At 44.3% G+C, this 60948-nt stretch overlaps 1 protein-coding gene across 1 annotated transcript; it reads left to right on the forward strand.

Annotated features, from left to right (window-relative positions):
• The first annotated feature begins 28259 nt into the window (after window positions 1–28259).
• LOC8037254 lies at window positions 28260–58306 on the forward strand. Its single transcript, XM_002412203.4, has 4 exons — window positions 28260–28809; window positions 48835–48978; window positions 54368–55714; window positions 56849–58306. The coding sequence occupies exons 1-4, from the start codon at window positions 28545–28547 to the stop codon at window positions 56986–56988; spliced, it is 1896 nt and encodes a 631-aa protein (XP_002412248.3). The 5' UTR covers window positions 28260–28544; the 3' UTR covers window positions 56989–58306.
• Window positions 58307–60948: the final 2642 nt, after the last annotated feature.

Below are 60948 nucleotides of genomic sequence, written 5' to 3' on the forward strand. Positions count from 1 at the left end.
TCTTGCGGATTTCTTCCCGGACGACTTCACGGATGATGTCACGGATGCCTGGGAGGTCGGTACCAAGGTCGTATCCGGATGTCGCCAGAGTAGTCACGCCAGGGTGTCGTTGGTAGTGTCTGGCGCGGGCTAGCAAGGCCCGTTCCATGTTTGTCGCCTCCGTGATGAACTCGTCGACTGTTGTTGGGGGATTCCGGATGAGACCGCCGAAAATCTCGCTTTTCACACCCCTCATCAGGTGGTGCAGCTTCTTCTCCTCGGTAGCCTGAGGATCGGCGCGGGCGCTTAGGCGGAGAACATCCTCCACGAAGCCGGTGATGCTCTCGTTGGGGCCTTGAGTCCTGGTACGCAGTAAGTCTTCGGCTCTCTCTCGGCGGTGCTGGTTGACAAATGTCGCCTTCAGCTGGCTCTTGAAAATGTCCCAGGATGTCAATGAAGACTCGTGATTTTCGTACCAGCTTCTGGCAGTCCCCTCGAGCGAGAAATACACGTTTTGCAGCCGTTGCTCGTTGGTCCAGCTATTGTGGCGGGCGACGCGTTCGAATTGGTCGATCCAATCTTCAACGTCTTCGTGGAGTTCGCCGTGGAACGGAGCCGGTGTCCGAGGAGCGACGGGTAGGTAGACGACGGCAGGAGCGGCGGGGGCCTGCGACTGGTTGTCCATCGTCGTCTTCTTCGGCTTGGGTTTATCCAGGAGCAAACCGTACTCCGGATCCTCTCCCTTGGTGCGGCGGCTGGTCCGAGTTTCAGGTTCCGCGCTGAGTGGCCTTCTCAGCGAGCTTGGAGTCGGGCTTGCACTGCGGGTCCTGGGAGGGGAACGCTGCACGGGCATGCGGTACCCCGCACCTCCACCAGAATGTCACGGGTGGTGAGTCGTGACGAATAAACAAGAAATAAACAGAAATAAATAAACGTTTAATGTGGCGAACTTGTGCCAAAAATAAAGAAGGAAACAGAAGAAAGCAGAGCGTCGCGGGCGTCGAAGTCGGCGTGTCAGCAGAATCGAGCGCTGGGGCGAGACTGACTCGACAAGGTCGCGGGCGGCCTCTTATCTAGAGTGAGTCACTATCTCGAAGATTCGGCGGAGAAGGTTCGAGCGTAGTGCGCTCGGGGCGAGAATGAACAAGCACTTTCTAGAACAACAAAAACAAGGGTGAACGATAGTTATGTCCGCAGCAAGAATGAACGAGAACTTTCTACAAGTCCGTGACCCTGCGCGCGGCAATATTCAGCTTGCGCCCTTGAATTGACCGAAGGCAAAGTTTTAACCATGAATATCTCAAAGATCGGTGTCTTTTCACGAATCGCCTCGATTGGGCTAGGCAGTAACCATTACTCACGTTATGACTTCAATTGCAACACGACCAATTAAGCCATTAATTAAAAGGTTAGTTATAAAATTTTGATTAATTAGTGAACATAATGTGAAGTTTATCATCTCATATAATTTCCGCCGACCAAACGAAAATACCGTGAAGACTGCATCCACGTAGGTATTACCACCTTTTCTAAAAACAACTCTATGAAAAGAAAAAAAAAAAAGCCCCGACGCAACGGTCGCCCACATTTTAGAACCTTACAAAAAAAAGAAAAAAGAAGCGTGTATGTCAGACGCTACCGTAACCTTTATGCAGGAGCTTCCACGTGACCACTGCATAGAGGGTACAGTGTTTGCGGTTACATTGTAACTCCTATGTTCAAAGGTACAAATTTGCAAAAACGTACCCTCTGCTAAAGGTTACCCCGCTAAGAGTGTACGCTTCCGTTCTTATGCCAGACACACTTGTACTCTGCTGTCTTTCTCCATTCTTTTGCTGCCGATAGCAGCTCCCGGTTGCGCTTAGTCATATTTTCTTGTATGTATACATTGGGTTTCACACCCCTCAGCTTTTGTTTTCTGCTGCTTTGTCTGGTGCTTTGTCTGGCGAAGCGAATTATAATGCCCGGAACTCTGTCTGCTCTTGAGGGGCGTCTGTGTAAATTGGTTATTTCGCTTTCATTAAGGGGTGGGATTTCTAGCCGGGTCGCAAGCTCATTCAGTTTGCAGAGTAGATCTTCATTCACAGTTTGAGCGATTTCGTGAAACGAATTTCAAGGTTCAGTTTTCTGCTACACCATTCGAGCTCGTGACTCCAGTATTGTTTGTGTTCTAGGTGCTCCACACGTTCTAGCCGTTCGTGTAGGTCAGCTATTTTATTGTCGTGTTGGCTTACTTGTTTCAAAATATCATCATATTGGGCCGCTATCACCTGTTGGGATTTTTCGATGCTCTCCACTGTTTCTTAAGTGCCATGAGGTTGGCCAATTTTTCTTTTATGCCAGCGAGGATGACTGCAATGTCATGCTCCTTTTTTGTTTCCCTTTTTGACCGCCCTGCTTTTTGCAATCGCGGCACTTCCATGACCCCTTAAAGCTGTCGTTCTTACACTTAAAACCCTTAACTGATATGCCCGAGCAATCTCCCAGGTGATATTGGCATTTGCATTCGGTGCAAGACATAATGCAGCCATCATCAGGAAGTGCATCTTTACAGAACGCGCAAGACACGTCATCATCGCTAGACATGAAAGACACTGTATGGCAGCAGCGACAGCGGGAATTTAGAAACCACAGCCGGCTTAAAGAAGGAATGACCAACCTGTAAACAGTACGAGCGATAGTTTAGGCGATGTGCTTGATCGGACTGCCGCCGCTGCCAATGGGGTCACGAACACTGTGGGTCTGCTTTTGAGGCGTACGTGGATGGTAGGTGTCGTTGCAATCGCTGGGGGCGTTTCAAAGCCAAGGCATGTGGTGGTGATGGGGCGTTTTGCAGCCAAAGCACGGGGTCGTGACGTCACGCTGTTATGGCTTCGTGATCCTTGCATGCATGACGTCGCAAGATCTGTAAACAGTACGGACGATAGTTTAGGCGATGTGCTTGATCGGGCTGCCGCCACTGCCAATCGCGTGCATCCTAACTGCCGAAGCATTCAATCTCGTCGTCTCGGTGACAATGGCGTCAATAGCAAATCAGCAGCAATGATCGCAACTACGCAGTTTGCTCTGGTTTGGAGCGCACGTTCGCTTATTCTAGCGCTGAATATGGACGTGACGAAAACCTCACATGCGCCAAGTTTTCAGTCACCGAGAGTAATGCCGTTTTACTCTAGCGACGCTAAAACGGCTTAAATTAGTCCAGCCACCTTTTTAGAGCCCCCGACCACCACCAGGGACTGTTTCGCGGCGTGTGGTTGGCCACGAGATACTCGCCTAATCAAACCAATGGATGACCAAACTCTCCCCCAATACACGGCTCTGCGTTCCAAGCAGCGGCGTAGACTTTCCATTTTTCCGGGGGGGGGGGGGGGGGGGGGGGGGGAGGGGGGGCGCTGCTGCGCGTTGCCTTTTCGCCAGAACTGGAAATTGAAGCTAGCGAATGCACGCTGGGATTACATTTCCCATGTATTTTGTCAATATAGGCAACGTGGGCGTTATTTTGTTTACATGCCACTACTAGAAGCTCGTTACATGGCACGTAAGCAGTGTCTCGGTAAGGATCATGGCGCGGGTCCCAGGAAGGGGGCGCTGTTCCCCCTCTCTCCCCCCCCCCCCCTCCCCCCCGGATTTCACCAGGGCGTGCACGAGCCCCGATGTCCCCCGAAGTCTACGCCCATGATTCCAAGCACCTTGGAGCGCCACCGTAGCAGCATTGACGTCAGGGCCGGGTGTCGGTGTATCTGTAAAGTCGGTATAGTAGCCAGAAATTTCATAAAAGAAAGCCGTGGTAAGTCCTGTGCATCCTACTGTCGCTGCGGGATTCACGAGACTCCCGCATTAGCCCGTAACAAGGAACCACCGATGCGAGACGCAACAACATAATAAGCAAAGCCCCGCGTAACTTAAGCGGTCGCTTGCTGCAGTAGTCTCGAGCCGAATTGAAAAGCGCTTTCCTTTCATTCCTGTCACTCTAGTAGTGTTCCTATGGATACGACACTATCGCACTGAGACTGGCTTGAACCAGTCAAACGCAAGCGGCACGCTTCCTTCTTTCCATCTAACCCGATCTGAGACGAGTCGTTCGTTCCCTATGCGATGAGAAACGGCTATCTCGGAACAGCGCCTCATTTGCTTCCATATGCGGAGAAATAACCCCAAGTACTACTCGTTGCCTTTTTGGAAGCGTTTGCGCTCTGCGATTCTTATCTTTCCATTAAGGGTTTGAGTGGCTACAATCATTCCTCGCGTTGCCTTTTATTTCTCTTTTATTCCCATCTTGTGCTCATCCGAAGTTGCATTTGCTCTCATAATTGCCAAACTATCTGGGTTCGATGAAGATCGTTTATGCATATCGCTATTGAAAATAGAGATCCTACTACTACTACTACTACTACTACTACTACTACTACTACTACTACTACTACTATTACTACTACTACTACCACTACTACTAATAAGAGTAATAATAATAATAATCATAATGGCGTGCGTTATGTTTATTTGACCGGATGTTTGGGAACTGTCTTCTGTGTGGTGTCTGACCGGTGTGGCACCCGCTTTGGGGGCTGGCGTTTAATATAAACGTTGTCCTCACCTCACTTCGACCGGATATTAGTTCGTTTTAATGGTCGTCTGGTGTCTCAGTTGTAGATAGGAACTACAGCCGGCGCAGTACAACCGCTAGCTTGGGGTATTTAACGTGCACCACGCAGTAGTAATACACGACCGCACGCGACAACAATCCTCATCTAGATCGAAACGGGCCACAGCGCGAATTTTCGGTCCACGTGCTCCGAACTGGTGTGCGCTAGCCCACTCGGACACTGATTCCCCAGAGTGTAAATTCGAGCATATTATTTGTCTAGGAAACGCGTCAGGACTTACTATACCGCAGGATGTTTCTTTTTTTTTTTTTTTTTGGCTTTACAAAATGCTCTCTTTTCTTTCTTTTTTTAACTGTCAAAGTTACATAATTGCGGTCTGTGCAGTTGAGTTTTACGGCCAAAGGGACGTAATATAGAGGCCTAATTGTTCCGAGAAGTTGGTTCATTAACAGTTATCAGATATTAGTGAGTGAAGATCAACATTTGACTTCAATTAGAAAGTTCTTGGGCGTCGTTGAAAGCAACTACATCAGGCAATTTAAGAAACAATTTAACAACGTGGGAAGCGCAGCAGAGCGCTAAAGTTGCCGGTCTTGCAACGGGTGCAAAGCTGTGGATACGACAACGCGCCAGAATGATTATCTCACCTCTTATCATCGGCGTTTCTCCACCACCAGCTTTGCGCCTGTTGGACGACCGGTAAATTTAGCGCACTTCCGTGCTTCGCACGCACTCCAAGTATTTCTAAAATTTGCTGATTTAGCGGTTTTTGCTGAAGCTCAGCAAGCTTCAATGTGGAATCACATATATTTATATTGACTATTTAGAGAGCTGGTGAAAAATATTATAATCGTGACGATTAGCATCTACACCATGACCCATAGACGCATAACTTTCCTGAACGAGCCGCGGTAGTATAGCTTTCACGTTTCTTCTTAACCGATTCTCTAAAACCTAAGAAAAAGATACCTTGTAATTATAATTATATCTTTATTTTACGAAAAAATATACATCGTTACAAAACAGGTGCGCGAAAGCACGGGAATGCTTGTATGGCTGACTTGACAACCAGCAGGGATAATTGCAGAAACAACTAAGAACTATCCACATAAACAAGCACAAAGCAACGAAAAAACTCGGTGCGCTTAACCCATACATGAAGTTAAAAATCGTAGTTACAACACCAATTTCTAACCTATTTTTTATTCCTCTCAACGACTGTTGATATCGTTCGTTAGGCAAGAAATTAAGGCAATGAGGAACGTAAAAAGACCGTATTCGCTTTCCGTACTTTGTGCATACCCTAGACAATTGGCGAACCGTTTTATTTTTCTCAATACTATTTTATTTTTTACTCGTGTCTTATACATGCTATTAAAATAATTTTACAATCTTTTAATTCACAAAAGCTGTAGTGACCGCATTTTGGAACTGAATTCATAACTCATTCAATTTTGTTCCAAATGCTAAATTTCTACATACATTATGCAAAATATTTTCTAATTTACTTTTTCGAGAGTTCGAAAAAGAACCCTACACTGTTACACCTCACCGAGGTACCGACTCTCCCAAAGCTTGAAATCACTCATTCTCAAAGTCAAGTTGGTTACTGCTCGCAAACCATATAAAAATGCAGATACTGCGCGAAGTCGTTTGGGAAGACACTCAATGTAACTCTTCGGAAAAAAAATGTTAATAAAAAAAACTGATATTTTATTGATGATACCCATTCAAGTGGTCTACAGTGACATTTCTCGCAGTTAGATTGATGTAGGAAAAGGGGTATGTTAAATTTTTTTTTTGTTTTATGAGGGTTATTTATCTATGTTAATATATATATATGCGATTGTTTTTGAACCAAGCCATTAGCTCATAGATATTGGTTTGAAGAGACAGCAGAGCTTCCAATTTATTGTTTCCGCGTATTGAAAGACCCGCGAAGAAAAGATCAATTGACCAATTTCGCTAACGTAGATATTAAAAAGAAAAGGACCTAAAATAGATCATTGGAGGACACCAGAAGTAATCTTCAGTAGATTACTTTTTTAAATCACTAATTTTTGTTATTTGACTGTGCTCTGAAAGATAGTTGGCTAAATATGTTCATATACGGGCCTCTGAAGCCCGGCTGTTCTAATTTGTATATGAGTAAATTATGATCCGTTGAATCACGTGTTTTTTCGAGATCTATAAATAATGAAAGAACATAATTATTTTTTATCGTTATTATCATGAATGTGGTCCAACAGATCTTCCAGCAATGTGACTCTCCATCTATTTTGTCGAAACCCGTACTGTGAATGACATATAAAATAATGCTGACCACAAAAGGAAGTCATCGACCAAAATACAAATTTTTCCATAATTAGCGACAGTACGGACACAATAGAAATCGGTCTATAGATTAACATCTCTTTTCTGCTTCCTTTCTTTAATAAAACAGACCTCACCACAGCAATTTTAAGACCATTCGGGATCTTTCCCTCAGAAAAAGATGAATTAACTGTTATAAAACCAAACGTTTTAGTTTTTTTTTTTTTTTTTTTAATTCACTGAACTGTCCTATAAGAGAATCCTATCATGTCCAGGTGGTTTGGCCACCAAAAAACTTTTAAGAATTTTTTATATCTTCTAATATCTGTGGCAAGTAGGTAAAGTTTCGAAATCTTTCTGTCGGGGTGGTTGAAAGGTGAGAATGGCCATGTCCCTGGTACTGCAAATCTGTTGCACCTTGTATGAACGAGGCATTAAACCTATTTCACTGAGACTCTACATCGGAGTCACCAAAATATTTTAACAGTTATTAATATTTTCTTTACATTCACTACAAATTATTTGATGAACAATATCCCAAGTTTTTTGGGGGTTAGTTTACCGAGTATGCAAACGAACAAGATATATTTTCTTCGCCAGTCTCATTCTTTCTGTGACCTTATTACGGAGTGTTCTAAATTCTTCTTTCAATACGCTATTTACAGGGTTGACATTACATCTATGCCACAGTTTATAATTTTCTTTGCAAAGCTCTACTATTTCGGTAATAACCCATACATTCTCACACTTCCTTTGTTTGACCTTAATTTTTCTCTCAGGTGTACTATGTATATCCGTAAATATTTCGGTCTTTCTTTGGTAGGCTATAACATGATCTGAGGAGAGAACACTGGCCCAGTCGTAGTCATTGGTTAATTTATCCGTTTTATGTTATTACTAATCCACTCATATACACTGTTGTTTGTTCAGGAAACCCCCACACAAAACGAACGACTCAAAGTTGTGGTGGGACACTTTTTGTTTAATTACATCATAAAATAATTTTGGATCGTTTAGCCTCACAATAATATTATCAATATATGTACTGTTAATTCGTTTTCTGAAAAGCTCTTCCCTCGTGAATTCAATATTACGTTTTTCAGTCCAAAACTCGATAGCAAGATAAGGTAATCAGCAAGTCCATACTTAGATATGCCAAGTATATCGATATTAAAATTACGTGCAAGTATCAATTGCCTATTCATAAACATGTTCAAAAGCTGCGTCATTTCATAAAAAAATAACGGAAGATTAGAGCATGGTGGCCTGCAAACAGAGCAGATAATAAAATACGTAAACTGATTTGAGATTGTAATAACGAACACTTCAAAAGACTACAGGATGTTATCACTCTCTCGGAAAACCAGCCAGACTTAAAGGGGCACTGACACCCCAAAGGTCGTATTTATTTTTATTGTCTAAAACGATGCAAGTTGCAGCCATAGACACGCAAAAAAAAAACGCATCGCGAAAAAAAATTTTCCCGCGCGCGCGCGCGCCTTTTTATTTTTGGCGTTTGATTTTCCCGCCTCTCGCCTCCTCGCTTCTTTTGATCGGTGACGTCAAGAATCATGAAATTTAGAAGCTTTGTAGGCGACATCTTTATAACATTTAATGACGGCAATCCTAAAACATGTTTTTTAACGCAATTGCGAACGCACTATGGCCCTTCTTTTCGAAATACCAAAAATCGGGAGTTCGTTGTGGTGCCGTCTCCTGGATTTGTATCCTCCAACGGAAAACAGGCGACACCGCTCATAACCGGTCCGCCGCAACGCCGGCGCTAGCCGGCGCTCGCTCCTATCCTCCTCACTTTGGGTCGCCATGACAACAGCAGGGAGTGGTGAAAGGAAAGTGGACTCTCAGGTCTCCGCAATTTTTGACGTCAAGGCACCGGCGCCGATCGCGCGGGAACTTCGAATTCGGCATTTGGAAATTGTTTTTTTACTTCACAAATACTGAATTCCCGAATTTCAAATTTTGAGGGTAATGTCCCGGCATCGTTTTCAATCATTTCGGATAATAAAAAAAAATATGATTTTGATGTGTCAGTGCCCCTTTAAGAAACACTAGTATTCCGCCGCCCCGTTGCCCTTCTAACCATAATAACAATGAAGGAAAACCGTCTAACGTAAACGAAGTGCTAGTTTCTTTGTCAGCATTTATTTCACTTCAAATTAAAACATCGATACAGTCAACTCGATCGTTTGGATAGACAAGTAAATGATCCCAATTTGTTTGTATGCTTCTTAAAACAATATATAGTATATTAAGTTTCACTTTACCTGTGGTGCCTACCAGTGTTGCGGAATGGGCACCCCCATTCCATTCCAATTCCATTCCGGGGAATTAGAGTTTTCGATAATTCAATTCCTTTAAACTCCTAGGAATGGAGACACTGAGCCCATTCCCACTCCTGGAATGGCTAAATCGTTCCATTCCATTCCTTCAAATCCTAAACGTGAAATTGGCACTTGACAGCTACATTTTGTTGCCGGCATAAGCAGCCATAAAGCTGACATTATCAAATACAGAAACAATTGCCAAAAAAAAAAAAAAAGCTAAATTCCTCAAAAAAGCACCGATTTTTACTTTACACTTTCTGCCACCAGCGGTCCGCTGGTGGCAGAAAGTGTTGATTTAAAATGTACTGCAAAGGTCGAGAAAGCCCCTTGATATGTCGATGCTTGTTTAAGACATCAGTTTCGCGACCACGTGGCTCGTAACAAACAGCATAACTTAAATACACTAATTTTTTTTGGCAAAATTTTTGGCATTTGTCTTCTAGGACATACACGTACGGCCAGCGTGTTTGTTTGATAAAAGCAGAAAAATATCCAGTTCGTGCGTGGCGCAGAAATAAGCTATATTACTGTATTCTTTAAATACCTGCACAGCAACACGACTAGTACACTGCTGGAAGCGACACCATGCACAGCGGCAAGAACACACCCTCTAACAAAATCCAACCTCTGCGGCGCAGCACGAGGGACCGTATAGACCATGTCACGAAACCTGTTTTAAAACGCATAAGTTCACGCTTGCTTTACGAATCTCGATATTTCTTATTATATTTATTTCAATTTTTTGGCTGGTTCGCCTGCCCTTTTCCACCCTTCGCATACTCATTATCGTGTTTCCTCTTCAGATGGAGAATAAAGTTCGATGATATACGCCGACTGCACCGTGTATAGTTTCGTCGCACAACTTTCAGCGTGCAGCATGTTTATTTTTTTCGCGACTAATGTAGAAAAATGTCTTCTACGATGCCATGACTCCATCTTTATTTATCTTGTCTTCTCGTCCGAATTGTGATGTTCCTCTTCGCGCTGATCGAGTGGCGGGTTCAGCCAGCAGACGGTACCAACCGATTCATTCTTCTACCTCGATGTCGGTTGTTCGCGTTGGGGCGACGGGTCAGTCAGCGTTGACAAAGCTGTTCACATCAACATACAATTAACGGAGTAATACCGCACCGTCCGAATTGACATTCCCCGTGTTTCCTCAACAACATCGTCCAAATGACTTCTCACCGCCTCAAATAGGGTCCAGGACAAGGAGCACGAATGCAGACCGGACAGCCTGAGACGCGGGAAGCCAACACCTCAGTGGCGGCTATCACCCAGCTCTCCTTCTCAGTTGCCCTCACAGCAACGGTCGCGCCTCGTCTGGCGCGGGACGATCTTTCTGCAGGTCTAGTCAGTTCGGTCACACCAAAAGCGGTGACGATAGTCTACTTCACCTAACGATGGACCTCAACAGACAGCACGAGAGCCATCAAAAGTGCTTTCTGAGTGTCGCGTGACCCTGCAGTCCCGCTCACGGTGCTGGATTGCCTAGGGTGACTCGTAGCGTCCGCAGCGGTCCATCGCAAGGTGAAACGAAGTATGCAGAGACTAAAATCAAAGGAAATGAACAGGAATCCGCTAGCTTGCTTGTAACCCCAACCCACTGAAATATATAAAACAGAAAACAAGCATCGGAACAAAGACCAAGTAATAGGTGGACCTACACTACAAATGCAGTATAAAAAAAACAAGGCTCGGAGCAAAGCGCAAGAGGAGAAGAGGGAAGTGAATCTCGCTTTTGGGGGGGTTTTAATGCCGAAGCAAACCCACATTTCGCACTTCAAAGGAGTGCGCACGAATGAACGTGGAAGGCAGCAGGGGTGGCTGCCTGCTACACAACGCGCCTCGAACTATAAGAAAACAATACCTGATCATCTTTCGACGGCGCCCGAGTCAACGAGTTATCAGAGCTCTGCGAGTTAGGAGTCGCTTCCGCTCCCAGATCAGTCTGAGCGTGCGCGTGCATTCTACAAACCGTCACAACAACAAAAAAAAAAAGCATGACAAGAGGGACGATGAGGAGTTGTGCATGGCGGTTTCTTTTTTTGCCGCTCCCTTTTCTTTTGCTTGGTGCTTGTTTTCTTGTTTCGCTCTCGTGTAACGTCATCGAAGTTCGACGCCTGCGCGTCCTTGAAAGGCGCCACGCTACCCCCCTTTTCCCCCTTGCTCTTTGCTTTGACGCTTGTTTTTTCTATTGCATTTTTTTGGCGTATAAGTCTGTTAGGGCTCCACGCGGGCTAGCAGTTTCTCGCTCATTTTATTTCTGAGCAATGGACCTCTGGGCGAATATGTGCTGCCGCCTAGACACGCGACTGGAGTCGAGGCTAAGTGGCGAGAAAACAACGCACGCGCAAGGCCTCTCCCACCCGTTGCACACCCAAAACGTCAGCGACATCCTGTCCACCCATTGAGGCGCTGTGACCTAGATACGGCTCCCCCAAACTCGCCTTTGTCCCCATCGTGCGTAATCTTCCACCCCGAAGTCGACACAACGAAACCATCTTCCTTCTCTGCTCGGCCAGAAGGAAGAGAGAGAGGGTACTGGAAGCAGCTACTCTCGAACCGTTGTTTCTGCAAAAGGTCCATTGCCTCACTGACTGGCTCGGTTCAGCTGACCGTAAACACACACACACACACAAAAAAAAAAAGAAGAAGAACCGTGCCCATTCCATTCCCGGCAAAAGGCACCTAATTCCATTCCCATTCCATTCCCCTCGACATTGCCGCCATTCCATTCCCATTCCATTCCGGGGTCGTGAAAATGCGGAATGATTCCGGTATCATTCCAACTCCGGAGTGTCAACTCCGCAACACTGGTGCCTACGTATAGCTCATTTTTCAGGGTTGGCGTCCCATTCTAGGAACTATTCCAAATTAACTGACATTTTTAACATATTTTCAACAAATGTTCATCGTTATTGATGTGAATAGCGGGCTTCTGCTCGCTCTGACGAACAGAGGTTTTCCAGTTTGTGCCAAGACATATTTGTAATGTATTTTTATTCACGTACTGCTTAGCGCTCCAAAACAGTTGCTTAAGAGCCTTCGTCAGGTTCTCGTTAACGAAAATACGTTAGTGCCTAAGTACCACAGATTTAGTGCGTCTATAACTTCTTACATAATCTTACCCGTTCTGTGTTTATTGGGGACCTTCATACAACTTTACTTACTAAGGAATGTCTCACAGAACACCCATGGTATGCTCAGTAATGACGAAAAGATTTAGTGAATGTCGGGGAAACGATAACGTTATCACTGAAACAATTCCACCGGTGCTCAACAGTCAACACAAAGACTCGTCTGCCCAGAGTTAGGGCAGGTCGCATTTATATGAATAAACAAATTGCTGATATAGCGGCGTATCTGGGCTTCCAGCATTGATTTTAATGATTAGCTGCGTGTTTTAAGAGAGCACAATTTCCCAGGGCTTGCTCGTAAAAAGCAAGGAAATTGCCTGAACACATGAAGTATCCTGTTAGACATTGATATGAACTTTAAATTATAATTTATAAAGCCGGCGATATTCCTGCTTCGCACGGCAAAGCTATTTATTGCGCCAATCATTCACGCGCGCGGCACAATGGCTTCGTGGGATTCGGAGCCGGCACGCTTGCCGACATGCAGCTCATGTCACTGTTACTGATGCAGGTTAGTTACTACTACCCTAATCATGTTCGAAAACTGCTCTGTGCGTTGCCGGCTCCTCCCATGCCAAGTGTCGGTACCGATTGTTGTAGGCGAACCAATGTGCAATTGTCGCGCAGGCGATTTCGCCTCTTCGCAAACCGCGTACTATACCTGATTATTTTGCTGTTGCTATCCGGGGATATAGAACTAAATCCAGGTCCTCTTACTTCTGTAGAAGTAGATTTACTGAAAAGTCTACAGAGTGGTCAGGCAGACATTATGAAAAAACTTGACTCTATAGAAAACAGGTTCACCAAGCACGAAACTATGATAGCCGAAATAAACAATAAACTTGGAGTCGCAGAGGGACAGGTCGAAGCCGTTAACAAACTGGTATATGAACAAGCTAATTCTATCAAATATTTAGCCCAAGTTAAGGACTTGAAAGACAAGGGTGTAGACTTGGAAAATAGGAGTCGCCGACAAAATCTTGTTTTCTATGGTGTAGAGGACAACCACTCAGAAACGTGGGATCAATCCGAAAAAATAATCGAGCGCATTTGTAAAACCAGCCTGGGTATTTAATTGACATCGGTACAAAGGGCGCATCGAATTGGTCGTTACAGTCACGAGAAAAAAAGGCCGATTATTGTAAATTTTGCGTCTTAAAAAGAAAAGCAGGACATTATGTCGAACGCCAAAAAGTTTAAGGGTACAACCTACAGCGTAGACCAGGGCTACTCACCCGAAACTCGAGACATCCGCAGGCGACTATGGGAATTTGCAAAAAATGCAAAAATTAAAAAGGCAGATAGAGACAATCAGGTAAAATTAAATTTGACAAACTAATTGTTAATGGTAAGGTGTTCCCTTGGGACAAAGAAAAAGAGGAAGTTGTTCCTGTCCCGAAACATTGACGCCCCATTAAAGAAAAGGAAACAGTTCGTCGTGATTTAGTTGCTATTTTTGTAAATTGCAGAAGTGTAGCAAATAAAGTCGATGAATTTGCAGGATTAATCGCGTCCGTCAAGGCTGATATTGTGTTTGGGACTGAATCTTGGCTGAATCCCTCTATCAGCGATAGTGAAGTATTTCCGAAGGAATTTATTGCTTATCGGAAGGATAGGCCCCGCCTCGGTGGAGGGGTGTTTTTGCTAATTCATTCTTCACTAACATCATCTGTACTCGATCTTGGTCACGACGCCGTCGAGTCAATCTGGTGCAGAGTCACTTTAACTGAACATTCTTCATGTGTTGTTGGGGCGTTTTACCGACCACCAAACTCGGATGTCGGCACTTTGCAGCTACTGAACGATATTGTCTCCGAGGCCTCTGACCAAACTATTTTGCTAGCGGGAGATTTTAACTTGCCAGACCTAGACTGGCAAGACGGCACTTGTGTAAACAAGGTTAATAGCCGCGTCAACCTTGAAATGAAAAGTATAGCAGACACTTTCGGGTTGTTACAGTACGTGAAAGAGCCAACTCCGGATAATCATATTTTAGACCTCTTTTTTTGTAGCTCACCAAATCTCGTTAGTTCGGTAGACGTCATTCCGAAAATTAGTGATCATCTCGCGGTCGTTGAAAGCCTAAACGCTAAAACTAATCGGTCGAAGTCGCGTGCATCAAGAAGAGTCTTTTTCTTTGAGAAAGGTGATTGCAGTAGTATTTCCAGTGAAGTTCTTGACCACTCACCTGTTTTTGAGTGTCTGTCTGAGGATTATGATATCCACGCATTATGCTCGGTTTTTAAAAAGAAGTTACTTGAACTTACGAATACGTATATCCCAAGCATAGATTCGGCAATGCTTAAAAAACGAAAAAAACCATGGGTGACTTCACGTGTCCTTGGAATAATTAAAAAACGTAGGCGAGCGTTTGTTAGATTTAAAAAAAAAAAAAAAAGTAACAACCACTTAGAGAAACTTGCTGAGGTAACTCGGGAATACAAGATCAATATAAAAACTGCCAGGGAAAATTATTTTTGTAGACTAAATGATAGGATGAAAACGAATTCTAGAATGTTTTGGCAATACTTAAAGGGATGCGGCACCAATTTTGCAGGAATAAACGAAATTACCTATAATCAGCAGGTAATTGTAGATGATGCAGAAAAAGCTTCGTGTCTAAATAATTACTTTCAATCTGTTTTCTTACCCAAATACGACTGTAATTGTTTTTCACCCGTGAGCACTGTCCCAATAATTCAGGCAGTGGAATTAAGCGTGAGTGGTATCGAAGTGCTACTAAGGAGTATCGACGAAACTAAGGCTAATGGCCCAGATGGCATATCTCTTCGTGTGCTTAAGCGCTGTGCTCATCAGATTTCAGTTTATCTTTATTTAATTTATGCGAAGTCCCTATCTGTGGGTCTCTTGCCAAACGACTGGAAGACCGCTCACATAGTCCCTATTTACAAAGGTGGTTCTAGGAAAGATGTCGAAAACTACAGGCCTATTTCATTAACCTCCATCTCATGCAAGGTCATAGAACATATTTTATACACTGAAATAATAAATCATATAACAAAAAACAATCTATTATCTAAACAACAGCACGGTTTCCGTAAAGGCTTATCTTGCGCCACGCAACTTGTCGAATTTTATCATGACTTGTCATCTGATGTTGATGAGGGAGGCCAAACAGATTGTATATTCCTAGATTTTCGCAAGGCTTTCGACACTGTTTCGCATTCAGTTCTGCTAAATAAACTTAAGATGTTAAATATAGACTTAACTGTATTAAGATGGATTGAAAATTATTTGCTAGAGCGTTGTCAGTGTGTATTAGTGAATGGTAAAAGTTCGACATACGTTAATGTTACGTCGGGAGTCCCACAGGGTTCTGTCTTCGGGCCGCTTTTGTTCCTAATATATATCAATGATATTTCCTTGGGTATTTCATCTTGTGTTCGGTTGTTTGCCGATGATTGCGTGTTGTACAGAAAAATTAGTAACAAAGATGATACCACCCAGTTACAAATAGATTTAGAATGCATTACTACGTGGTGCTCTACTTGGAAAATGACTTTAAATCCCAAAAAGTGTGTGCATTTATGTTTTACTAAAAAGAAGAAGAAAATTGAAACCCAATATTATATAAATAACAATATAGTAAACAAGGACTCCAAGTATAAATACATAGATGTCACGTTATCAACTGACTGTTCGTGGAATTCACATGTGGATGACGTGATTGTAAAGGCTGGCAGGGCGCTGAACTTTATTCAACGAAGCCTGAAATGTTCACTCCCAAACTTAAAGGAAACCGCGTATTTAACATCTGTTAGGCCAATTTTGGAATATGCCTGTGCCGTCTGGGACCCGGAACAAAAAACATTAATAGACAAACTTGAAAAAATACAAAATAGAGCTGCTAGGTTTGTTCTGGGACGGTACGGGCGGAGAGACAGCTGTACTCAAATGAAGACTGAACTGAATTGGGAACCTCTCTCAGCCCGCCGTAAAAAATTGTGTTTAAAGTTTCTGTTTTTGATATTTAAAAATTAAACTGGAATTAACAGTGAAACTTACTTAAAAGAACCATATTATATTATCCATATTATATTTCTAAACGGAACGATCATGCTTTCAAAATTAGCGAGTTCCGCGCCAGGACGAGCATGTATGCCAACTCTTTTTTTTTTTTTTTGTTAAAACGATACGAGAGTGGAATGAGCTGTCGGAGCTGCAAGTGTGCAGTGAAAGTGAAGATGTGTTTTTTCCAGCATTGTAACCCCCCTGCTGTAACGCCCTCGGGCACTGCGGGGTAATCTCTGAATAAATAAAGAAAGTCAAATTTTGGTAGTTACATCCTAATACGTTATTCACAAATGATTGTTGATGGCCAATTTTATATTCTTAATTCTTAGAATTGGGAAACTGTTAATATTTAACTACACCAGTAAATATAATACCTTCTTTCCAATAGCTTCAATTTACACTCTTCATTTTATTGAAGTACATTTTAAAAGAAATCACAGAGCATCTTCTGAAATTCCATGACTTAAAAGTGTGACGTGATGAATGTCAGGGAAGACTAAAAATGTGGAGCGCAAAGCTGGCTCTTCTGGTGTACATGCCTCAAGTTCTCTTAGGTTTCTGAATTTCTTATTTCTCTTTTTTAACAGTTGAAATAAAAGTCTAAATGTGAGATGTCTAGGACGACTGAACGAACGATACCTTGTATATTTACTGATAAAATCTGAGTTCAATCACAAAAATGATTCTCCCTCAAACGCCTAATTCGGTATTTATGTTTCTCCATGGCCACATTGAATATGATCCATACGAGGGTGGCTTCGGGTGTGGGTGGCGAATTGTCATCATTAATTGTCCAATAATTTTGTTTGAACGCTGCATGATATATCTCGTCTTTTTCTTTTTTAGTCGGATTGTATCCCTATTTGTGTTCTGCGTACGTTTTCACATCGGGAAGTTAGTCAGCCTCAGCATGCTTCTGGTCTATCCGCTGTAGATGAACTATTTATTCGATTTGGTTCTACCTCGGTTTCTGAAAAACGACTCCAATTGGTGCGCCTAAAGACCGACCAGCAGCCAGAAAGGAGGAAACTCTTCCTCAATTCCACCTTCCCGTTTGAAAGAGAATGTGACCCACCTCCTTTCTGCGAGGAGTAGCTCAAAGGCCCGCTGCCGTGGAGAAAGAAGGAGAGAAATTTGCGAGAGAGAGTGGAGAAAAGGAAACTGGGAACCGCTTCTCTTCCCGGCAGAAGAAAACTACGTAAGTCGGTCTTTAAACCTTAAAGAAATGGACCCTCGAATTTCCGCCTCATGACGTAATAAAAGTGTCACGCTGTCTCCGGACGTGATCCTGGAGGTGCCCCAGCATCCGTGGTGGATGTGGTACGTATGGATGTGGTACGCATGGAGAGCGCTGCAGGTCGCTCTCAAGCTTGACCGTCCACGGTAGCTTCGGCGGCCAGAAGTGGGGACGCCGCGACGACAGTGACACTCGCGTTCGCTCGTGCTTTCCGTCGGAACTTTTACGACCAACCGCCAGGATCGCAAAATCCGACAGCATGTTGTGACGGCCTGGAGCTGAGCCGGTTAATTTGACATGCTGCCTTGAAGCTGTCAAAATTCGACAGGAATGAGCCTCGACAGCTTCTTGGAGCGTCTGACGGCTTACCTTTCTGCGACGGTGGTGTCACACCAGGAACAACACTTCTTACAAAAAAGCGGGGTGTGCATAGGTTCTCAAGTGGCCCCATACCTGAGCGATTCGTACCTAGGAGCATGCGGGAGGAACATTCAAGACCACTTAAAAGATCAACGCATCGAGGCCATATTTCGGTATGTTGACGACATCCTTATACTATGCAGCTCTGATGCAGACAAAGCGAGTAACGGGTGCTTAGAAGTGGTCATGCGCAGCTTCGAACAAAGCTGTCATGGACTGTCTCTTACCCTGAACTCCCCGGAAACAAATCCATGCGTTTTCTGGATCTCTCACTGGAGTTTAAAACTACCCACGTATGCTGGATGTATGAACCCCGTTCGTGTGAAGGGTTCCATCAGAGCAACTCGGAGCATTGCAAAACTGAAAAACGGTGGCTGGCCACCAAAGCTCTCGTCTCGGCGCTACGAAAATCTTGCCCTCGTAAGGTTGGGCGCAGCTTCCAAAGACAGTTTTGTAGACTCCAGGACTCCGGTTACTCGAGTACCCTCCTCGTACCGATATGTGAGAAGCTCTGCAAGCAAGTGCGACAAAATCCAGAGAAAAATGAACCAACGAAAAAGAAACCCCCAAAACCTTTCGTACTGGTACCATACATACACGGGATCACTCATCGTCTAAAAAAGATGCTGGCCGACAAGGCATTCATTTCCTGTGCTCAGCCCCAACAAGGGGTGTGCCATGCGCCGTATAGACCTTTTCATTTCAGTAGCGGCCTGACCGGCGGGTAGAGGGCGCTGGCGCACTCGCCGCCATTAGGTTGCTTCAATTTGGTCGGTTTCGGTTTCAACGTGCACGCGATTGTGATGCTGTTTTATGTTACTTTCGATTAATTTTGCGATATAAATTTCTTTCTTGTAGCACACAGCGAATGAAACAATAGTGTTGAGCCACTTGGCAAACCACCAAGGGGTTTCGAGCCTAAATTGCGATATTTTTTTACGAACACTATGTGGGTCTGATTCCGTCCATCGTCGGCCAGGTTCGGCGGTGAAACAACTGCGCTGATACACAGGGAGGAGTACCGTTGTCCACGGCCGTACCCGCAGACACTAATTTCCAAAAAAAAAAAAAATTATCAAGGGCAGGACAAGCTCCGCCTGCAGCGTGCGCTCGTTGCCTGCAGCCCTGCCTTGGCTGCGCGTGCACCGAGCGGTACGGAAGGTAGATAGCTCGCGCTCAAGTCAGATATTAAACTGATCATCTTATATTGCAACAGACTATATTGCATCACTTCTTAGTGAAAAAGCAGGTCGACAACATGATTAACAATCTGCTGAATCACCAAAAACAGATGAACTGACGAGTTTACTGTTCGATGTTTAACTTCCGTACACAAACCTTTTCTAACTTGGAGACTGGAAACGCCTTTTATAATGACTAGAAAAGTTTAATATAATCAGGTAGATAATATAAAAAAGTGATATTGTCCCTGCCTGTTTTATTTAAAGAAATTAAGCGCTCGAGAAATATTTTGATAGACCAGCGTAGGCTGACTAGAAAATTTCTTTAAATAAAGTACTAATTAAGAGCATTTCAAAATATTGGCCTTATGAAATAAACTTTTTGTTATATGGACATTTGCTTACGACGCTCTCAAGGTATGAGAATGGTGAGATAAGTGAATGCCAGACTTCAAATAAAGTTTGATATTCATCTTCCATAAAATTTGCCGAATGAAATTGAAGAGCGCAAAAGAAATGATCTCCGATAAGTTTGGCTGAAGTCGAACGCCAGGCGCCACCCAATGTACAGTCCTCGTCAAACATACGGAACACTTGTGGAATATTGAACGCAAAAAAAGAGTTAAATATGTGAGAACTGCGCATATTTATGTGAACTGAAGGTATGCTACGGACAGAGTGGATCACAAAGAGAAATAGCTTGGGGCTAGCGCAAGCTATGCACGCACACATAGAAAAAAATAAAATAGAACAAGCCAAGAGTAGGCTTAGCATGTGTACCAGATAAGTTTTCTGAGCACTGTACCTGTGTAGAAAGCTGTTAACTGATTTGAAACGATGCCCTTTGCACATTTTGACGTCGCCAGCTACTGAAAGTAACTCTCTATTTGCCGTCGACAACCGGCTGCACTCAGGTGATTTTCATGCAGAAGGATTCTTTTCAGGGACAGAATGAGCGGGTTTCTATGGATAATTAAACTTGAGGAAGAAAACGAGAAGGGACGGACAAACACAAACACAATAGAAGTTTGTGTTTGTCCGTCCCTTCTCGTTTTTTTCCTCAAGTTTGATTCTTTTCAGCGTCGCATTTTGTGAATCATAGGCACTATCAAGTTGTCTGTGACAGTTTTTTACGCGGGGAGTCCAAATATTTGTGGTGAAATAAATTAATTCCAACTGCATGGTTATATTAAAAAATGGCTTAAGCAACTGAAAGACTATGGACATGGGACCAAGCACGATATACCATTCCGTGGAATTCATTGATATACCGATAAAGTGAATGCGTATTTCACACACGCGATTAAGAACGTAAAACAGATATAGGTGTGATATTGCGAAAAAACAACTTGCCTAATGTTAAGGTACCATTATGTATAGCATAAAAAATAATTCAAACTAAACGTTTGTTCCCGCGTCTTGTCCACAAGTTCCCTAGTGTAATCAAAAGAAACTGTTTTCGATCTGTTGTAACTACAAAACACCATGCTTTCAGAAAAAACACGTGGCTAATTATGCTGAGTGTTTTGTTTCCTCCCTTGACACCCATGCGCACTCATATATATAATAACATTGGGCTTCCTATTGCAAATGTTCCGCCCTTATTAGTAACCAAACCTCAGTTCTCGTAAGTTATTGGTATTTGGAACCTCGAGGCTCTTTTCAAGTCATATATGTAGTCAATGTGCGCAAGTGCGAACGCTGATTTATGTTCCTATAAAGCCTTTTCACACGTATCCCGCGCGCCGACGGTAAAAAAATATTCGAAACATGTTACAAAATTAGTTACAGAAGTTCTACGCACAATGATGTAATGCAATTGCAAGTATCGGACGACACTTTACGGAGTAAGGCAAGAGACGCGGTGAAGCGCGACGAAAAACACGAATTCAACGCATCCGCCAAGGCGCGGATGGGAGAGCGGAGCAACAAGCTGAAGCAACCTAATGGCGGCCGCATCACGTGATTCCAAGATGGCAGCGCCCATGCGGCGGAGGGTGAAAGGGTCTATAGGGTGAGCCGGGGGACCGACCAGAACATGAGGACCACTTGCGGCGCTGCGCATCGAACACCTTACGGCCCATGGGGAAAAGGGGTCGTGTACAATATCCCTATGTCATGAGGCAAATGCTACATAGGGCGAACGGGGAGGTGTATCAACGACCGCACCAGAGAACATGCAGCCTCTGTGGCCGCACTAACGTCGGCTGGCCACTATTCGGCGCATTATCGGAAATTCAAATGTGCTCCCGACTTCTAAAACGTAACCGTCGTCGCACAACACCGAAAACAGCGTGGGAGGGAGATCCTCGAGTCGCTGGCCATTGAGGAGATTGGTGAGAATGCGTAAGGGCCGCCTCCGGTGCGCTTTTTCCTAAACACAAAAAAAAAGTATATCTGCGGTGAGCGGCCCCTCGTATACCGAGTCGGAACCATTTGAATGCGCTCTACCTAAGTTCCGACAGATAAAGAACAGGTTACCTCTATTCCTCAACGGAAAGTGTCGAGGAAAAGGCAGTTTGTCTAAGATCCGACAGATGAAGAAGAGGTTACCTCTATGGTTAGTGTAGGAAAAGGAAGTTTTTGTACCGACAGATGAAGAAGAAGATACCCCTACGGATAGTATCGAGGAAAACGAAGTTTTTCATTAAAAGGTTGATAGTCCAGCATCAGCGGCGTAGCAACTTGTTTTTGAGTGGGGAGACAAACCAGACCCCCCCCCCCCCCCCCGAGGGCCGGGGGGGGGGGGGGAGGGGTGGGGGGCGTCTGCCTTTGGTATCCCTTGGGTGCCGCCGGCCAGTATTTGCCCTGCCCAGCGGCGGCTGTTTCAGGGGGGGGGGGGGGGGGACAAAACAGATGCTTTGCCCCCGGTTGGTACGCCCATGCCCAGCAGTGTAGTTCTTTGTTTTCTCTCTCCTTCGCTTTTCCTCTACGTTCAGCTGGTATTCAAGAACGTCTGACAGCATGACACTCCGACTTCTCTGACGTCATCTGTTTCCACTTCGGGACCACTGTCGATGCGTGGGCGGAATAGGACGCTAAGCACACCGGTCGGAGACGCGTTCCAGGCGCCGTAGTACTGGGTGTATCAAGGAGTGGCCAGGCTCTTTAAATCGACCGCAAAATTCGGTTTCTTAACCTATCGCGCTACGACTTTGTGCAGCGTTGCCCACAGATGGTGCTTTTTTTTTTTGTAAAATTGGCAAAGAGCGAACTTACCTGAGGAAAAAGTAAAGAAAGAAGAAGGCTTAGCTCCTATGGAAATGCGGCGAAGCCAAAGGTCTTCAAACAATACGGCGCCGTTTCGCACGGGAGATAAAAGATGGCGCAAGCGGTCGCGACGCCAACTGCGGCAACGAACGAGCATACGGCGCCGAAAGCCGACGTCTTTAGCAGACGATCTTTTCGACCCAAAAGCGGCGCGAACTTTTCTGATATCAGTTGCCGATGTATTATTTTATCATCCTTACGGATAAAACATATTGAATGGACATATAATCGATTAGAAAAATGGTTTGCTGGGATATTTTGACTGTTGCTTTTCGGGGCACCGATGTCGTCTGCTTTGCAGTTCGTAGTTACCGCGCCTGTTTTTGCTTCTGCGACTGTCGCCGCCTGCGGAACGCGCTCCGCTTTTAAGTCGAAAAGGTTGTCTGCTAAAGACGCCGGCTTTCGGCGCCCTATGCTCGTTCGTTGGCGCAGTTGGCATCGCGACCGCTTGCGCCATCTCTTGTCTCCCGGGCAAAACGGGGCCGCATTGTCTAAAGATCTTTGGTTTCGCCGCATTTCCATAGGAGCTAAGCCTTTTTTTTCTTTACTTTTTCCTCAGGTAAGCTCACTCTTCAAAAATTAAAAAAAAAAAAAATGCACCATCTGTGGGCAACGCTACACAAAGTCGTAGCGCGATAGGTTAAGAAACCGAATTTCGCGGTCGATTTAAAGAGCCTGGCCACTCCGTCATACACCCAGTAGTACGACCGGAATCCTGGGGTCGTTAACATGCGTACCTCTTTGGACGCAGGTACGATGCTTATCCAGGTCGACACAGGCAGGTCTTGTACTTGAACTCCAAGATCCCTCCGTCCTGCAGCACGAGTTTTCGCGCCACAAGCCCCGAGCCGCGCTAGGTTAACTGTTACCGATCGCTGACCGTACCCCTAAGAAGAATGGTCTTCTACTTTCCGGGAAGAGAGTGCTATTTTTAGAGCGCAGCTCTCGGGCACCCGTTTCCGGGTTGAGCAGCGTCGCCGTCGGCGTAACCGCGTGCGCTGCATTATGAGAAATTTTCCCAATAAATTTAGTGGGAACATTTCCCCGCTAAATTTTGCAGGGGAAGCATACATTTCGTGAGCTCAACACCATTTCAGTTTCCCCGCTAAATTTAGACGAAACATTTTTGTGCTGAATTTAGCGAAAATTTTTCGTCTAAATTTAGCGGGGAAACTGAAATGGTGTTGAGCTCACGAAATGTATGCTTCCCCTGCTAAATTTAGCGGGAAAATTTCCCCGCTAAATGTAGCGGAAAATTTTCAGGCTTAATTAAGTGGGGAAACTGACGTCACGTCACCTCAACACTAATTCAGTTTACCCGTTGTATTTAGCGGGAAACTTTTCACTAAATTGTCTCGCTAAATTTATCGAGAAAATGTCCGCTGAATTTCCGGTAAATTTCCCGCTAAATTTAACAGGAATATTTTCCCATTAAATTTAGCGGAGAAATTTTAGCTAAATTTAGCGAGAAATTTAGCGAGTATTTTCCGCTAAAGGGGAGGGAAGCAGGCGAGGAGGAGGGGAGGGTACGGAGGGGCATACCCCGCCCTCTATATCGTCCCATTCTCCACCTCAAGAGCTGCGCTCTAATTCGGCAATACAGAGAATTGTAAACGTTTTTAATTTTTTTTTTTCTCGAGCTTCCTTAATACTTTCGTGTTGTGAAAAATTGTCTACCTAAAGCTGGAAGAAATGCGATTAATATTGTTAGATTAATGCGAAGGTTAAGCGAGCTGGACAAGAATAATGATAATAATCCCCGGAGAAGGGGAACAAAGGGGACGCAAGACAAACACAAATCTCCATCCGCAACTATAGGTGACTGGTGTAAGGCCAAAAACAAAATCCGCCTCGTCCTCGTATAGAACAAGGAACCTCTCCATTTTCCGTGGAGCGCTCTACCGACTGAGCTAACCAGGAGTTAGACGTCAGTAGAGCAAAAAGGTTTTAGCAGCTTCCACCAATCCAACACCTAAAAGGCTGAACGGCCTGGAGTTTAATGTTACGATGTTAATAGAATTAATGCAAAGGTGCAGCGAGCAGGACAAGAATAACAATAACAATCCCCAGATTTCAGTCGGGCACCAGTCACCTAGCTGTGACAAAAGATTGGCATTTGTCCTTTGTCCCCCTTGTTCTCCTCCTCGCCTAGAAGCACACAAGTAACGCGCAACCCCGTCCCCTTCCACGGAACAAACATAGAATACTTACAATAAGAAATTTCATCCCTGCTTCTCTAACCGAGGTTCATGTTTGTTGTTGTTTTTATTACCAGGTGCCAGTTGGTTTATGTCTGTTCGTCCTATTCGAGCCGGCATGACCTACTTGATAAAAAATCATAACCCAAAATAATATACAAAAATAATTGTAGATAGAAAAAAACTGAAATAGACTTACTGCCGAAAGCACGGCTGTGATAGTAGTGATTTTAAAATGAAACAACAGAAGACACCTCAATGCGATATGCTATTTAATTGAAATCATGGGTTCCTGTAACGTAAAAGCCTCTGTTGAGGGATTTGTTGATCGATGTACGTGTTGTGTACTCGCAAAACGTGACGGTTCACGAAAGAGATGGCTATGTAATGTCGTAGATAGTGCCGTAGATCGGCAGCGTCGGTCAGTTGGTCAGCCAGAAGCAAGGCAGGTGACTGAACGGCGATTAATGCCGACGGTCGCCTCCTTTGCAATCTATTCGGCCTCGACAGGTCGGCACCTTGATCGCTTGGGAGGCAGCAACGTCGAACCTCTCGGAGTCTGGGCAATGCAACAGAGGTCGTCCTTGCGGTTCCGGGCTTTGTCACTGCCTGTCCCGAACGCTTCGACACGCCGCCCACAAACTCCCTTGACTCGTGGCTTTCTCTCCTCTGCTCCCTTTTCTTTAATCATCCGGGAACGACCATGACAATAGTGTGGTATTCAGCTTTTTGAGGCTATCCGAAGAACGCCTGTTTAATACAATGTACTACCAGTCCAAAACTTTCGAAGGGGTGTATCTCGAAACAACCCATTCTTATTTGAACCCTTCTCGTTTGAACCCATTCGCAAAACGCCCTTCTCGTTTTAACCTTTCGCGTTTCGACCCTTTCTTATTTATACCCGTCTCATTTGAACCCATTCTCATTTGAACCCTTCTCGTCTGAACTCATTCTCAAAACGCCCTTCGCGTTTTAACCTTTCGCGTTTCGACCCTTTCTCATTTAAACCCGTTGTCATTTGAACACCGTAGTGAGGTATAGAAAGAAGGAAAAACAGTTGAGGATGAAGGTTGAAGATGAAGCGAAGCGGCACCATCTCTTGCATAGCATATGAAACAATTTTCCTTATGCCTGCGTGCCACCCCGAGTCTGTTGACGTAGCTACGTGGTCACATGGTGACGTGGTTTCAAAAGTGCTAGCGCAGATTCGGTACTTCATTTCTCTTCTGTCGCTGTATGTCGTTAAGATGTCGTCGTGTGGAGCGGATGGATCATTGTGCTAGTCGTGTGTTATTGCTTGTAATGGCCAATTCGGGTGGTCATTTTTCCTGAAAAAAAGTTTTCCCATATCTTCGGCAAGGGCATTCGCGTAGCTCAAAAGCTGGCGGGTGCAAGCTCTTCGGGTTGCGCTTCTCAGGCATGTACCGGCAATTTACCAGTAGAACTTTTCCCGAGCTCCAAGAGGTCGGGCAGCTTGTCTGCCAGACTGTATCCGGTATCGTCACATCCAAATCGGGATAGGGAACCAAACGAAACAATGCTCGCCGAGGCGGCAAATAGCGGGTTCGAGTGGCAAACGAAGCCATCGAGACAGGCACCCTTTTGTGCTCTGAGACAAGATAGAAAAAACAACGAAGAGAAAGATAATTTATGTTTCAAAGAAAGTCAACATTTTTTTAAGAATTTATCCAGCCTGAGCAACGTATGTTTGCTCTGAGACACGGGCTGCCATCATACATCACTTTATTTTACAACTCTGTAATAACAAGTTATTACACCGCTGAAAAAAAAAAGTATGCATAGTGATGCCGTTTGAAACTTGAACACGCATTACAATTTCAAGGAGGGTTGGTGCAATGAGAAGACTGAGGATTCCAAAAGAGGTACTAGAGAGTTTTAGTAGATCGTTAGGTCCCGGTAGCCCCGATAACGGTACTATGCATGCACAAGAGAGGCGGCGGCGGAGTATCGGGTATCGTTATCGGAGTCACGGGAACGATCTACTAAAACTCTCTACTAACAGTAAACAGAATATGGAAAGCGACGCTGGCAAGCCTCGTGGCAACAGTTAATCCAAAATCCAAACGAAGTCTATTGAAATTTGACGCGCGTGCGGGCAGCACCACACTGATTTATACAACTGCCCTTTCATTGATTTTATATTTTAATATTCTGTCAGCTGTACGGACTGTGGTAATGCCAATATTTTGAAAAGTTTTGTGAAGCCGCTTCTGTTTACACACATCTCAAAGTGTCGTAATTTATGTTGTTGGCGTATGCAGCGTGCTCATGGTACCATAGAATGATCGAAGAAGAACTTAACAGAGCTCACTCGCGACCCAGTCAAATAAAAACGCCAGTTCATTGTGCTTTGCATTCGGGTGGAGAGGGTCACGTGATGCGCCGCTGGCGCGTTTTTGGTCGCCGGTGCCACAGGCAAGGGCTCCAAGGCAATTAATTACCCGAATTCGCCATAAATACCGCGGAAAGATTGCGAGATCATGATGTTAAATTAATTTGGGTTCGAAATGAGAGAAAATAAAATGAGAAAAGTCTTTCTGACAATGGTCAAAACCAGAAAGTATGTTTTGAGAAAATTTGAAATGAGAAAGGTTAAAATAAAAAAAGTCATTTTGAGAAGGGTCAAAACCCAAAAGTTTGTTTTGAGAACGGTTTAAATGAGAAAGGGAGAAACGCGAAAGTTGTTTTGCGCTGGGTTGAAATGAGAAGGTAAAAACGAGAAGGTAGGAATGCGAACGGGTTCAAATGAGAACCGCCCTTCGGGGGTATCGATTAGGACGATAACTATACGGTTATCGCTTATTATTGTTCTAAAATATTTGATTCCATCACTTATTTTTTTCCAGTTCACAGTGAGATGCGTACTTACGTAGAAAATAATTAATTAAAATGTCGACTTTCCATTCCGCATTGCGCAACAACTCTATTCCATTGGAAGGACGCTTTCTCATATACAGTTGCGGTCGTTTGTGAGAAGGGACACCAACCACTTTTCAAGACGTTTGACTTCTGCAACGCAGGATCCGTCCCATGCGCTTCTCCAAATATCGCTTTCCCGAAAGATGGTTCACAGATTTGCGTTTTGCGTTTGAATGTAATCCACTGTGTTGCAACCGTTTGGGACAATGCGGAGCGAGAATATTTCTCACTGAAAACGCATAGGTTTCATCTCGTAGATATTGCAAATTCTTCACTGATTTTATACGCGGATCGAGAATGTTTTTAGTGCTGCCTGATAGAGATGGTGCTAGTATGCTTTCTCGTCATACAATGGGTACATTCGGTTGCAACTCCGTCGATCGCTGCCAAACCTAAACGTGTAAACTGGCCTCTAGAATGCAGTCCAAGGATCATCGCTTCCGAAACACCAGCTTACTTCGCTACCGCGTTTTATCAAAGCGCGTACTCTCGTTCCCACCACTCGCGGACGTCCCAGAACAGGAACTGGAAAGCGGCGCCGTCCGCTTAACAGATAAGAGAAGAACAAAGACGACACCTGGGGACGAACGTTCCCTCACCTGGGGAACCCGGCACGGGGCCCTGTAACGAGACGAGGGAGAGCACCGCCTCGCCCGATACGACGAGCGGAGGACGTCAGCCTGGCGGCAGTATGAGCGTCAAAAGAGCCCGCTCCAACCACTCGGAATCCCACAGGCGTAGGCGTAGGGACTCCCCGACCGCCGCCCGCGTTCTGAGCAGCAACGCCGGTGCACCCGACCCCGAAGGAGGAGCGAATACGAGCAACGAGGGTGACGACACGGGCATTCGGCGAAGCCGCGGACTCGCGACGCGGCTGTTACGATGCCGTCCGCGAAGGAAGGTACCACCGAGTCCCGAAGGGCTTCGACTAGGACCACGACATCGAGGCACCGGAGACGGAAGACCGGCCCGGACTCGGCCTACAGCTGGGTGGTGGCCATGGCCTGCGCCGGCGTGAACGTGTTCATGCACGCCTCCGGCAAGGTGGTCGGTCTGCTGTTCTTCGGCATGCTTAGCGAGTTCTCCGTGAGCCGCGAGGTGGCGGCCTGGCCCCTGGTGCTCAACAACACCCTGCTCAACTTGGCAGGTGAGGAACGCTCGCCGAAATTCGGCACCCGCTGGTTCTAACCAGCACCACCCAGACTAACTTTGACTGCCTCATTATTAAAAGTACAAACACTGTAAAGACAGAGAGAAGGTAAAAGAAGACTCAGACAACAGCTCTGACTTACAACTAAACTTTATTCATGCGGACTTTAAATACTGCATGCATTACACCTGGCCCCTGTCCAACTGCCTAAATAGTGGGTCGTGGTGGTTAAATTTTTTACGGCACCTGCAAAGAGACCAGCGAGACGCACAAATTGGCGGGACGCGAGTGCTACGTCAGCGTTGACTCAGAACTCGTGATCTAAGAGTGCGAGAACGAGTTTGTAGCACTGACGCAGCACTTGTGTCAAATCCGCACCCCGCGCTCGCTACTTCATTTGACGTAGACAATTTAGTACTGCGTCTTTCTGTCTTTGTGGTGTTGTAGCAGCTCATCTGACAAGATGTAAAGAGAAATGGTACACGCCTTGGCGATCTAGGACAATAAAAATTAGCTTCTGGACATTGACTGGCCACATCTAGTAGTACGCTCTATTCAATCAATGGGATGGGAAGTACGTAACACCAAACCAGTTTTATCTCAAACCTTGTAAGCCAGAAGCTCATACGAACATTTTGAGAACCCTGGCGTTTAGAATCGTGTACGTTATTCACACAGCAAGCCGTTTATCTGGATGAATAGGAGTTAAACGGGGTGGATGGGGGGGGGGGGGGGGGGGGGGGTATTGCTACGTAGTTTATCAATATCACAGGTAGGAAACGATTTAAAGGTTTGACGAACCATGCTCAGCTAACCATTAGAGTCAAAATCTGTAAAAGTTTGAGATAATCCAAATCTCTAGCCTCAAGCTTCATGTACACTTATGTAGAAGGTGGTGATATCTTTTGTCGAAGTGAAGACCCACGATCCTGTATGTACAAAAGCGTGTTAACAATGAATGTTCGTTGCCAAAATAGAAGAAAAAAAAAAGATTATGAAGTCGGTACTATCTTATTGGCAATCTTTTTTCTACGTAACTCGTGGCTGTGTCAAACGTGAAGGAAGTACGACATTGTGAACCATAAACACAAGCGAAGTAATCGTAAATGATCGCAGTCCATCTAACTCGCAGCAACGTCTTTGATCGTGGACGTTTTTGTGTGAAGAAATAACTAGTTAACAATACGAATTTTGACAAATATGACAATAAAAAAATAAACAACACCAGTTCAGAGTCTAACTAAACAAAAAAAAAACTATTTCAGTTTTTTTTTTTTTGCATTGTCGCTTTCGCGAAAGTCTAATCTCGGACTGTGGCTAGTCCATAACGTTCCACCATATCTTGAAGAATCTAGAGGAAAGAGATAAGAAAAGATTGAGCGTCCAGTGCGTAAATACAGAATGCGTCGGAATGGCCCTTTACTGAGACTTGCTTTCAGTGCAGCGAATGCATTATATCTCAAACCGTATATAGCATTAATGGGACTCAGTTGACTCTGGATGAACCAATCTGAAACACCAATCAACGGACTTCAAACCGGCGACAAGTGCTGAATGACGCCAAATGTCTACATCACTGACAATTTGAGACGAAAGCTGTAGGCAACCATGAAATATAGACCTTTTTTAGAACTCACGTGAATAAAGAAACGGTTGAGCAAGGAAATGTAAGATTTTTGCCATTTTCCACGCAGCACCAGAAGAAAGAGCAGTGCATCGGTTGATTCTTCAGAAATCACGCCATATGTCGATACACTTCTATCTAACTTTTAGAGCAGCTGTCAGTCTTTTATCGGGCTCTGATAAGGAATCACCTGTGCATACACTTCTCGGGTCAGTGGCGAAGAGGGTTGCAAAACTTGAGCTTTTATTACACAGACAAAAAACAGCCTTAAGCCTACAATTTTTATAATTTGATGCAATGGGGCTAATACCACGTAAATCATAACTATGTGTAGGGTTTGTTTCGAAATACCAATAATATGAGTTTGAACTCAAATAGCCCAACGAGATCAAATACTCTACTCCTCGAAATTATCTTGACAATATAATCTGTGCATTTTACTGTTTATGCGCTCGCAAAATCACATAGAACGTACAAGTGAAATATAACCAAGATGTCTAGAGTATATATATTGTCCTATAATATAAAAACAATACTGATTGTACGCAATGATTAGATTACTGAATTAAACGACAACGCAATATGTAATTAGTGACTGCCCTATTAGTCTAGTATCTTTTTCTCGTTAGTGTGAAAAACCATATGACACTTCTAGATCGTCGTAATATTTTATTAAACGTGTTTAATTGGAATGGAGCCCGGAAATAAGCAACTCAACTGACCGAAGAGCATAACTTTGCAAAATACGCAAAAGTGAAGCAGCTCACAAATATTAGAGCTTGTGATATGTCCGCTGCAGTTTCTTAAAGAAAACCGACTGCAGGATGCCATGCCGTTGGAAGGTCACATGGAACTGCTTGACACATTCGCCCCCATGCGCACGTGGATGCGTCCCTGCCGAGCAGGGAGGGACTACTTGAAATTTCGTACTGGGGCACAATTGACTTCAACCGCAATTGTTTGTATGTTACAAAATAAAGAATAGTATTTTTGTTTGCAGGCAATTACGCTTTACAATGTCCATTTCTTGTTAGAGGTCAACGATAGGCACACATAAGCGAGCTTCAAAGAGGATTGGCACCGCTGCAGACAGCAGAGGGCGTGTTATCGGTTCTACGAGTATCTCTGTCTGGACAAGTTAATCCCTGGATTGTAACCGCCTACAGAGCCCGTCACTGGAGAGGCGACGTAGGACGAATAATGAAACCGTTGAACCAAAATAAAAAGCAACGCGAATGAGAAAGGATCGGTGTTACGACGTGATAAAATTGGGTGCTCTTATGCATTGCGAAACCATTCGCCAATGCGTTACTTTATGTATATTATTAGTTAGCCTTTAGCATCGCCACAAAACATGTACGGACACGTAAATAGGTTATGTTAGAGCGCTGCTCTTAGGCGACCGTTTCCGGCTTGAGCGGCGTCGCCGTCGGCGTAACCGCGCGGTGCATTATGGGACGTGTGACGTCACTGATGACGTCATCAGTGACGATGACGATGACGCCATCGTCACGTGACCTCACAGGGGTTACGTGACCCCCATGAGGTCACGTGACCTTCGTGAGGCGACGGCGACGCAGCTTGGAGGGAGGAGTAGCAGGCAGGATGAGGAGGTGAGGAGGAGGGAGGAGGGGCTATACCTTCCCCCCAGTACCCTTCCCTCCTCCTCCTCAAGAGCTGCGCTCTAATTCGGCGTTACAGGGTGTTGTACACGGCTTTCATGTTTATTACTAAACTAATACCAGTCATGTCATTACTAATGACCCTTGGAATCTATACTCATCAATCTTGTAGAAAGAAATTCAACTAATAGAGTTCTAATGACTAGTATGTTCAATAACTGCGTAAAGTAAACATTCATGGGAAAGCGAAATGTTTAAATAGCAGCTTGAATTAGTCTCTAATTTTCTGCGAAATGGCTAGTCGTCACAGGGACCGTTCGGAACGAGCAAAATAAGACAATTGTACAAAACCAAGCGGCAACGTACACTGAAAATTACGCTCTATTATTGGATATGATTGATCTTATGTTACTATTCTCATAAAGAGCCTCGTGAGCTTCGCTTAAAAAAAAAAAACTCCAGCTCTTCCTTCTTCTTTTTTTCGCGCTTGCTAAACTAGACAGATTTTTGGAATACACTCTTTCAGGCACGCTATATATTATCTTTGAATTCAAAGTAGTCATTGAACAAAACGGAAAAGTAAAGATCATGCCAAAAACAATATTAAACATTTGTCACCTCCAGCGGAGAACGTCCCATGTTTTGTATATTGCAAATCAAGTAGGCAATCTGACAAACAAAAGTATTTCGCGCGTTTTCGTGTTTGTTTTCCTAGCGCGAGGTTCTATAGCATTCATTTCACACCAAACTCTCGCAACCCGTTGGAAGCAAGCCGTGCTGCGCCCTTTATACATTTGACGTCACGTTTCTAGTGTTGCCACAAGAGTCTCTCAGCCTCTTAGACAAAATATAAAAATAAAATGAACTTCTTAAAAAATAATTGTGACTCGTAACTTGGGAGACTAGTTCGGATCTGTCTATTCATCTGTCGAACCAGTCTTGGGGGAAATCACTAACTATTCAAATTTGGCCGCGAACTTGAAGAAAAGCTCTTGAGTTCGTGCACACGTCTTCTAGCCTACGAAAGCGATGACGCACGTGCGCAAAATCGCGTAAACATAACGTGGTTCTAGTTTGTTTGAAAGAGCAGGAGTCGCCAACAGAAGCTTTTAGTCCAGTTGATATCGGAGCTTCTGTTGTGTCTCTTCGTATCTAATCGTAAACAAAGTCTCCATCACTGGTGAGGACCAGACAGCGCAACGCTTTCGTTCGTTCGTGATAGAATGTATTCCCGAAGCAATGTAGTTTGCTCGCTTAAACCGGAGAAGACGCTTCATGCCTTTTTTAAATATTTTGATAATATTTCCGGCGGCCGTATACGCTGTTGTGAGTAAGTGTCGAACTTTCTTTTTTAGTCCCTTGCCTGCGCACCTAACTCCTTCCGTAGTCATGCGTATATCATGAACGATATCCCTCGCGTGTGTTTGCAACTTAAAAAGGTAATTTACGCTATCTGTTGAGTTACAATTCGGGTCATAGATTTGTGTTACTTTTACACAATATTTGTCTCCTTCTGACAGTGACAAATCACTTTGCCAAATCCATTCCGAATAATGTTTCAAGATTTCTAGCAATCTAAAGCAGCTAGGGAGTATTTAAGGCCGGTAAATAATGCCTTCTTTCGCGAAAAAGGAAAATTATCTTAACGATCACGGCTAATTATAACAGCTTACTCAATGAGTTAATCGACAATCGACATAAAGTGCCCTGTGTTTGAGTATCTTTTAAGACGAGACGTATTCATATTGGGCAGAACAAAGAGTCACAATTATACGTGATGACCACGCTCCGTTGCCAACTAAACTTTCCGAAAATGACCGGAGCGGAGGCTGGTCCCACCCATTTTTTTTTAACATGCTCCCAAACTGTATTACAGCTTATTGACCCAGAGCGCAACGGGTTGGTGGCATGTGACTTGGTCTATCTACGGAGCACAGATTGTCTCGTCCCCGTACATCAGGTCAAGGTTCTACAGCGATTGATAAACTACACAGGATAGATATGGGCCGCAGTCATTTTGGAGCTTCTTTGCAGTCTGTACGGCCTACCGCGCAAGCATAATTTCCGTTAACAATACCTACGTCGCGAACATAGCCTTGGCTGTGTGTCATGGTCTGGCAGATGAATCATAGTTTCACTTGCCCCACTAGAATGCACTGGAAGATAGATTTGCTGTCTGCGCGACGAAAGCTCGGAGCGTCGTGGCTGTTGCCAGACGTAAGGTATAATTACTGATTGAATTAATGCACGTTCACACGCTTGCGGCTTCTTAGGACCGTGCGCCTTACAACCCCTTCAAATCCATTACGGCAGAGAAGGCACCTGCCCGCTAGCGCCTTGTATGCAGGGACCCCGGAACTGCCTTTCACTAATGCAAATGTTTCGCCGTAGTAGCCAAATTAAATGGACGTGCTACCTATGAGGGATGGACATTTTTTAACATTGACAAACGCTTTTCGAGCCAAGAAAGATAGAATGATGCTCGACAAAAATAAAATAGGAAATATGGAGGACTGCTGAGGGTTCCACGGCTACCCGATAGGTGCCGCCAGTGAGTTCTCTGGTCGTAAGAGGTTCTGAGAGCTTTTCAGGCACGATGTCCTCAGGAGTCGCAAGTGTGTGAACGGGCCTCTAGAGCGGTAGATAGGACCTCCCGCTGTCGTGCCTCCAGTCAGCTATCTACCTTCAATGCGGAGTGCAAGTTCTTCTGCTTCTTGCGCAGGAGTTGCGTTGACGTCAAAAAGACGCCGAGCTCTGATTGCTGAGACAGTGCGTAGACCTAAAGGCAGCTTAAGAGTCAATCAGAGCTTGGAGTTTTTCGGACGTAACCGCAACTCCTTCGCAAGAAGCAGGCGAACTTGCTCTGCGCATAACTGATTGGCGTCTCCTAAGCCACGTGCGTGCACGCGCAGACAAGGTACGGCGGAAGGCAGCGAGCGAGTTCTGGAGGCCCGGCATTGGAAAAATACGTCCTGTTGTTGTCATCCTGTCAGTAACTGAAGTAGCGTGTGCGCATGTTCGTAACTGCGTGTAAATAGAATTAACTAATGGAACACCAGTTCTTGCGAGACCTCAGCAGTAAAGAAGCCTATATATATGTATATATAATATATATATATATATATATAATATATATATATATATATATATATATATATATATATATATATATATATATATATATATATAAGGTGTGTTGCAAAACTTACTCGATCTGACTCCGAAGTAAAGTACCGTGGAGTCTCAAAAACTTACTCGCGCTTACTCAATGATGTCATAACTGTCATTCCAGAAGCGGATCGTTTACTCCGGAGTAAATATTACTCACGCTAACCTCCTCGATCGGGGGCTAACGTCGGATCAAATCGAGTACATACGTCGCGTGATCTGTTCGCCATCTACTCGTCGTCTGCTTTCCGCGCCGACAGCTGTCAAAGCTCCTCTGCCTCGTTGTCTTTGGTGGCAAATGTTCGAAAGGAAAAATTATGGGGTGCAGCCATTTATGTCTGGTTATTGGGATTTCCTGTTTATAAAGCTGGAATTGAGTCTTCACATATCCAGGCCGTGCACCTTCCTATGGAAGGTGTACCGATTGTTATTACCAGAGTGCGACTGTAAACTAGAGCTTTTCCTCATCCTCGTCCTCCGCTTTGAAGATAATCCCGTATTCTTACGTTCAAAGCTGAAAATGCTCGAATGCCGTAAATGATGTGCAAGTATTTTTTCTCAAAAAGTGTGTGTAATAAGAGGATAAGACGTGCAAAGCAGTGAAGGTTTCGAAGATGTTATCCATATGATAAGTTAATAACCCCACCCCATCTCCCTCCCCAACAAATTGCATATAGCGGTTTGGAAGTTTTCTTTGTGACTTTGTAATAATATTCGCGTCGAAGTGAACGTAAGTTACATATTAATATTAAGAAAGCCCCGTGCGCTGTACCGCTACACCGTATGGAAGCAATTTCTGCAAAACGTAATCGGTGCAATTGACGATGCGTGGAAGGCATGCGTTTAGGGCGCCTGGCCTAAACTTACATAGCTGTTCGGTTAAGGAAGTGGGGTGCGTTTGCTGTAAAGCGAGAGGGATCAGGATAAGTATATTTACTTGGAACATTTATTCTGAAATACGAATCCGTAAGCCATTCAGTTAATCACTGCCATAGCCTCCTTTATACTCACAAAGCCCGGCAGTTTGACTACGGAGCCACAGAGCGCCCGGTCGCAGATTTGGAGCGCGAGGATCTGGTAGCACAGAGCATCAGAGGCATTTCTCTGGAAACCTGAACGTCAGCGCACAGCTTTTGCAGCGGCGAGGACCAGAAACCCACTAGTTCACTCGGGAAAAGTGCGCTTCGGCGTCTCGCCGCAGCTGGGCACCAGTCACGTGACTCTCCTCTCGACCGTTGTCTGCCCCTCCACCTTTTCCATTTCGGCGGCCACTTCTCGTGGCTATTTGCCAGGTTTTGTCAATATATAGGAGGCTATGTCACTACTTTTCTCGGCATTGCAATCACGTGAGACCCATTTAAAACCTCCGAGTCGTGCAGTATGTATGCAAAGGCACACTCATCGTGTTGCCTACAATTGGTAGGATAAGTTACTCGTCACATTGATTAAAGCAACAAATCTGGACCAGCTTTTTTTTTTCTGTAATCACATACTAGTAGCCCAGATTGGTTTGTTTCTTCTTTGCTGAGGGAAGGAGAGAAGACGATTTCGTGCGTAGCTCACTCAGGTTCCTTCAGATAACGGCCGAAACATCCAAGGAATCTCTTAGTCACTTTCCGATAAGCACACATTATCGAGGAGAGCTCTAAAAGGCGGTTATCTCGAACAAGAACTAAGGGCTACTGAAAGTCTTAGTTCTGTGGGTCAGTGCAGAGCTTGCCTGATAGCGAAGAAGGCTCCATGACCGCGATGCGACACACATTTTCACGACCGTAGCGAAAGCGAAGTGAGCTCGCAAAAATAGACGCACAGCGGTATTCACTAAAAACGAAGCAGATTTCAAAGAAGCTCTAAAAGACAGAAACACATTCTACCCATCAATAAATAGAGAATTGTTTAAAGATCAAAGTTGTAAGGTTCTTAATTTTCTTTGCAGTCAGCAAGAGTACCACGCATGCGCGAGACAACAAAAACATAGTTCATATCTGCCGCACACGAGTCGACTGGTCACATCTTCCACAATTCAATGTCTCGTACCATGAAGAGCAGCAGACATATGTGAGCAATCTTCCAAAAAGCTTCGAACCTTCCTCCATCAAGTGATGTGCTGAATCTTTTTCTGCCTTCTATAGCTTGTCTGAAGTAAGCATCTTAAGTCTTCCTGTTTTGAATAGCCCTTTTTGTACAAAGAAAAAACAAATTGTGCAAAATACCCACTTAGTTATGTTTTCCTCAGTACGAACCTTCGGTGGTTCTGTAGCGAGGAGAAACATGACTAGGTGCAGGGATATTATGAGTGCCCTATGAACCACCATCGGCCCGTGGCCAGCTCAGACTCATTAATGTATGCCGTGTTTGCACTCCAGTCCCAAGAGCTCTACCCCCTCTTTTAAGGGCCACATCCGTAGCAGTCGTATCGCTGTTTGCAAACTACCCATTTAGTCGCCACAACAAAGTTATTTGGCCAAAACAGATTGAAATGATGTCATGAAAACTTTTTAAACATATCTCGCTGTTTTCCGTAATTATAACACGAATTCGGCCTTTCCCGAGTAGCACGGTTTTCAGGCCGAAAATTTGGTTTTATCTGGAAATGTAGGGTCCTCAAAAGCACAAAAACGCCAAGGTATAATGAAAATTAGTATTCTTTTCCAAGGTCTGAGTATGCTAGCCCTCATTGTCAAAGAGGTGCCAGAGTTAGGCTTCATTGCCTGGTTGTTCGGTTCTAACTTATCTCCTTTGGGTCTAAGTTCCCGGGGAAATGCTGAAATTTCGCTGCAGGTCTCGTTACTGTGTTTTTGCCTGGCAAATGTGGGCCTAAATTGCCAAACAAGTGCCTAAATCAGGGCACAATGCGTGTTGTTCGGTTGACCCATGGTATTTCTGACTCATGTCTGGTACTTTGGTAATTATGTGGCGAACTAAAGAAAATCCATAGAAATGCCAAAGAAAAATACTTTAGCACAGACACCTTGGGGCAAATACTTATTAGGCTCAAGTTCGGCACCTAGAATTGGCAAACGCGGGTCAAGTTAGGCGTTTCTCCGGAGCGATGCTTGAGTTCACATCAAAGAAGCTGAGCTAATACGAGCTCTATTAAGCTTTAAGCAACTTTACGATAGTTGAGAGCGTCCATGTAACAAAAAGGTGTGATCTTCAGAAGTTGGCCTTCGATGCAGTTTCTTTCGTCTGGTCACATAGCTTGGAATTGGTTTCTAATTGTGGTTCACGAGAAGAATGTATGTTGGTCCGGAATCGCTCTTTCATATATAATTTACACTTACAGACGTTATAGTAAATAAAAGATATTGCGACTATGATGTTACCTCAGCTTTGCTTTAGACTATCACTTACGTCACTGTTCAGCAGCACTCCTCATCTGCCTTATTCTTAAAAGAAGGCGTTTGTGCGTATATGTCCATATACTGCATATGATGCCAGGGGGAGGGGGGGAGGCGTGCACTGAAGTCGGCTTCCTCCCTTCTCTTTTCCGCCTATTTTATCGTAAACTTTAATTGATCTTATTCTAGTTTCCTTTGTTTCAACCTTAGGAATTTCAAAATGAAAATATGCATTTCATACTGGCAGCCAATGAGAATGAATGAGTACAGCCCGATTCCCTAACTTTTCCTTGCAAACTTTTCCTCGAGAGTCTGTCATATGACGAAGGATTTATAGGTAACTCAAAGGCTAGGAGATGGTTTTTTGGTTCCGTCGAACATTGGATTTTTATTGGTCAGGATATAAACTGTTTAGCTTTATGTTTTACGTGGTGGAAGACATCGTGACCGGATTTTGCTTAATGTGAGAGGAACACAGTGTCCTCTGTGAGGATTGAACCGCGTTGACCAGGTGATAAATCTGAACAGTGTTTTATAAAATATACTTCTGGGCCCGAAACACCCTATTTGTTCTACTTTTGAAGAAAGAACAACCGCAAGAGATTTTTGGATAAAACGAAAACTGGGCCAGCACTTGGGCCGGCAGTGAAAGTACGCTGACAGCAATGTGTTGCTTGCATGACTGCACTAATATCTGGCAGAAAGCGAGAAATGAGTAACGATGGAGATTTCACGTTGAATGCCGCATAATATGCCGCAGCCGCCTCTCACCAGTCTAGAGTTACAACACACTCTTACTAGCACAAGGGACGAAATCCTACCAACTGTGGTAAATAAAACACGTTCCACTCGTCTATTTTTAAATGACAAGTTACAAAACTTATGCCCGTATTCATATTCGGGGTCATTACCATGACACGGGCAAAATGCCAATTCTCGACTCCATATTTTGCATTTTACCTCTCGCTAGTTTTTTTTCCACCGCGAAATAACGTCGACGTGGGAGCAAATTGACTCCGCTCGCCATTTTATTTTATAAACTGTACGATTTTATCCCGATAAATTTTCTCCAGCATTGTATTTCGTCTATTAACAGTACAGATAAAAAATCACAGGTATAAATTCTAACATGGTGCATTGAAATAGTTCCCCATGACACGTAACACTAAACTTCAGTTTGAAAAATGCTATCGCGACAATGAAGAGGTAGTCATATTAACAATGCATGCACCAATCCTTATGTCCTAAAGTATTCCAGAGCACTCTTGAATATAACGACATTTTTATAAACTTTTGCAGAAGCCAGCTACTTTCAACCCTTCCAGTGTAAGTTGCTTACCGATTCGGCTCTTTTATTTTTCACAATTCGTATCCGAGCTAGTGGTCTGTTCGCCTTGCTACGTACCGGGCCCGCGAGAATAATACGGAGCATTGGTTTTTTTTTAACAATAAAAAACTACATTTATGAGGAAAGTGACGAAGCGAGTAACAATTACTTTACGGCTTGGCCGTTAGCCGCCAACTGACTGCCCGCCGCCCCGTCGTGCCTTATCAAGGCGGCGCGCGCGAGGAGCACGCGGCCTGCAGCTCTTGCCTACACGCGGTAGAAAACATGAAAGCTAGTGAGGGAGTCGGGCAACCTGCAGGGACAAGATGAGAGCCGCAAGAGCTTCCCCCCCCCCCCCCCCCCCCAAGTTTCATAAAAATAAAAAATAAAACCTCCTAGCTGACAACATATGTGGGTCTCCGAGGACAGTTTAACCTCAAACTAAGCCTTAACTGCTACACGCGTCAGATATGTGCGTCTCCATTTTTAGCTCATCGTATTTTTGAAAACTTCTCAGTTGCGAACCAAACGACTGAAAGCTGTCACTTTTGAAGAAACGCACTCTTGCTTGAAGGATGGCGGAGTTGGGCAGGAACCCGAAACAAAAGAATTGCGAGAGGGCACACCAGGGAGCCTTTTCTCCCCGACGTAGAGGCGCTGGCAGGTCGCCTCGACGACTCTCCAAAACGACAAAATGGGACTTGTTTTCCGGCCCCGAAGGTCTCGCATCATTGAAACTAAAATAAAATCGAAATTCGGAGGATTGCGCGCCAAACAGAACTCCAGCTTGCGGGCGAGAACGAGAGTTTTTAAGCTACCTGTAAACCTTTGCGGTGCTAAAGATTTCTAAACTGCAGGACCTCAAACAATGCAATAAGCCTCTGTAAAGTTGCGAACAGCACAAACTCTCAGAATGTAACGGGTCCAGCTCGAGAGCCTGGATTTAAGAGAGGAAGCAACCCACACCGTGAAGGGCTTTCACAATTAATGCGGCCGACTCCTGCGCAGGTTGGTTGCATGTGCGTGTGCGTGCGTTGTCAAAAGCAGTAGGGGATAGCGAACGCATAGGCGAAGCATGGTGCATGGAGGGAACGCGTAGGGTCGTTTGACTTTTTCACCACCGACTCGCGCATTTTATTGACACCGCGTCCCTCAAACCACGTGACCCCAATCAAGCAGTTGGACGCACTGTCAAATCTAGGCGCACTGGGCCCAGCGAAGTATCGCTTTGCTAACGGCAAAGCGCCGCAAAGGTGGTAAAAATGACGGCAGTATGATTAGTGTAATAAATTAGTCAAAAAACAGAGCTGTAATAAGAGTCAGAACGCAGCGGAGCTGGTGCCACAATCATATTTAAAAAGCTTTGAGACAAAGGAAACATAAAGGAGGACTTATGAAAAGGTTGTGTGTAAGTTCTCCTTTCTGTTTCCTTTGTCTCAATGTTGTTCTTTTTAATTATGATGGCAAACAACAGAAGCATCTGATAATATTTCCTCGTTTAATAATTGCCGATTCCTAAATTATTTTCTTTCCAACCAACGTCACACTTTACAAAATCTGAAAGGTGAATCTAGGTACCAAGGAACCGTTTGTTTACATTTTCCCTTTAATGCGAATATGAGTAATAAGCGAAATAATTTGTAATTATTTTTATGTTTGTTATTTGATTATCCACAAAGGGTCGCAAGTATGAATACATTGTTGCGGAATACGTCTAAAAGTAAAGTGTTTATGCATAAACACTTTAATTTCACCCAGAGACACGAGAGGTGTGATTCTCGGGGCTTTGAGTTGACATTTTTTTTTTATGGGAAATATGCAACAATCTAATTAATACTGCAGTCTGTAATTTAATCTGGCACGAGCTTCTGGGCCACGGGACTTTCGCAAACATCATAGTCGCCACCTAGCAGTGCCTTAAAATCGGAAATACTTTGAGAAATAATAGGAAGGAGAATAATAAACATAGGTTATTCTCGCAGAGCGATGACATGGCTTGCAAGGGCCAGAACGTCGTGCTCTAAGATGATTTATGTTTTTTTTTTATAAAAATAACACTCGTAAATACAGAAGTTTATTTAAGTTCGTGCGACACTTCTTTATTGTTTTATTGATTTTTGCACTATACTCCAAGACGTATCCACTGTGACGCCCCAAAGTAAACCAAGTAACCAAAACTCGAAGCCCTAGTACAACTCAGGAACAATTGTGCCTCCAAGAGTTACGTCAGCGTTGAAATCGCCATACTAAAGCCCCGCTTACACACTCGCGACTTAAGAGGCTAAAGACAAGTTTTTACATCTTTCGTGGCGGCATACATCATTTCTGTAGCAGCCCAGCCGGTCGTGAGCCGTTATAAGAGGCTTAAAAACCGGTCGTGTCGAAGTCGGTCGTTGTCAGACCAAAGTGCGTGAAAGGCCTTTAAAAGTTCAAAAGATAAAAAGATACGTTCTTGGTGCACGTGGTAGTGGGAGCTAGACATAGGTGTTGCAAACGCTTTCGGTCTGAGTCTTAATTTAAGGAACGGGAAGCAAACAAAGTGCATAGAAAAACTTAGTCTATACGCACGCAAGGGTGTAAGAGTACAAAATCGCAAAAGCCACGTCGGTCCCGTAGAGTATGAAATTCAATATTGAAAATATCAAGTCGAGACTTGGGCTTGCCGCTGGAAATGTCTGGTTACCATAATTACGGTTGTATGCACAGTGCGCATCTATAACTCCCAAACGTGTCTAAGGGTAAAAGATGCAAATCGTTCAAAACAGCTTCGTATTACCAAACGAGCCATTTAAGTTTCGAGCGTGCAATAAAGACGTAAACCCAATATCAGCTCCGTTGATCTTAAAAAAAAAAAACAAAAAAAAAAAACAACGTCGATTTATGCCAGGACAGGAAAATATAAAGAGAAGGGGAATTGAGAACTTTAGTATTGGCGCACTGCACATGCTCCCAGTTCTCAGAGCTAGTTTGCTCAACTTGACAAGCCGTCGTTAACTTTATACAAAAGTGTAAGCGCAAACTTCCCCGATTAAAGAGAGGACAAGTGCTGTTTACCTTTCGACATTGACGAAGCACGGATTAATACAGTTATTGGCAGCACTTCCGTGCTTCGTGATTCGGCCATTGGCTTTCTTATCGGCTCATGCGGAGATCTCCTTAGTTGCAGAGCGATAATAATATGATCAAGACATGACACCCCCCCCCCCCCCCCCCCCCTTTCTTAAGCTGTAGTGACCATATAAGAAGAAAGAATACCGAGGCCACCCTTAAAGGTATAGCTCACAATTCGCACGCAACTGAATCCAAGGGTCCATTTGAATCTTAGCAAACTTATGTAAATTGAATCTATCTATGCAAAGACATAAATCACTAAAAAAATTATGCCCGGGGAAGGTCCAAAAGACGTCTACGAAGCATTATTTGGTAAACTTCGAGTAATCCAAGAGAGGACTGGAAACCCCAAATTTTGTGTTCATACGCCACGAGAGGTAGCGTTGAAGCCCTAACCATAATGACATGCATGGTCGGCGTCCTTATACATCAAGAAACTGAAGGTGGCGTTTGACGTTGGAACGCTGAAGGCCAAACGCCAGGTGTTTCGTTCCTACATCGGACCCCGAACGCCAGACCCTGCGCAAGGAGTAGATGATCGCTCTCGTTCGCTCTGATTGGTGCGAGACACTAGGCGCTTGGCGTGTGTCTCCGATCGGTATGTTTAGCGCACTATGCTGCCCGTACATCGAATGTGGCCTCGAAGTGGCAAAAAATGACATCACAGAAGCTGCAGCGTCATGCTATTGGATGTCGCGATCCTGGTGGTGGGTTTTTGAAATGCTGGCAAAAAGCAAGAGCGAACATGAGTGTCGCTGTCGTCACAGCGTCCGAACTTTTGGCTGCAGAAGCTTCCGCGGCCTGTCAAGCTGGAGAGCGACCTGGAGCAGAACAGGCGTCTGCCATATACACCGCAGCTGATGGGACGCCGCCAGGGTAGCCACGGCGACAGCATGACACTTGTATGACGTCATCAAGCGGAAATAGAGGGGCTGCGTTTTTGGACGGGGTAAACGCACCATTCGGGCACGTGTTCTAGTCACCGCAGTAGAGACAAAGGCAGCTATTCTTTGCCTCTGCCCAGCTCCCTTGCACTCCGACCTCGGTGCTCGGACGCCCCCGCCACCTCTCGCTTCCTTCTCTTCCTCAGTCTCTGTTCGTATAGTTTGCAGGGTAGCAAACCATGAAGTACTCAAGAAGATAGAACTTTCTCGCTGAGGCAAAGTTCCACAACTCAATTAATAAAAAACACTTATAACTGCCCGGGCCATATGATGCCGACATGAGATATAAATACGTCGCGCCGAAATCGCCAAATAAGTCTTCTTTTTTTTTTTTTAACTTTCGTTTTAATGTTTTGCGTGACTAGCTCCATGTTAGTTTTGTGGCTGCCTGGCAGGTGCTATTTCCTACTTACGACGGGAACCTACAGAGCTACTTCAAGGGAACCTACAGAGCTACTTCAAGAAACACGAATTAGAAGTGAATTCTAGCGTGTTTGTCTTGCGAATTTGAATATCACGGGCATTTTACCCGAAAGTATCAATATAAGCGAGAGAAACCGCAAAACCAACCTCTGGTTTTGAAGTCATAGCCAGAGGTTTCAACTGCCTTGGGCGTGCCGCTTGACAGAGAACGCGTGCAGCGTTGTTGACAGCTCGGGTAAGGCTTTCGGTAGACCCAAGCAGCACAGAGTTGGCCAGTCATCGGCCAATGGCTGGCAATGCTCCTTGGCCAAGTGGCCAGACAGTGGCCAGAGACTGGCCGGTGACTGGCCTTTATCTGGCCATTGGCCAATGGCCATCAGCCATCGGCCAAGCATTGGCCAATGAATGGCCACTCTCTGGCCACTGGCCAAAAGACCATCGCCAGACATTGGCCATTACTTGACCAATATCCGTGCTGCTTGGAGAGGGGCTTCAGTGCTAATGTGAAAGCGCTGTTGTTGATAATTGGCGCATCAATCTGGATGACGATTTTGGTATTCATGATCCCAAAAGGCCGAAGGGAGACGATTTAAGTGTTTCTTCTCTAATACATAACCGCTTAGCTTTCCCTTAAACTGTCGTGCTCAGGTATAGCTTATCACGGAAGTCTGTGTAATTACCGTATTTGCTCGAGTAATAGCCGCACTTCTTATGAACAAGGCCCCTGCGTTTACTTTGCAATATGCATAAGAAACGCATCGAAAAAGTTATAGCGCGCACTAATGACACTTACGTCTGCTTACGAGTAGGAATGCGAGGGCATTCTTACATGCAGTGCAGTCCTACAAGCAGCGCGTGAGGTCTTTTTTCGCATGGCGCTGCGGCGGTGGCGTCACGCTCCCCCAGTGCGCATGCGCGGCAAACACCGCCGGCTCCACGGCTTCCGTGACGATGCATCTGCGTTGCAGTGCTTTTCTTTGTGTTTTATTTCTGAGGCGCGTTCCCTTTGACCTTGAGCGCCCGCCGGCTTCCATGACGAAGCATCTTTGTTGCTGTACTTTTGTCCAATGGGAATTTAACTGCCGTTTAGCGGCTACGGACGGTTAAAGACAACGCCAGCTTCGCTGTATGGGACACTTAATGCTTTCGCATGAATAACGAGATCAAGAACACGATTATCCGTGAAATTGCAATCTGAGCAGATCGCATTTTCGCGTGAAGACGTTACCTCTGCCCCGTAAATCGCTGCCATACTTCTGCCGGTCGCCGTGATTCGCTATTCCCCTGCTCCGCCGGAAAGCAGACCCACAGGTTTTAATCATAAACAGCGCGACGATTGCTCGAGCTAATAAGGTACGTGAATTTCATACACCATAAATAACGTCAACAAAGATAAAAAAATGTAAGGGCGCAAACGAGCTGGTGTACACTGCACATGGTTGAAAGAAAAAGGTAAACACCTCGCTATCTTAATCCGTGTGATGGAACGGCGATCGCGTCGTCTAGCTGATACGCCATGTGCGGGGCATAATTCAGTTATCCTCGCTTTTCCGCCGCGAACGAGGCTGCACATGAAGCAGCACGCCGGAATCACGCTCTCTTAGTTTTACGGGGCACGTGCGTTTTCGCTGCTTTTTTTGTTTTTATTTTGTTCTAGGATAAATATTAGGCGACAAAACCGGTATTTATACTACAAGCATGTCTCCTTTACGTCTATATATTCTAAATATGTAATGTCGCCATCAAAGCTAAATGCACTAGTTTCGGAGTATTTCATTATCAGCACACAGTTTTCTTCTAATACGTATGATATTGAGTTGCACTGTGCTTTTTTTTTTTTGCATCGATGATTTTGTTTTAAACGTTTCTCCGAGGAAATGTGATTTTAAGATTTACTGAAACCGTATAAACAAGAGTCATTGGATCATTTTTAACAAGTTAGAGTACAGTTAATGACAGTTTAGGAAACGCATAAGTGGCGAATCCTGGGCAGTTCTTGATCCCTCTTCAGCCAATGAGATTCAGGTATCAGCCGATAAGAACGACAAAGAACCACTCACAAACCAAGGAGCCTGAAAAGAATAGGCCACGCCATGCCTATTCAAGCTCTAGGGACCATACACCATGAAAAGTACGAGAGTTAACCTTCCTGTAGAACACGCATGCAGCCATTCACAGAAGAACATTAGGACCCCAGTCAATGACGGAGCTCAGAATACGATTAGAGCTAGCTGAAAAATGCAACGTGCACAGGGACAACGAGCAGGTAAAACATCACGTACATTGCCACTGCGCACATGGCATTTTTCTGGTCCAATACTATTCTAAGCTTCGATGGCATCTCTTTATTGCTCGCCGTGATTGTCCGTCTTTATGTTTCACAGGAGAAAGTACTCATATATTTTTTATTTTTTTAAGGTGCGGTGTTAGCTTTTTTTTAAATACGGTATCTCTTTATTCATTACTGTTTATGTAGTACCTAACTACATCATCGAGACAGTTTCAGATTTAAAACGTACGTTAACTCGTTGACAATGGCAGTATTTCTGCGTGACCCCTTGCGGTGCCTCTGCCTGCGCGTAGACGTATTTTGGCGGAGGACTAATGAACGTCGGCGTGAAGAATTAATCAGATCGGCAGGACGCCTCGCTCGACAGTTGTATGTTGCGAACAACACGAGTGCCGACGTCGTTTTTTCCCAGACTCGTCTCGCGCTCATTGTCCCATTCAGCAGATAGAGAAACCCGCATTCGCGAACAGCACCGACGACGTGATTTATCTGTTGGCCCCAACGCTCTGTCGGTTTGCTTGTGATGTAAATGTTTAGGCGCAGTGCCGCTACGCTGCCATCGCCGACAGAAGCACGCGGTATCTGCGAGTGATCACGTGCGCTTGCTCTACGCCTACGCGCCGTAAGCGCAGGAGCAAAACTCGACACCCTTTAAAGCGTCAATAGGAGGTATTCACTGGACGCCATATTTGAGGGCGATGTTTAGAGCGCATGCTCGGAACGAGCTCACATTAATAGCCTGCTAAGACCGGCAACCTTGATGGTGCAAAATGCACGCTCCAAAGGGACTGCTGAAGCTCGCCGTAAGCACGCGCTCAGCAGCAGCGCCCACGGATATGGCCGCCAGTGAATACTCCCTATACTCTGAATCAGGCAGGCTCAGTGAATATCACAATTCATATGCTCTTTTGCTCCCTAAAACTGTGTAAAGGTACTGATATTATGAATATCCGAGCAAAAGCGAAGTCACCCCAAAATATTATCACGTATAATTTGATTTGTGTAGGCATCTTTGCGCTCTTGGCTCTATAAATACATGTGTTAGATTTGTTGTTGCTTCTTTGTGTGTGTTGTGAACATACGCTTTCTGTGCAATGGTCCAAACGTGTACATAACGCAATCAAATCTATGCGAGGCATTAATTCTGCATCTTCATCCAAAACATTATACCGCTCTTCAAGATTTTTTTTTTTTTTATGGTTTGTTTTGCATTCGCTTTTTGGAGGAAAGAGTGGTGCTCATCACCGTATGCCCGGCGAAACGTTGCATGCAAATAATGCTCGCACTTTTGATCTGAATAGTAATGTATGGTATCTTCGCAGTTGCAAATTGAGATAACTTTCTTAACTCTGAGATTTGCCTTCGTTTCCGCTTGGAGCAGTATTCCTCGTGGCTCTTAAAAAATCTATAATACTATTTCTTTACCGTTAAGACAAGCCGTTTTAGCAAAGTATTACCAAGCATAAACATATTAAATATCTTCGTCATTCCAACTTGACGTGTGCAGGGGTAAAGGCTAAAAACATATGGCATGCTTTTTGCACGGTTGTGTGGTTTGCACCCAGTGCTCAGGCGCTCTTTTGTCTTTTATTTCACAAGTACCTGGGTATAACGAGACGACAATCTCTCACTTAACGTTGGCCATTATTGTTGAATTTCACGTCGGCAGTTCTTGAGCTTATGCGGAGCGCAAGTTCGTCTGCTTGTTTTGCAGGCGTTGTGGTGACGTCAGAACACCGAGCTCGGATTGGCTCGGCTTGAAGGATAGTGGGTACACCTTAAAGCAGATTGCTTTAAAGTCTACCTTCTATGCTTTAGTGAGTTCCAATCAGAGCTCGTCGTTCTGACGTCACCACAACGCCTGCAAAACAAGCAGATGAATTTGGGCACCCCACAGGCAGTACACGACGCAGTTCGACGGCAGACGAGCCATTCTCCCTCTATAATGTTTTATCTTCAGAGGGTAAATAAATGAAATTAAATGATAAATTCGTCTGGCAATAAGGCTTCAAATTTGACACCGACGCACCAATCTGGGCTCCCTAACGTCAGGATGCTTTTCGTTTTTTTAAAAACTGCAGCATTCTTCTAAGAGCTAATTCATTTTGTTTTTTATTCCAGTAAATTAATAAAAAAATATTGCTTACGTACCTGTTCTCATTCGTCTTGCAGCCCCGGCTTTCGGATTCCTCTCTAAGTTCTTCCCCATCCGAAACATCATCCTCTTGTCCTCGGCCATTTCTTCTTTATCCGTGGCCCTCTGCTACTTCGTCAGCGACGTTTTCTACATATCTCTACTCTTCGGAGTCATCCACGGTGAGTGACGCGTTTTATAAAAACTGACTTCCCAACTTCACGTTTTCTCGCGCTCCTGCACCAGAGAAAGATGAAAAATCCCCCGATCTTCAGCTTGAAGGAAGAGCGAAGAGGAAAGAGGTTTTAGTTTTGAGGAGCAAAATTCGGACGTTCGTTTCAGATTAAAGATAAAGCTTGCAGAGAACTTGGTACTGAGCGGTACTTCAGAGCTTCGCCACGGAAACTTTGGCACCCATGTCTATCGACGTCCACGTTTCGCTTGTGCAAAATGTAGACCCGAGAGCGAAGAAAATCAGGTCGCTATTTTGCAAGGATCAGAAAGTTTGCGTAAAGTTCAGCGTGACAGGTAGTCACGCAACGGCACCGGGAAAGGGTCAATATTCCGTTGTAAAGCAACCCTCGGTGTGAGCTCTTATAGCTCCATTTTAGTTTTGTCACCTCTCTGCTCTCGTGACGACACAGGATGCCCACTCCTTCAGATGGCTACACCTGTCTCGTGGCATACTTTTTACGTTTACTTCGTTCTCTTCTGAAACGCGAGATCGGCAAAGAGAAAAGGAGAAACGGAGAAAGAAAAAAACGAAACGAAAAAGTAATTTTGGGGGGAAGGAGCTATCCACTCTATAATATTTTCCCTCGGCTACATGGGTTCCTAGGTCAAAAACTGCTAAGGTTTGCATACAATATTGGCGGCGACAGGTGGGAAGAGTACACCGAAGAATTTCAGCCGCATCGTTTGTAGCATATTGCGAATGTAAATCTGGCAAGATAAAAAAGTTAAATTATGCAAAAGTATGAAAGCGGTGCCATTAAACGAAAACAAATAAAAATTTGAAGGGTGTAGAAACACTCACTGGCAATTTACGGCGCATCGACTTTGAAAAAGGCTATTATTACAATTGTAAGATTGTGTTTTTGTTTTATATTTGAGCAAAGCGAGTGGAATAAATGGCTGCTTCAGTACATAACGCAGCAGCAAATTTATACGTGCGCAGCAATATTTCGATTAAATAGTGCAAACACGTATCTGCGCAGGTCACTGGAAGTTTTTTTTTTAATCCCCTTGCCTGAGCACTAAATCAATAACAGAAATTGAATTACTGTTTATTACATTATTGAAGCCGAGTGACTGTAATTCTGTTACGTACGTCTGAAGGAAATTGTACTTGTAGTTTCTTGTTAGATTTAGTAATTGCAAAGATTTAATTGTAATTACCGCTACTCTTTTTAATTCTTGTAACGCTCAAGTTTCGTTTTATAAGGTCACATAGGTCACTTAAAGGCAAAGAATTCACTGAGTGCCTGTCTTGAAAGAGCCGAGACTACACCAGACCCGCCAACCACGGGCGCGCAAATGGACAGCTGTCAAAGCCATAGCCCCGCAGATGAGCGCACAGAGTGCCCCGTCTAAAGCAGGAGTGTCTTACACTGCCAAGAGAGAGAAAAAAGAATGTGTATTATATTGTGTCTACTGAATATGATACCACCACTCGTGTTTGCCATTTTCAGAATAATTGAAAGTTTGATATTTTAATAAATTGTACCATTTCCTATACTATCACCAATATTTTTTTTTATTTCGCCCTTAGGGTCTCGGTTTTGCCACTACATAAATGGGGGAAGGGTGCGCAATGTTTCGAACAATAGAATAGTATCACTGAACATTAACAAAAAAATACATATTAACAAAATAATAATAAGAAAGCTCATAAACAACACTACTGTGTTGCCCAATAATACAATTTACTCGTATCATACTCAAAACTTTGTTGTCATATTCTGACATGCATTTTGACAGTTTAATGTGGCAAATGTAACGCTGTAAATGAATGCACGACAGACATTGAGTGGCCAACGCCTCTCCCTGCAGAAATATGCTGTCACTTGGGCATTAATAAAATGAGGTAGTTCTCAAAGAAGAGTCATTTTGCATTTATACAATGCCATATAAGGGTACTTTAAGGCGCATTAAATAAATAAAGAAATAAAAGGTAATTTTCAGTACTTTATTAAAGCAACGCATATTTCTAATGACTTCCGTTTTGTTATCTGGTCATTATAATTGCAAATAACCACTTCTAGACGAAGGCACGTATAATTGCAACTGAATCACGTTTTCATGTATTGCTAAGAGAGAAAATCCATCAATAGATGTTCATTACTCACAAATCATGGATTGCATACGCCAGTTTCAAGAAATTAATTGGATTTTAAATTATGTATAATTTTGCTTCGTTTTGTTATAGGGCTCTAATTAGTATCAAGAGATGAACGAAAAATGCCTTAGTACCCGCCTGAAATCGTCGTTTTCCGCAAGCAAATTTGCTAGATTCCTGTAGGCATCACGATCAAGCGTTTACTCCGTACAAATTCTGATGAAACTTTGTTTCACACAAACAAACGTCCAAGCAAACTTACACGGGCGTTGTCTCGTAGTTTATTGAAATGCTGGCAACATGCCGCCACAGTAATAATAGCAACTCCGGCTGCGCAATTATCAGTTCTTACACCCCTCAAGTCAGTGGTGTCCTGTAAACTAGCTTAAGGAACCAATTATGTAACATCAACGTATCTATGCATGTTTGGAGAAGGTTCTAATATAAGTCATCATTTTTATGGTTCCGCACGTAACGTATTCAGTTACAGTCGATGCTCGGACGTAACTCCACTCTCGTATTCTTCAGGGAGCCTTTCAAACGATGCGTAATGAGGCGCGGGACAAATTCTAGCTATTTCAGATCGCTTAAAAATAGTTTCCAGACATTGTTCGATCGCGCTTGCGAGTATTGACAGCTTGCTGTAGTGCTAAGATGGCTGAACAAATTTTGGATAAGGTAACGTGGGAAATCGCCGGTATCGTAAGCCGTATGCTTTCTCTTCCACAGCTCGAAAATAATCTACACGGTTCTGCAGAGTGCGACAGCCACCGCAATCACTCCCGTTATCGAACACTGTTTGCCTTAGCCGAACAACAGCAGTTAGTCAAACGTAAACAGAGCCCCCGTGTACAGTGGCGGGGTACAAGAATGACCCCAGATAAAATGCTCGTGTTATTTTCAGCGCGTCGTGCATCTGGCAGCAGTAGTTGCGTCTCAGAAAGCCGAAGAGGGGAACGCACCTCTCTCTCTCTCGCTTGTCAACCCAAACGGCGCCGTGAAAAAAAAAAGTTCTTTGTTGTTTTTATTGTAGATCAATGATAAAATATTTTCTCGCGATAGTGCACGGACCATTTTCATAAGGCTGTCGTTTTTGTTCGAGCTGTTGTCAGAATGCCATAAATATTAAAGTATTCTCAGGCTCTACACTAAACGTTGCTGCTATTCGAAAGTTCCCCACTTCAATCCCTTCCTGGTTTACACTTGCTTGAGTTCCTTGTTACAGAACGCATCTGCCACAGGAAACCCTAATTGAATTCCTTTCATCGCTTTTACGTTTATGGACGAGAGGGCTTTCTCCCAACTTTTTGGGCTTCAAATATGACTCCTTCGAAAACATACAGTCATTCCTGGCTATTATACACCATTAGATATAAAGTTGTGTAGATACATTATTAATATTTTGTATATAATGTCAATAACAACGTTATATATACCACGCTTTGTTGTCATCTTTTTTATCCTTTATCTAATAACTCTTCTTGAAGATAGAATCAAAAATAATACAACCGGCCCATCACTGCCATGAAAAAATGAAAGCCGTTTACAACTCCCTGTAACGCCGGATTAGAGCGAGCGCAGCTCTTAAAGGGGCGATGAAACGATTTTTGTATTTCGCGCAAATACCGCTTAGAACGGATCCCTGACGTTAGTGACCTGTGAAATACCCGTTCGTTTTTCACCACACGCAATTGAAGTCGCAGAAAAAAATGAAGAAAAACGACCAGAGTTCACTCCCTCAACTCGCAGCCAGAACAAGCGGCCACGTGATCTGGAGCCGATTATATGCCGCCAATGTTGATCATAGCCACGCGCTGGGGTTGGCAAGGCACAAGACACGCGCTGAGTTCTAGACATTGTTATGGTTCGGCTGTTGTCGTCATTGCAGCGATTGGACACAGGGCACAACCCGAATGCTTCTCGAGCTATCGATTATCACGAGCCCAAATCGAATGTCCACGCCATGCTCGGGTCCAACCTATGAGCCGCATTCAAATATCGTCACTGGGCGGTACTGCTACCGCCCAGCTACGTCATCAGGTTTTACGAAGGAGAGATTGAATGAAAACACGCGGTTTTATCCTTGAAATTACGGCGCAACAAAGGAGTTGCTTGGTCAGTGGCGTTGCGTGCGAGTATCCTTGAGTCCCATTAGTGCCAGTAAGCTCGTGTAAAGTGAAAAACATTCCGATTGAATATCGTCGCACCGCCGCTTTAAGGAGGAGGATAGAAGGGTACTGAGGGATAGGTGACTCTCTGTGGTCAGGTGACTTCAGGGGGGTCACGTGACATCAGGGGGGTCACGTGACCTCAGGGGGATAACCCTCATGACCCTCGTGAGGGTAAACCTCGTGAGGGTAACCCTAGTAAACCTTGTGACGGTAACCCTCGTGACCCTCATGAGGGTAACTCTCATAACCCTCGTGGCCCTCGTGAGGGTAACCCTTTTGAGGGTAACAAATCCTCGTAACCCTCGTGAGAGTAACCCTCGTAACCCTCACGAGGGTTACAAGGGTTGCGCGCGGTTACGCCGACGCCGACGGCGATGCCGCTCAAGCCGGAAACGGGCGCCTAAGAGCTGCGCTCTAAAACAAACAGCAACTACAACCGAGCTGAAATATGCACCCGATATATGCTATTGTCAGCTCCAACCCTTTGCACCTGCTTTCTTTTATTTTCGCATTTTGACCGCAGGGTTTTGTCAGTTTTCGCTGTAGACTTCGAGAGGGAGCTTGTCGTTCCTCTCCTTCACGTTGTTTTCTTCCTTTGCTGGGTGGCGTCACTACCCGTGAAATTTCGAATACGTTCGAACATACCGACGCTTGTTTACGCAGAAAACTATATGGTACGCATTAAATTGGTGTAGATTATAAGTGTTCTGCGTAATCGACACCAACGAGGCTGCAATCTGTTTTTGTGAATTTTTGTCATTCCGTGTCTTTAAATAGAGGACATATTCTTCACCCGCTTCGTTTCCGGTTTTATCTAGAGTACTGACAGTGAACTCAAAGCAATAAATTAAATAATTATACAGATATTAAGAAGATGGCTCTGTCTGCCTCTCGGTGACAAGGTAGACCCTTAACGAGTTTGAGCGGTGCCCATGTCTTTACTTCTCCTTTTAAACATGCGTTATGTGGGAGCATCTGGACAAGTGTAGCGGATCCAAGTTCATTTAAATAAAGACAACTAAAATTTATACATTCGCATCTTGTTTCGGTTTTTGTTTTCAGGTGCAGCCACCTGTGGAGCTGTACTAATGACCCAGGTCTGCGTGAATCAGCACTTCATCCGCCGGCGCGGTACGGCAGCCGGCGTCGTGTCTGCCATCTCGGGCCTCAACAGCCTCATCTTCCCTCCACTCTGCGAGTTCTGGATCGCAAACTACGACCTACACTGGACGTTTCTGCTGCTCGGAGCTTGCATCCTGAACTCGATGGCCTTTGGTTTCCTGGTACGCTCGCCGAGTTGGCTCATCGTGAATCCGGTGGACTACTCTAAGCGTCGCAAGAGCATCTTCACGCGCGCTAACGTAGCTAACAAGGGCCTCGCCAGCTGGATCACCCACTTTAGCGAAGACAACAGCGACTCCTCAGACGAGGAAGGGCATCTAGAGGCGTCCAGGCACTTGTCCAGCTCCGTGAGATACTTTTTCAGCGAGGGTGGCGGTATCACTACGTCCGAAAGCGAGACCCACATGGAGATGATGCCCGTCATCCATCGCACAAGTCTAGCGCCGGTCAAGTTGCGTCCCGGAGTTTCGGAAGAAGTTCTCTCTCGTAAAGGGGACTCGAACCAAGGCAGCGTCATCGAATGCCAGAGGGAAGATGTTATCTACAAGGATGACAGAGATTACTCTCCTGAAAGACTCGGTCAGGTTCGTCAAGCCCACCAGCTGCTCATTCGCACTCCGGCGCCCCCTGCTATTGACAACAGGCTCACTGTGGTTCCTATGATGTCCATTCCCACCGGGTACACGCTTTGTAAACCCCTCGAGCGAGTTGACTCAAGTATAGGGCAGCCGTACTCGAAGCACTTTCAAGTGAAGAACACATCCGGAGAGAACCAAGACTCGGACACAGACGACAACATCAACAAGAAACAAAAGTTCTGGAAAGCCATGAAGACATTTCTCACCATTTCTTTCTGGCATCTGACCCTGTCTCAGTTCATGGTCCAGTTTGGGCTGGGAGTGTTCCTCATCACCATTGTGGACTTTGCTAATGATTGCGGAATTGGAGCGCACGACGCTGTCTACTTCATGACGTCTTTCTGCGTTGGTGACATGTTGTCTCGTGTGATCACTGGTCTCATAGCTGACAGGGGATCGATTCATCTGGAGTTTCTTGTGGCTCTAGCTTATGTGGTCCAGGGAATATCGTACGAGTGCATGTGCTACATGAAGAGCTACTTCAATCTGCTCATCCTTACTCTGGGCATTGGAGTGAGCCATGGTACCAGGATCTTTCTGCTGCCAATATTTCTCACAAGAAGTTTTGGATTGCGAGGACTCTCAGTGAACCTCAGCGTGTCCACTTGCATCTGTGGCGTATTAACGCTGATACGGCCCTTCGTAATCGGTAAGTATAAGCCTTTCTTTAATTAAGCGTTTGCCAATTACTTTAATAATTGGCTACTATTGGTCAACGTGTGCTAGCCGCTTCAGTCCTCAGCGTTTTTTTTTTTTCTTTTCTTTTTTTTTAAGATATTCGCTACACATTTTGACGCTTATTTCGAATTGTACAAAATTATTGATATTAAAAATCATTACGCAGATTTTGGTCAATTTTCCTGAATAAATTATTTTAAGTGACGTACACATTGTTGAACGAGCATAGTTTATTACGCCACATTTCCAATAGCGTAAGTACGACATTAGTAATAAAAACACGACTGTAATAATTTTACACTTCTGTTTCGAGACAAATTGGCCTTCAAAAAACAAGCGTCAAATAGGTGTCTATATTTCTTCCATCCAGATAAATAAAAACGATTCCCATACATTTGATCGACGGCGATTCGTATACAATAATACATTTAACGTGCAGTTCTACGGGGAAATGAAATATGGTAGGAAGGGCAACAGAAGGGGTACGTTTCATGAAGGACAACTAATAAAAGAAGCAAAACGTGAGATCCAAATGCGCCTTGACCTCCACAGAAACTGCGGCTGTTTCCCATTTCGCATTTTGTTTAAATGTTGGGTTAGGAGTTATATACATTTTATATAGTACTGGCAACTCTCTTGTCTCTGATAGGCCACATACATGCGTTTTAAGCGTACCTGCATCTTCGTTATCAAACAAAGTTAATTGCTCGACTTAAAAAAAAAGAGAATTACGTAGTATGCGTCCACGCTTCTCCAACGTCTTGTTTAAGATTGCACTGAACGAAAAACTACACAGGCATAATATATACTATCATAGCAACGTATTAATAATATAATTGAAGCAAGCGCTAAAGCAGTTTAATTGACGTTGCAGAAAATTGTCTCCGTGACTCTAACTGGTGTACGCATCGCACACTAAAATAAAGTATCTGACCATTTGACGGAGCTTGTGCTACACAAATATTAACAGATGTATACGGTAGTTTTTTTACCCAAGAGTGCCGTCGCTTGATTACTTTATCGTGTGCGTAGGATTTTCACATAAGTGTGTTCCGTCTCCTAGGATCGGTGTTCCGAGCGTGAAGTTCCGTCATTTTACTTTCAGGTTACTTCAGGGACCACCAAGGGGCATACAAAGGCCTCTACCACCTGATATGCATTGCCAACATGATTTTGGCAGTCACCTGGTTCATCAAGATGCTGCTTATTCGGAAGAGGGACAGGGTTCAGCTTCAAGGAATTTAGTTGTTTAAGCACTCAAGACTATGTCGTGGTCGTAAGCGTTCACGGTCCCTTGCTGGTTTCACCGCACATCCTTGGACCGTCCGCGAGTGATGTTTGGAGGGAAAATATCACAGGTGTCTGAATCTAGTCCCCGAAATAACCATGCGCAAAAACAGTAACGGATACAGCTGACTTCCACATTTAATATGTGATGTGAAATTCCGCTTGCGATACGTGAGATATGCAACATCTGCGAACATGTAGATACCTCAGTGTTCAATATCGGTTTAATTTATGAATAAGTTATGATTACATGTAGGACAAATGCACAACGCAAATGAAGAAAACGGCTACGTTTTTCAAATGCTTTTTCTTTTGTTCTCCTTAATTTTTATTTCATAGAAGAATTATTTTATTGGGCTATACGGAAGTCCTTAACTTTTTAAGCTACGTTACTTAAATTACTAGCCAGTAGATTGTTGCAAAGAATACTGGAATAGGCCTCCAATATATTCGCCTTCCCCACTTACTTCATGGCTAGGATGAGAACACATGTGTATATTTATGTGCTCGTTGCCTTACTTGAACTTGTTCGCTGAAACGGTTTCTGAGTGCGCGTCTATTTTTGAACACATTTTGCTTTTTATTTGGCAGTTAGTTGGTGGGGACCTGCATAGAATACAAATCGCCACCGAAGGATTTTTTTTTCAAGCATACACGACATTTGTGGAGATATGTGTACAAAGGTCGTAACTTTTTTTAGTCACATATTTTTTAACATTTAACATTATTTACGCGAGGCAGAGTTCGTTAGAACAATGTGAAAGTACAATATGTACCAAAGAAGCAAGTTAGCTTTTTGCAAAACAGTGACATTTGTCGCTTTCGGCATCAGAGGGAGATGCTTATTTTTTTGTTTATCTTATGGTAATTATTTTGACTGTGGTCATTGTTTAGAGAGCCGGCCATTTTAAAAGTGGTAGATCCAGACTCGACGGGCTCAGATGCGAAAAGGTCACAGAATGCAGAGATACTTTTTACACATCTCTTGCTTTAGGGTAAGTTATTTATTAGATACTGCTCGAGGCTCTCTCTTGTATCTATTTATGCGGGTTCGCACCGCACCTAGATACAGAAGGTCAAGAGTTAGAGTAACGTCTCCTAAACTACATGTTGACATCCAGTCGACTCAAATTTATGGGACGGTGATCTACGTGCCTTTCTAGTGCCCTGTGGGCATTGTAAAAATAATGTTTCTTAACTTATTTCGTGTTTTTTCCCAACTTGTAAGCTTTCACTGTTGTCTCTTTCCTTGAATAAAGCTTTATTTTAAACAAAGCGTTATATTTACTGCTCTCCTAGATCAAAAATACTTTGACGCTAATGGAAATTATTTCACTTAAGCAGTTAGGTGCCCCATATTTCTGCCAAATCGAAACTAAAGTTGTTACACTTTACAAGGAAACTCCATACACAGCACCGCTGGCATGCCTATGCAAATGGAGGTGTTATTTTGTGTTTCGGGTCAGTAGTGCCTCGCCTTTCTTTTCGAGATAATCGTCCAAGTGCAATCAGACTTGATGAAAAAATACCTTGGAAAAGACCGATCCATAAAAAGAAAATTGCCGCAGAACGATCTGCATTCATCGCACGAACTGATGAAGCTTAATTACCTTTTGCATACGGAAACGTGACGCGAGGCACTGGCCTCGCGGCGTCGAAGCAACTGCCTCGCGGCGTGTTCCCACGGCATTGTAACGTAGTGGCATCCCTACGTCACTGTGACGTAAGCGCCTCGCGGTGCCGCATCGCTCGGATCTGGGGTCCTAATCTGGACACTAGGCGAAAAAGTCGGCGAGGAATCCTACAGCCGTGATTGGCCGGCGCCGCGCTTCACCTTGGCGAAGTCTAATCACGGCGGGCGACTTCCTCGCCGACTTTTTCGCCAAATGTCCTGATTAGAGCCCCTGGTCGGTCCATAAAACGTCGCGCGGTGCGCCCCGCCACGAGAAAGCGCCTTTTCTGCATGCAGGTGCGGGCAGTCGCGCGATAGCAGAGATCACGTGACGTACTACGTAGCACTCTCCCTAGTTTTTGTTCTTATTTTGATCGTGGCCATCCTCCCAAAGCCACCTAGACGGGAAGGACGGGAGGCTCCCGCGATCATCTGTGCACACGTTATCGCCACTCGGCCTATGTTGTACAGGGTGTCCCCCCAAAAAATTTGACAAGGTGTTTATTTCAGCGCGCAAATAAACTATGCATCGTCGAACGCTGATTCTCCACCTAAATGTAGTGGTAGAGGTCCGGTACCAGATGCGAAGCTAAATGATTTTTTAAATTTTCATTGGGAAATGGGCATCCCAGCTTTATGGAGCCAGTTACCGAAAACGGGCGAAAATGTGCCCCATTTTTCCATTGAAATTTTCAGTACACTGCATAACTTTGGAATAAGATAACAGGCAGTGTTGAAACTTTGGCATCTCGTTCAGACCTCTAGCGCTACTTTTGGGTGGAGTATGAGCATTCGGCGACGTGTAGTTAATTTTCGCGATGGAAAAGACCTTGTAAATTTATTGGGGGGACAACCTGTAGATAGATCCTGCTCAGCAGATTGAGCCGGCCTGCATCGGCGTGCTTCGGCGTGTCCAGAGCACGCCCTCCAAACACAATTGATCTTGCTTCGTCTTTTTTTTTTTTCGTTCGCGTTGTCTGAAACGTTCAACAGCTTGTGAGTGTTCTGGTTGTTGTATTCGGCGACGTAGTGCCCATTGAGCCACGACTGGCAAATGCTGTGTGCCTCGCTGTTCTTAGTAACTACAAAAAGGGGCCTATAGTGGACGTGTTTGATTTTCCTAACAATGAAGTGCTCTGGAATTCTTGGATAATATTCCTTCCTCGAGAATACCTTTGTTTACCAGTGGACGAACGTAAATAATCTCGATTTTCGATTCTATATCTTGTGTTCGTAGTGGTATTAGAGAATTCTATAGTAGATCGTTCTTATACGTTTCATTACGATAACAGCTAAAAAAGAGTTTTAGATCTTTCCAATATCTCCGATAACGATACCCAATACACTCATACATCATATCGTTATCGGGATGGTTATCGAAGATATCTGAAGGAACTATTAAAACTAGGGATGCCGCGAACTTTTTTCGAATCGAAGTTTCGATGATCGAATCAAGCGGTTTGAAAGGTTCGAAAGATTTCGATTTTTCGAATTGTCTATATCGTAAAATTCGACGGGGGTCGAATTTTCGAACTTGTTAAGCTAAGAAGTTCGACGCTTTTCGAACCGTCGAACTTATTACGCTAAAAAATTCGATATTTTTCGAACTTTCGAACTTATTGCGCTGCAAGGTTCGATGCTTGTCGAACTTTCGAACTTGACTGACCAAAAAAATTCGATGAATTTCGAACTTTCGAACTTATTTATCAAGAAAATTCGAAAAGTTTCGAACTTTCGAATTCTGAAAAGTCAGAAGTTCGACGAACTTCGAACTTTTAGGGTAAAAGTTCGACGTTCGTCGAACTTCGAAAGACCGGCGGCCGGTTTCATTTGATTTCAAGGAGTGGGGTACATTCGTAATTTTTTTTTTCTCCAACTTTTACACGCGGTGCTGCGTTCCTTACGAAAGACAATGTCATTTATTTCAATGTTCTGGCATGCTTAGGTTTAAAGAAATAAATCCCCGAAGGGGCGAGGACGGACGACACGACGGGTTTTTGACGATTATCGTTTGTGCCAGATTTGAAGCACGCTGCAGCCGGAGCTATTTATGGTAGATATGTTATACTTTTTTAAGAATGATCTATGTATAGCTACAGGTAAGTGCCGTCTTAAGATGTGATTATTGTTATTCAACGTGAGTTTCGAAGAAATGTCCAAACATGTATCTGCATGCAATTATGACCTAAACTTGATATTTATTTTCGTCTAAGTTGTTTGAGGTATCGCATTTAAATTAGCACCAC

This window comes from Ixodes scapularis, unplaced genomic scaffold (assembly GCF_016920785.2).
Source record: "Ixodes scapularis isolate PalLabHiFi unplaced genomic scaffold, ASM1692078v2 PGA_scaffold1__304_contigs__length_218370807, whole genome shotgun sequence".
Classification (NCBI taxonomy): Eukaryota; Metazoa; Arthropoda; class Arachnida; order Ixodida; family Ixodidae; genus Ixodes; species Ixodes scapularis.

What these genes read in the sequence shown, in the direction of transcription:
- LOC8037254 (XM_002412203.4), top strand. Translation starts at nt 28,545, where the DNA reads ATGCCGTCCGCGAAGGAAGGTACCACCGAGTCCCGAAGGGCTTCGACT. An exon ending in CACCCTGCTCAACTTGGCAG is followed by an intron (nt 28,810 to 48,834) that starts GTGAGGAACGCT and finishes TTCGTCTTGCAG; the next exon opens with CCCCGGCTTTCGGATTCCTC. An exon ending in GATACGGCCCTTCGTAATCG is followed by an intron (nt 55,715 to 56,848) that starts GTAAGTATAAGC and finishes TTTTACTTTCAG; the next exon opens with GTTACTTCAGGGACCACCAA.